The sequence below is a fragment of the Hirundo rustica genome, chromosome 4, assembly GCF_015227805.2.
Source record: "Hirundo rustica isolate bHirRus1 chromosome 4, bHirRus1.pri.v3, whole genome shotgun sequence".
NCBI lineage: Eukaryota > Metazoa > Chordata > Aves > Passeriformes > Hirundinidae > Hirundo > Hirundo rustica.
The window spans coordinates 38,309,458-38,381,099 of record NC_053453.1 but is presented as its reverse complement, the minus strand read 5'-3'; the positions used below and the strand labels follow the sequence as shown (position 1 = coordinate 38,381,099).

The 71,642-nt window shown below is 41.1% G+C and overlaps 2 protein-coding genes across 5 annotated transcripts in view; both read left to right on the top strand.

The window, feature by feature from the left end:
• The first annotated feature begins 35,908 nt into the window (after positions 1–35,908).
• On the top strand, positions 35,909–62,133 carry NAP1L1 (nucleosome assembly protein 1 like 1). Of its 4 annotated transcripts, none has more exons than XM_040061043.2 (15): positions 35,909–36,033; positions 49,356–49,390; positions 50,070–50,158; positions 51,246–51,348; positions 52,423–52,564; positions 53,026–53,106; positions 53,350–53,478; positions 53,971–54,042; positions 54,660–54,799; positions 56,521–56,666; positions 56,752–56,771; positions 57,858–57,980; positions 59,206–59,238; positions 59,665–59,715; positions 61,408–62,133. In XM_040061043.2, exons 2-15 carry the CDS (start codon positions 49,374–49,376, stop codon positions 61,441–61,443), a joined length of 1,182 nt encoding a protein of 393 aa, XP_039916977.1. In that variant the 5' UTR covers positions 35,909–36,033; positions 49,356–49,373; the 3' UTR covers positions 61,444–62,133. The 4 variants fall into 4 exon arrangements, with proteins under 4 accessions (XP_039916977.1, XP_039916980.1, XP_039916979.1 ...); XM_040061045.2 differs by having other exon boundaries at positions 35,912–36,033; positions 53,353–53,478; XM_040061044.2 differs by lacking the exon at positions 35,909–36,033 and adding an exon at positions 36,455–36,482.
• A 6,935-nt stretch (positions 62,134–69,068) lies between these two features.
• PHLDA1 (pleckstrin homology like domain family A member 1) overlaps positions 69,069–71,642 on the top strand; it is a 4,389-nt gene continuing 1,815 nt past the window's right edge. The window contains exons 1-2 of the mRNA XM_040062732.2: positions 69,069–69,635; positions 69,743–71,642. The exon at positions 69,743–71,642 is cut by the window's right edge and continues 1,815 nt beyond it. Of these exons, the coding sequence (XP_039918666.2) occupies positions 69,172–69,630 (459 nt within the window). The 5' untranslated portion in view covers positions 69,069–69,171 and the 3' untranslated portion in view covers positions 69,631–69,635; positions 69,743–71,642. The remainder of the gene's footprint in view (positions 69,636–69,742) is intronic.

The window sequence follows — 71,642 nt, the reverse complement described above, 5'->3', positions numbered from 1 at the left end:
TAATGCTCATTTCCATCTGAAAGGCAACGGGGAATTTTAGGTGGGTGCAACACTGCACACTGAGTGCAATTCCCCACTTAGGTGGGGAAAGACCCTTCTTGGTGCTTTGCCCTTATGTTTCCCTGCAGGGGTCCCTCAGAGCATCATTTCACCTATGTCCCAGAGGTGCATCCCCCACTGACCCCTGCCTGCACCAAGTGCCTGCAGAACAGCCTGCTGCTGGCATGGCCAGGACTACCTGACAACTTGGGCAACCAGGCTTTGCTCCAGCATTTGACCCATGGATTTGCAGCTCCATGTCTCTGCCCCGAGATGGTGACACTACACAAAAGACATCCAGCACAATTTGCAGAGCCTCTATTGCATCCTCCACCACAGTCATCACTCCTCCCTTTACACAAACTCACACACAGGGGCCTGCAAGCAATTGTAGGCAATACATCTCCCTGCCTGACAGCTGACTTATTAACTCAGAACTCCCACTTCTGGTGGTCCTTTTCCAGCCCCCATCTCAGTCCCATCTGCCACAGGGTACTGGGCTCTGTAGCGCTCTGTACCCTCTCCTTGTCCTTGTATTCACCCGGCTTCAAGGAGATAAACACCTTCTTGTCCCTCTCCAAGAAAACTGTGGCCTAACTGATGGATGGGCCAGCACATTATGTGTGAATGTCTTCCTTCAATTTCTCTGTTTCTGAGATGGCATCATACTTCATCGCCAGCAGTAAACTCCTGCACTAGCACGGGCTTTCTTTCAGGCTCCAAGAAGCAACTTCATGTCACAAATATACGCCCCTGCAAAAACTTCCAGCATGTTATCCTAATCCTCAGCAAAATAGACCAGATTTGGGAATAAAGACCAAGACGTCACTGACCCAGAGGCCAGGATAGAATCATAGAAGAGTTTGGGTTGGAAGGGACCTCTAAAGGAAACCTAGTCTAAACCTGCAATGAGAATGCCCCCACATCTCCACATGGCACGGGAGTGCATAAACTGTGACACCAGGATTTGCCAATGGTCTCATTTCTTGTTTCTTCAACAAAGACCTATTTATGAAGCCATCAAACACACAAAAATCTGCCTCCAAAACAACAAATCCACACTGGAATGCATTGGGGAAAGTAGAACATATCTGTATGACTTATGGATATATTTCTTGGTGATTCCAGCTGGCAATTATGTTATGGAGATAAAAACACATCAAGCTTTGATAATTATAAGACTATGAAGGAACTTGGGAAAATAACTCTATACAATACTTTATAGATTTAGAAAATTTATTTCTTGGCTGAAATATTCATCAATAAAACTTACAGATTGGTATTAATTACAAGAAATTGCCTAAACTTTGTGCAAGATTTTATGTAAGTATTATGTTTCACAGTCTAAGTACTTGTGTATCTTTCCTGCCCTCAGTGGCTCTGAATCACTGTCAACAGCAGGGAAGGAAAGCAAGAAGATGAAAGAATATCCGGTCTGGAGTTCTCCTGTTAAAAAAATGAAAAAAGACATAAAATGCACTATAAAATTTTGCAAAACAGTCTTCACAGAATTTACTGGTTTCCCTCAGAGAAGAGCTTCCAGCTTAATAAGGTTCCACAAACTAGTGGCATGGTATGGACCCAAAATGGGGTCAAAAGCCATCCAATTCAGTGATATACTTTCCCCCTGGACTGAAAAAAGCTCATGAACTTGCATACAAGTCCTCCTAGCATGTGCGCTCACCTCTGTAGTGTGAAATGGGGTGGAGCTGACAGGAGTGGATGAATCCCTGTCCTTCTCCTGCCCAGTCCCTGTGCTTTCCCCAGAGAGGCTGGCTGTGGCACAGGGGCTCCTGCCACCTTCTGCAAACAAATCTCATTGCCTTGTCATCCTGGAGGCCAGCCACCAGCCGTCAGCTAACCAGAGAGGCCCCCGTCTCCGAGATCACCCCTGCCAACTCTGCTCCCAGAGTCAGGGGACAAATTGAAAATGCAGCACCAGCAAATAACTTCTGCAATCTACAGAGGTGGCAAATGTGTCAAAAGCATTTTGATATTGTACTCTCACTTAAAATCAATTATTCAAATGGGACTCAACCTGTTCTTTATTAAGGGCTAAGGGCAAACAATATTTTGGAATTCATTCACACATGAGTTGGATGGACTTTGAGTGATTGCCTTATGCAGCACTTTCCTGCATCATACATTATTAAAATCCTGCAACTGGAGGAACAAAGATGAATGGGGCCTGCTCACCCATCCTTGTCCAGCACAATGCCAGGATGGATGACCTCCTGACCGCCTCACTTTTACCCACATGAAGTTCCCAGTCCCCTGTCCTGGCCTCTCTTGGACAAAACCCCTGAGATTTTCTCCTTATCCTTTTGCACTTAATTACTGATATGAAAGGAGAGAGGTAATCCTCGCCTTCATCCAGGCTTCACTCTCAGAGGGGGACTGAGGAAAGGTCAGAAGGAGGCCAGGAGCATTCAAAGTACAAGTGGTGTTTTTCCCTGAGGCCTGCTTTGAAGAAAGCCTTCTCCCCCAGAGATAAGCATGCAGACGAAAGAGGAGCTCATCAGAAAGCATTTCTCCTTGCAAGCATGGCCCAGTCCTGGGGTGACCTGCTTTTCCTGCTGCTTGCACAGGACACTGCTGTGTCAGCATCCTGCAAAGAGGTCCTGTGACATACAGCCTTCATCTACAGGTTTTGTTTGTGCAATCAGCAAGGTGCCAGGGCTGGGAAATCAGTCATGGGAGCTGTGTATTTCATGTAATTGGGCTGCTATACTACAGAACAGCAAAGTCACAATGCTGCTCCCAACTGCTGGGTAAGTTGTTGGCAGGGGACCAAAGGCGGTGAGTGAAATGTTTTGGATGTCCCTTAGGGAACACTTTGGTGGTGTCACTTCTGAATTGCAGACCCCAGGTGTCAATGAAAAACTAGTCTAGGAAATGGTCAGGAAAAGCCTTGTGATTTAAAAGCACCACACACCCCATGCAGAATATAAAATAAACGCCAGCCCAAGAGTGTCCCACTGGTGGAAAGTCATGCCCAACATTGAACAGGTCAACCAAAACACTGCAGGAATAAGCCCTGTTCCAGTTAATTAAGCCATACAGGTCCTTCATTTTTCTGGTTTGAGTGGGTACAACTCTTTGAAAAACCTGATACCACGCCATTATACTCCAGGTTTGCATGCTTCTTCCAAGATGGAATATTGAAGCATGGACTATGGCAGACATGGCTACTGAAAGATGCCACAGAGCCTGTCAAAAAATCATGTGTTAAACTCACGTTTAACAAATCATGTGTGGTAAGGGAAACTGTGCAGCTGGTGAGCCCTTCCCACACACATGTTTTCAAGGAGATAAAACTAGTGTGGGTATATATTGACTTCATGGAGCTTTTTGAGTTTCTGGTGGACAAGCAACCTCCTAAGCCCATTTGCATCACCCCTTCCAAGGCTGTGGGTGTTTTACAATGCAGCAATGTAGTCCTCAAGGTGGTGGAGCAGGGAGGGAGGATAGGGGAACGAGGAGCTCCTTTCCCTTGCGACACCAGGGAAAGGTGCAGTGATGAAGGCGCCTCTCCTTCTTCGGTGCATCAGCGATCAAGCCACTGCTGAGTCAGACCTGCTACTCCAGGTACCCTGTATGTGCTCGCCTCTTCTCAAATGACCATCAAAAAGTATCAAAATGCGTTAAAAATCCCAAGGCCAAACAGCAGCCTGTGAGCAGCTCTTGCTCAGAGGAGAGGTAAAAGCTACTGCAGTTGGACCACATATCCTTTTGCCAGAACATAGGTGTGGTTTGTCCAGATGCTGCCCAGCATCTGTTCTGCCTCCCTGGGCTCTTGTGCACACAGAGTAAATCTTAGAAATGTATCAGTAATTTTGCTCATCTAAGATTCCTATAAAATATATCTGGTTCTTTCCTCAGACCTCTCAATTCCTTATGGAAACCAAAATAATTTAAAAAAAAAAAAATCAAGAAGTTGAGATTTGACCTTTTAAACAGCTTTTTCTGTAGCTCCTTTGAATGAACATTGATGTCTTTGAAAAAATTCCTGTGTAGCAAATAGTTTTCCCATATAACCATTACTGGGCCTTGGAAGGATCCTCCTTGGCCTTACAGTGCTAAACATTGTGACAATTATTTTGCAAGGTTGTGTCCCATCATTATCAAAATTATATTTCTGGTACTGTAGCCCAACAGATGTGTCTCTATCTGTGGGCAATGGTAAATGACATACTTTTTTGGAGGGGGATTAATTTTTTTCCCAACAACCACTGGTGACTGAACTATTCTGGTAATACTCCCTTAAGATGACAAAGGGATGCACCTTTGCAGTCTTGTGATGGAAAAATGGTACAGTTCCTCTGACAGAATGCTGACATCTCCTTTGGGGTGAGAATTATCACGCCCTAGAAACATCTGCAGACTCTCTGATGACTTGCACCCTGACATCCTATACCCTCCTGTGTAGTCACTTCAACACAAAGTGAGTTTTATGCACTTCCACTGCTCATGGATCTTCTTTCTGCCCCAATGACAATAATTCTGGCACTCACCCCACCTGTGGTACCCGAATTTATTGAAGACAGCTTTTGATTTCATGTTGGTCCCTCCCTGGTTTGGGAATTCCCATTGCTTGGGGAGTGTGTGTGCATATTGTTTCAGGCTGTCATCTTTGAGCTCTGTTTCTAGGTCTCGCCATGGTGCTGAGGGCTCTGCACCACCTGCAGTGCTGGCACACAGCTGCTTCAGACACAACAGGCCTGAGCCAGGAACTTGTTTGGCAAATTCTACACAGAAGCCCAGGGGCAGGGGCTTATTCTGGGCTGTCTCTGTGCCTGTGTGAGCATTTTGTCCCAACCCTCTTCGCCACCAGTTAGACCTTTGGTACAGTTTCATGTTTTCTGGGATGCTTCAGCACTGATGTGCCTTTTATGGAGTCCTTCCAGCTGGGGTGGAAAGGGTAGTCTGCAATTTGTACTGGCAAATGGTGTCCTTTTGGAGTGTTCTTCCATTCTCTGCCGTTTCTGTGCACTTGCAGAGAGGTGAAGCTGGTGTCCCACAATTTGCTGGAAGCATTTCTGCCCTTCCAGGCAGTCTCTGCCTGCAGGTGCCTGTCACAGAGATGCACATGTTGCCATCTTATGCAGCAGGTCACTATGTAGTTATTGTCACTTCATTGAAAAAAAATGATGAAATAGTATCTGGAAGGGCACTGGAGGCAGAATTTGTTCATGATAGCTAGAGGTACTTATTTTGCCATCCATCAGGTTCTCCTACATTAAAGAGATGCAGAGCTAAAAATAAACACATGGCCTATTAACGCTGAAGTACCTTGAAGAAATTGCCTGGGGAAAAAAAGACAGGAAAAATTGCTAGAGTCTGAAAAAATAATTAACAGTGAACAGAGGCAGAAAGAAAAACATGGATGAGGTGAGAATTACAGTAAAAGTCTTTTTCCCGGGGGAACTCTGCTCTTTGCATACAGAAACTCACTTGCACCTCCCATGCAAGGGCTTGCAGGAGGACTGTTTTCTTTGCAGACAAAGGTCTTCTGGAGAAAGAGTTCTTCTTTGCCTTTTGGATGTGAGGGTGGATACTTGCCTGCATTTTTACTGCCAGGCTGGCTTTCTGTGCCCTTAGCCTGACCACACATCTCTGACATGAGGAAACTGGTGGCGTTCATTGCATGGAGAGGAAGCAGCAGGACGGAGGGCCCTAACCCCCTCTCAAAGGCATAGGAAACCTGTGGGTGTCTGGGAACCCAAAACACCAGTCTGTGTTGGGCTTATTGACAAAACCTGCAGAAACCAAACATATTTTGAAAAACAAGCTCGTTTTTTTTTTCTTTATAAATTGTGTGTGGAATTTTTTTTTTGATCAGCTGTGTTTCTTATGGAGTGAAGCAGGGCTGTGAATCACATGGCTGCGGTGGTTCTTTGCATCTGGACTTGGACTCAGCTGTTGGGAAATTCCTCTCATGCCAGCTTTGGCCTCTGCCCTGCCCTTATCCCAGTAAGGTGCTGGGAGGTGCCTCCACCTTCCCCCATGCACACACACCCCCATGGAGCTATTCTCAGCTCCCACTGCTCAGACATTTGGCTCTGTCCACTATCACTTTGGAAGGAGTGTGGTCCAGGCTGGAGAGGGAGCTGGGGACAACAGATGCAGCTGGTAGCTGTGCAAACACAGAGATTCATTGCTTGGGCACTGCATCCCTCCAGTGCACAAGGAGGAGGAGGCGTGAGATGCAATCTGTTGGGTTCTCTGTGCCATCCACAAACCAACATGGCTATTAATATCTAATGATCTCACCTTCAGATAACGAGTGGTATTTGCAAGGGGCTCCCAAGTGCCTCCCTGGAAGACCCAGACAACAGATGTTGTTCTGCACCCAGTGCCACACGGCCCTGAAATAGGGAGGAGAATGATGTTGTGCTTGGATCCATAGCACTTCATTCAACATAGACAAAAATGCTAAGGAGAAACAGGCTGTTCAAATTTTAAAAAACAGCTTTTTGTAAAAGTGTAAAGATTTCCTTTTTTTTTTTTTTTTAAATTAGAATGAAAGTTTAATTACATCTGAGTAACTCAAGGCAATTTTCAAGAAGCTGGGGAGTTTTTGTTAACTGTTTTTGGAGTGCTCAAGATTCAGCATCTCACTCTTTTAAATCTATCTGGTTTCCTGTGAAAAAATTATTTATGTCTACAACCATTCAATTAAATGGTGCTCTGGAGAACCTACCTGCAACCAGTTCTGAAAGAGGTGTCTTGTAAGGTTACATTTTCCACATATCCCGCCGTGATTACCATTCATCCAACAACTGAAGTGCCTGCAACATAATAAAGCAAATAGAAAAGCCTACACTTTATGCAGTTAGAAGAATTTAAAAAGTGCAGCTAATTTTTCTAATTGGCTTTTCTCTCCAGAGATCAGGGAAAGAAACACCACTAGGACCACTGCTGCTACCCCAGAATTACGCACTCTTTGCTTTTGTACTAGCCATAGCATCTGGGGAACATCTTAAAACCCTTTCAAATAGATAGTGACCTTTCCTTTCTTGCAACTTGATGGGTATTTCCCAAAGAATAAACTAAGTTTGATTTCTTGACATTTCCTCTTCTGTGTGCCCAGGTTACCCAAAGGCCATATCTGTACGGTAGAGAAAGAAGGAAGAAAACAAACCACCTTCTCAGGGCTCTGAGGCTTTGCAATAACACAGCTTGGATTGACAACAGCCTCTTTCCTGCACTCTGCAACACCTAACAGTGCCTCCCATCTTTGGTTTCTGAAATTAAATTCCTAAAGATTTTTGGCTTTCTTTTGTCCTAGTTTGGCTTGCTCTTTCTGGCCTTTATTTCACTATGAGTCTTTATTTTCACTGACTTGAAACTGGAAGAAAATCAAACCGTATGCCCAGACTGGAATGCAAGAATCCTTGCCTCTGTTTAAGAAAGGCTTTCTACTTCTATTCATGTTGCTGGAAGTGATTATTTGCTAAGGATAAAAAGACTTGAGTTTTGACATAAATGTAAATACTCATTTCTCAGAACACAACACGCCTTTCATTTAATACAGGTACAAAAGACATTTTACCCAGAGGAAACTACTCAGTAATTTTAATGTCCAGGTTTCTTGGAGGCAGCTGTTTTAGACTGCTTTTGAGAGAGGATACAGCTCAGGAGAGAGTGCTAGTTCAGTATTGCCAGTCTTCTGCTTCTTGCTAATAACTGGTGCTTTATACTCTGTCTTCTGTATTTTTCCTTTTTATTTCAAAGCAGGTATATCTAGGTAGACGTGGCATCCCAACAGGACTTCTACTCTTTTCCATCCATTCTCCATCCCAAATCCCAAACTGTTAAAAAGTCGCCTTTAGCAACATTTACTCTGCCATGACAAGGAACAGCTAGATGGAAATAACACCAAGGCAGATGCCGGGGAAACCCAGCCAAAATCCAACTCTCCTAACCACATGACAGGACAGGACAGGCAGGAAGAAGATGTACTGCCTGCCAGTGGAAATGGGGCTTCAGGTGTGCTCATGAGCCTGAGCATGGCACTGAGAACAATACCACCACCACTCTGTAGGAATATCTCTACCACAGACAGGTGCAGCTGCACCAGAGCAACACCATCAGCTGTACCCTCGCTCAGCAGTACCATCAGGCATGCAGCATGGCAAACTGCATCAGGGCTCTCTTGTTTTCACACCACACTACATGAATCAGTCACGTTTTTCTGGGTCTTCTGCAGGTAATCTTAAAAATAATTTTGCAGCCAATACTTTTTAAATTATACATGGTGTTTACTTTCACTCCTCTGCAGTTCTACCATCTTTCATGAATATGAAAAGGAGCTTTCTTTTTTGATGGTAAAATTTTCCAGGGTATTCAGTCTCATTATACAGGTCTGTTCTTGTGTTGTTGCTGACATTTACTTGAGCAGGATTTATTCAGTGAGTGGGAATCACCTGCATGAATACAGGACAGGTCTGCACTGCTTGCAGATTGCTGTGAATGCCTGAACTGCCTCAGAATACCTCAAACAACGTAGCAGACTCCAACAAAATTATGTTGAAGCCTCAGAATAATGGCAAGGCTTAGATGTAATGAATGATGGCTGTCTGCCAGGGGACAGAGCTGGTGTTTCAGTGATGGTGGAGGAAGGGGCACAATCACAGTCAGAAATGTGAAACCTGTAATATACATTCTTTTCTTCTATTTTCCAAGAAAAACTGCCTATGGCTTTCACTTGGAAACACTGGTACATCTTCAGGCTCTGGTCCTCAATATGCAGGCTCCATGTTCCCAAACGTACTTTTTTAGGGAAATATGGGAACATGAATTTCCCAACTCTGGAAGTGTTCAAGGTCAGGGTGGATGGGGCTTTGAGTAACCTGGTCTAGTGAAAGGCATCCCTGCCCATGGCAGGAGGATTGAAACTAGATGGTTTTTAAGGTTCTTTCCAACCCAAACCATTTGATGATTCCAGTATTCTATGCAGAAACAGATAATATCAGCCCAGGAATGTACACAGGTATCGTACTGCTTTGCAAAACAGGCTCTCAATCGGTTATGGGGCATGACTGAAACAGCACTGAATTTCCTACTGCGGGCGTAAAACCACAATAGCAGATGTTAAAATCTTGCTTTTTCCCAGTTGTTGACATACTGAAATTAAGAATGTGTCAGTCAAAATTAGGTCCAAAATCCGCAGCTGAAATTCTCACAATCACTTAGAGCCAGATTACTTAAATTAGATCAGGGCTAGAAATCCCTAATTGTCATATATTTTCTGAAAAAAAATCCAGTTTTCTAAAAACAAGTGCACAAACATCACAGTGATTAAAATCCTTGTAATTTTTTTTTTCAAGAAACTCTTCAAAAGAAGCTTCTAGCAAAAATACTTATTCTTAAACAAGTAACTGTTTAAATTCATACTTGCAGTTCAAAATTCAGAGTTCACCCATTGAACTGTTTAGAGATTCTGAACAAAAATAAAACTAAGTAAATAACACCTCCTGAAAAATAAATAAAATAGTAATATACAGAGAGGACTCTGTTTAGCAAAACTTTCCCACAGTCAGCTGGGCTGCCTGGGCTGGGCTGAGCCTGCTGATGGCAGGCAGGGTGGGAGCCATCGGAGCAGATGTAGATGTCTAGCGACAGAGTGAAATAGGCACTTCCAGGACATGATATGCCTTATCCCAGAGTAGTTGTCTTAAATAGATCAGACACATTGCAGCTCCTAAAATACCTGCTCCTTTGCAACGTCGGTGCAAGCTTGGGTGGCAAGCTCTGACAAGGGAGTCTGGATGATGTAGGGGCTGTCCTTAAAGGCAGGTGGGGCAGATTCCAGCCAGGAACTAGATGGCTCTTCATATCCAATCCACTGCAGTAGTGTGCAGCTGTACCAGAAACAGGACAAACTCTACACCAAAGGCAGGGGAGAGTTTGCTGTGCTGCTCTATGTTTGGTCTTGATGTATTGATAATCTCTAACATTTATGATATTAATAATTTATGGTATCAAACTATTGCAGTGCCTTAAGTTAGCCACAGTCTCATATTTCCCTACCTCTGGAAATATGTCCCCAGGGACCATTTGAGGCATCACACTGCCAGCATGTAGTCTCCCGGAGTATGGCTGCTGTACCCACGTGTTTCTTCTCCTCTGCAGTTTTCAGCCGATGCGCTCTGAGTTTATCATCTTATTTGTCCCCTGGTACCTGGTCCTCCACCTCGCTCCATTTGATTTCTGCTATTTCAGCCCTCTGGGTCATCTGATTAACACCCCACCATCTGCCCCTGGACCAACAAAACCTCATAAGTTTGTGTCAACACCAAATTTAATTGGCACCCTCACATACTGAGGTGATAAGTGAAGAGCTGACCCCAGAATGCATTTTAAAGAAGCTGTTGGATTCTCTTTCCCAAACTGTAGCTTAAAAGTATTCTAGTTCTTAGACAGTCCCTGGCAAATTATGTCTTGTCATACTAAAATAATAATATTATGAATTGTTCTTTTTAAAAAACAAATTCCATATAAATGATCTCAGTATTATGTAGGATTATACCAGTAAAATTCTGTATTTGGTGTATGTATTAATGCATTAAACAAGTATCTTCTATGGAAACCTTTCAGCATTGCAGTATGACAAGTATTGTAGTATTGATTACTAATATCTTGCCAACCATCTCAGTATATTGAGATCATAATTATTTACCATTCAGCCTCCCTAGCAACACTGAATGTAAATATATTTCCTTATATTCTTATAAATGGAGAATAAAGCTTTGTACATTCCAGCTGCGAACATGCCAGGAGAAGAAACAGAGACTCCATCTGCTATTGTGTTTGTTCAGTTGTCTGAAAAAAAAAAAATCAAACACCAATTTAAAGGAATACTGCATTAAAGAAAAGGGATTTTATTATTTGAAAAAAAAAAAAAAATCAAGGTTTTTGTCAGCTTCTGGTGCTCTCCTAGTCCATTGAGAGCTGCTGCTGGGCAGGATAGCAGCATCAATTTCTCTTATTTTGCTGCAATTGCTGCTTTGTCCAAGCATATTAATTGTCAGGATCAGCGTGGTACTATCAGATTTCTGTCTGGGGTGTCCCCTGCAGTGCCACACCTACCGCGCAGAGCCAGGCACTGCCAGTGCTCGCAGCAGCAAAGGCAGCCCCACAGAAATGCTGAATTAGCATGGGAGGTGCTGAGTGCACTGAGAACAAACACTCATCCATCATCCTATAGCGCCAGGCTCGCTATTTCCTAGTTTATGGATCCTGCCCTCAGTGTTTAACAAACAGCAGCATCACATGAAATATTTTACGAACCTTCCCAGCCCACCAGCATTGTGTGTGTTTTGGCTCCTTTGCGGAGGTGGCGGGAGGCTGTACTTCTAATGCGTTTCCTTGCGACTTCTGCTAGGAGCCGGCAACTTCTTGCAGTAGGGAAACAGAAGATTCCAAAAGTAAAATTAGCTGCTAGCAAGGAAAAAAAAAAAAAAAAAAAAAAAAAAAAAAAAAAAAAAAAAAAAAAAAAAAAAAAAAAAAAAAAAAAGGTATGCTTTGCTTCTGGGGCCTGTTTATCTTCTCCTTCCCAGCAGCTCTGTGCCAGGTTAACCCCTGCAGGCTCAGATGAGATACTCCTGATGCAAAGGAGTATAAAGGAGCTCACAAGTAGGTTGTTTCTGTCTCCTCTAATCTGAATCTTTGCATAACAAAACAAGTGCTTCGTTCGGCAATGTGAGCAGTACCTGTGTACTTCCTAAAAGCAATTAAGAACCCAATTTAAGAACCATCAAACAGACTCTGCCAATCCCCAGGAGGCAATGATATTCAAGCATGTAAAGGCAAGATAGTTGCTTCCTCGTCACATTCCAGAGATGGAATTAATAGTTCCAGATATTTGCCTTGACTGACAAAATCAGGAATTAAGCCTAACATATCCGGTCCCAACAGGGAAATCTGACTTGTCTGGCAGGCACCAGGAGGGGTGAGTGCATGCAGGAGAAGGGTTGTCACACATTAGGCCATTCGTTTTTCTTATTCTCTTCTGTGAATATTATGAGGCAGGTTAGGAAGAACGAGTACTGCCCTGTCTTTTGGCAAGCTGCACCTGGGGGCTCCCTGCTTCCCCCTAAGCACTGCTAGTAGTGGTGTGTCTGATTCAGAAGCTGCAACTAAGCAACAATCTGCAGCCAAATGCTTACACTTCTGCAAAGAGAACACATGGAAAGACTGATGCAAATTCAGGTATCAGTGGCTCCCATAATCCTTTCTAGGAAAGAAGGATGGTCAGCTAACAGGTCTTTTCCATTTGGAATAAGCCTGAACATGATGCCGAATTGATATCCTAAAATAGTACTTTGGGATATTACTGGTCACGTCCAAGCAGTGGAGCAAGGCGCAGATGTGGCACCTTGTCACACATGCAGTCTCATGCCTGGGAGCCTCCCAGGGAGGTGGCTGTGCCAGCCAGCTGCAGCTCACTCAGCGCTGTGCCAGGCATGGCTGAGGAGGTCCCGGCTCTGGAACATTCAGTACTTGCTGGGCCACACTGTGCTCCATGTCACAGACGTGCCTCTTCTCCTGCTTTGCTCCATGGGCAATGTGATGCTTTTGACCTCCCAGTAATAATACCTTGACAGGTCTTTGTGAAAACCAGGTATTACAGCAGTGGGAGCATTAGAAAGAATCGTGAGACAAGGTAATTTCCAGGCCTTGTTATGAGAAAGAGAAAACTATCAGGAAAAGAGGCAGGAACATGCTGCTGCTGCTGGGAGCAATAGGACAGCACGACACCATGACCTTGCTAGCACAGCACCTTTCCAAAAATAGGATTAAGGCTGGAGCGGGGAAGACCCAGCTCTCCAGTCTTGGTCACCCACAGTGGTTTCTTGACTCACAGTCCCTCGCAAGAAGAAGTCTGTGCTGTCCTTGAGTTTCACCTGCCAACCCACAGCCTCATGTGCCAAATTTGCCTTCTCATGCAATCTGTGATCAGCTGCAGATGGCCAGGCTCCTCAGTGCCACTCTGCAACAGGGCTTCTCCCCTGTGCCATGGCTTCGCCATGGCTTCTCATCAACTTAACGTGCTACACATCAGGTCTGATAAGATAAGCCCATGTGTTCCCTGCATGGCCCAGCACAGTGATATCTTCCTGGTGGAAAAGAGGACGCTGGCATGGCAGGAAACCAGGAGACTGGGCTGGAGCTAGGCAGTGAGAACATCTGGGGTGACCACAGAAAGAGAAACAGAGCAGCTGCATCACTGTAGCAAGATTTGGTTAATTTCACTTGCTTAAACGCTTCTCAGCATTGATCACGAAATCACACATAGTTCATATGGGGGGAAAAGGCATCTTATCAACTTGTGATTTTATGCAAACTAATCAATGAATGGTGCTTGAATGGTAGCATTTCTAAATCCCTAAACTGGTAGTATCCCTGCAATCTGATGTCAGCAGAGCCTTGTACTCAGCCTGAACCCCATCTGTCATCCTGTCTGTAATTTATTCTTGCTCAAAAGATGAAACATCTTCTCAAAATTCATAATGGTTAGAGAAATGGGAACAGCTACATTTTTATTCAGCCTCCTCTAATATTTTTTTTTGGCTTTCCACCCCCTGCCCCATTCTGAGAGCACAATAACCACTAGGAAAAGCTCTTTCATCAAGCATCACTTGATTCTCTGGTGCTTGGTTAGGACAGACCTGTGCTACTCCTTTCCTTTTACCCTCTTGTGACCAGATGAAGAATATGATTTTACTGTTGTTTTCTGAAAATTTAGGATTTCACTTGGGCACTTCCAGCCTTGCCCTCTAAACACTTACATGGGAATTATTTCTACTGAACAGTTCTTTGAGCAAAAAAGGAAAAAGTTACTCTTCTTATTTAAGAAGAAAAATCACCTTTTATCTACAGTGGAGCAGGGATCCTTCCTTTAATCTTACTCCTGGGAATGTTGCAAAATAATAGCAGGATAATCCTATCCATAAGCTCACATTTTTGTTAGCAACCTGGGTGGGGCTCTGCATATTCAGCAGTGTTTTGCAGCCATTAATGTGCACTGATTTTGCTATATTGGGGGAGAAAAATATGCCTCCCATCTTCCCACCTGTCAGTACTGTAATTTTCTAGCTAAGCTCTTTGAACAGTAGTGTGCTTGATTCTCTTTCCCCAAAAGACTCATTGCCTGGTCTCACTCTAATGCCATGGGCCTGTCTCTGTCCTTGAACAGCTGTCTCCTGCAAGCTCCATCTTCCCATTTACTTTTCTCCGGTGCAGCCTTGGAGTGCCTTGATGCCAAGTTTCGACCAAGGTTGTCCAACCAGCCTGCAGTAAGAGTAGACACAGACCTCGACTCTGCTGTCCTCAAGGTCCTGCTTTTATTATTAGACTTTGGCTACCATGTTTGAAACCCAATGTTTGAAACTGAAATGTTAACTCCACCTCAGCCTTCCTATTACACAAACTAGGTGGAAATCTGCTGATCAGGACTCCCATGTACTTATACCGGGCTAGGATTTCAGCTGGCTGTCTCTTTGGGTACTTTTCAGTACTTCAGTACAGATCTCTCAGCACTGGATCCTTGCCACACACTTCTGGGGAGGTCAGTCCTTGGGAAAGGTCACTGGCAGCTTCCAACGCACCTATTTTATTGTTTCTTGTGTTTCTGAAATCCTGTACTGACAATGCACTGGAGTACAAAGATAACCTTTGGTCTTCAACCAGTACACTGCAGTGGAACCTTGAGCCAAAGTGTATAACTGGATTTTCATGAGGACACCATACACAGCGCAATCTCACCTCGGAGCAATGCCAGTTTAAATACTAAAGAATGCAGCATTTCTTTGGAGATGTCTGTCACAGTCTGCCACTGTAAAAACACAGGAACACACTGCCAGCAGTGAGACAAGACAGATGCCCACCACGCCTGTCAGTGCTTGTGCAGACTGTGCAGCACAGAGCCCACCTCCGCTCCTCTGAGCTCTCACTCCAGTCGTGCAGCGGGAGGTGCGCTGTGTGCCAGGGCAAGCAGTGGGATTTTGCCACATTCCACTTAGCTCTGTAGCTGAGACGGTTTAGAAAGATCTGGGTCAGGTTCAAAGGAAAAGCACTTTAGTAGTCAAAGCACTCTTTTTTTTTTTTTCAGGATGCATTTGTGAAAACAAGGCATTATATACAGCTACGAGAATCTCCCACCCTGTCCTCAGCAGAGCTCACAGACCCTGGAAAAAGCACAGCTCCTTGTTCTGCAGTCTATCCTGCTAGGAAACTATGGCTCTGACCCATGGGGTGCTACAAAAGAGCCCAGAGAGGGCAAAAGAAAGGAACATAGAGACCAAGTGCTTTCTGCTGTACTATACAATAGCTTACTGGGTCACTCTGTGAGTATTACTGTAGCTTTCTGATATTTTTTCCTGTTGGTAAAAGTGAAGCTGGTGTTGCAAATTTCCTTACCAGGTCCTTCCACTGGTCAGTCATGCATCTGCATTAGCACGCTTTTTGTCATCTTTAATGTTACATTTGCATACCTGGATCCTGTGCCCCCTATTTACTTTTGGCTTGACCTCCTTGGTCCTATTCTCTTTGTATCCAGGATAATCACAAGCATCTGCTACCCACAGTCAGCAGCTTTTGCAGATTATGCAGCTTCTGAGAGAGTGTTGGCCTATTTTATTTTGTCAATATGAAGACAGAGGCTGTGTTTACCACCCAAGCTGCAGCAATGCCCTCTGAGATGTATTCAGGCAAATGTGTGTCTCATGTTTTTGTACTCTGCTGGGTACAGAAATGGAAGAAAATTCTGTGAAGAAAAGACAAAAACTTAGTTTGCCTGCTATTGAAGTTCTGTACCTTACCAATATCTTGATACAAAGAAAGAAATAATAAACTTGGGGTGTTTTGTAGGATCACACTGCATTAGGACTAGGTACTTCAAAATGGCCCAGAAAAAAGGGGATCAAGACAGTGCTGCGTGACACTGGTGATCTGGAGGGTAACAAGCAAGTGAGGACATATGGATTTGGATCCCAATTTTGCAGGTGAAGTCCAGCTCTTGGAAAAAAAAAAAAAAAAGACAACGGATCTGAGAGAGTGCTGTGACACTTGACTGAGTCAAAGACAAAACACCTATTTATTCAGGACAAATGATTTATTTTTTTTTTCCCCTCCTCGGGGAAATACAAGCTAATTCTGTTGATAATGCTGGATTTATTTGCAATTCACTGGTATGCAAGGGCTCAGTAACTTCCCCTGTGTAAGCTGAGGGCTGTGGTAATGAAGACAGCAGTCAGCAGTGTGAGAAAGGTAAGAGTTCAACTGCCAGAAAGTGATAACAGCAGGGAAAAGGTGATTTTCAGAATTCAGGTCTATGGGCAACTGGTTCCGTATATATTTCATGAAAAGGCTTTTAGATTCTAACTTATACTCATTTCTGACTAGCCCATATCATCACACTTTGCCTTTCATGTTTGCTCACTTGCCAGGTTATATTAGTTGTTAAAAAGACCTTGCCTCTAAGGCTTTCTGTGCCCACTATGCTGCTGCCCAAAATGGCAATATTCTCACCTGTTCCTAAAATGTCAAGATGCATTTTTTCTCCTATGGGATAGAAATAATTTCTGAAAACCAGACATTTAAATAATAAGCTTAGGTGAATACCAAATCTTCTATTCCTATTTTTATTTTCATTTTCCATATTGTATTTTTGCATGAAGCATCTATAGGCACAGCCCCAAGACACTAAAAGGAGATAGTAGTAGTTAAAGACAGTACTGTGACAGTACTCTGACAATTACTTAATGGCAGTTTACATTTCATTTTCATGGAAACTCATTAGTAGCAATCTTTTAGATCATCTTCTGAAGGGTCGTTCCAGACAATTTATGTTTCTGTGTCCTGACCAGACACCTTTTGAGTTCCATCCAGCTCTTAGAAGTTGGATTAAACAGCTAGGTAAGACAAGAAGATAATTTGTATCACCTCATTTTAGCCATCTGCAAAGCCATCCCACCAAAAAACCCCACACCCTGCCCAAACGCTGCAATCTAATTTTCAGTGAAACAGTTTAGAAGATTGGACAAAATTTCACTTAAAAGCCTCCACAGACTACCTGAAAATCATTTGATGAGCTGCTGAACCACAGTGTTGGTTATCTTGCCTGCCTTGAATTTGTTTGCACTCACTGCCATAGATTTATATCAGAAATTTGCAATTGGAACAAGCATCTGAGACAGATTATGTGGATTACACCGGTGACATCCTGTCAGCTGGGTCATTGCGTTTCACATCATAAACTGCAGATGTGCAACTAGGCAAGACACAGCTTTTATTGCAGCAAGGATTACAGCAAATGACAACATAGGTTCTGTACATAGTATGTTACCTTAAAAAGAAACAATAAAAATTGGACTAATTCTAGGAAATTAAGTGGCTTTTTCTTTGTAGAAATGTTGTAACAGCGTGGTAGATTGACCTTGGCTGGATGCCGTGTGGCCTCCAAAGCTGCTCTACGCCTCCTCTCCCCAGCTGGACAGAATACAATCAAAGATTCCTGGTGACGTGTAGCTATGGGCAGGGAGAGACCACTCACCTGTTACTATCACAGGCAAAAGAGACTTGGGGAAATTGAATTTATTGCCAATCAGATCAGAGTAGGATAATGAGAAACAAAACCAATCATAAATCACCTTTCCCCACTTCTTCCCAGCTTAAATTCACACCTGATTCCTTCTTCCCTCAGTCAGTGCAGGGAGATGGAGAATGGGGGTTTTGGTCACTTCACACCAAGATGTTGCCATGTGCCAAATAATCCAGTGAGATATGCACAGGCTGATGTCCCTGTGTTCCTCAGCGTGCTCCTCTCCTCAAACTGCAGATTGAGCATTTAATTTTTTTCATTCTCACCTACCAATGCCCCAGACTCAATTCTTGTACACATGCAGAATAAGAAACAACACCATTGGTTTTGATAATTTCATCCTTCCGAAAACCAAACTGCTGGGGAGAAAGCAAAATGCCACCATTTTCCTAGCTGCTCCTCAGGTGTCCCCACTGCAGGCCCCAGGGCAGAGCAGAGGGGTGCAGTAAACTCCTGCTGACCAAGGGCACAGGATGCAATTTCACCGCTGCAACAGGGAACTCGGCGCAGATTCATTTGCCCTGCTGAGAGACATCCTCTATATTCAATGCCAAGACATGGCAAAAATGAATGGCCCCGAATTCCTTCTCACTTTTGAAGTCCCTTGTTACATTTCAGGTAGCCTCATTCAGTCTCAGGGTGGATTCAGTCTTCAGGATGGGTTATTAGTTTCTTTCCCTCCTTCCCACTATGACGCTTTGGGATTGCTAGTCAGAGGTTTAGCAAGAGGACCTTTAATTTGAGATGCACGACAGAAATATCAGATTACATAGCAATTCCCTGATGGAAGACAGTCCTCTTCCTCATCACCTGCAGGAATAGTTTCAAGCCCAGTAACTTGCTGTTGTCAGCTGTTATGGTTTAAGCCCAGCCAGCAGCCAAGTCCCACGCAGCTGCTCATTCACTCCCCCACCGGCAGGACTGGGGAGAAGAACAGAAGGGTAAAAACTGGAGAACTTGTGGGTTGAGATGAAGAAAGTTTGATAGGGAAAGCAAAGCCACACACAAAAACAAAGCACAACAAGGAATTAATTCACTGCTTTCCATGGGCAGGCAGGTGTTCAGCCACTTCCAGGAGAGCCCCATCAGGTATAACAGTGACTTGGGAAGACAAAAGCCACCACTTCAAACGTCGTCCCCTTTCTCCTTCTTCCCCCCACTTTATACACTGACCATGATGTCAGATGCTCTGGAGTGTCCCTCTGCTCAGCTGGGATCACCTGTCCTGGTTGTATCTCCTCCCAACCTCCCACACACCCTCAGTCTCCTCACCAGCATGGCAGTATGAAAGAAGAAAGAAACGGCCTTGGCTTCCAGCGTTGTCAGTCTGGCACCTTTTCTTAGCTCTGAATTCTCCTGAAAATGCAAATGGAGACAGTGAGGATAAGAGCTAAATGCAAAACTGGTGTCGTTTTTTTGCATCAGAATGATAAAATTAAATAATTTTTAGTAAGAACTTCCATTCTTTTAAAAATTAATTTCAACTATGGGAGACAAGTACATTGCTACTAATGGAATTTTTTTAATCAGGAAAGAAAATAAACTGGCAAAGAAATTCTAGGATAACATAAACCCATTTAATTAAACCATAGCATTCCATATTAAGTTTGTTTTGCTTTTTTTTTTTTTTTCATTGTGCTTGGGATGCCTCCAGCCAAAGATCTGGCAATTTATAAATAAACAGATCAAGGTATTGCGAACATCTTTTTCCTTTCCAAGACTGGATATAGAAACAAAACCTAAAAGGGAACAAGCACAGAATGATCTCTACAGCTGCTGCAAGGACTGCCTACTCAAGAGTTGGAATTATGGGATTTTAATGCATCATCTGACCTGTCAAAAAGTGTGAGCTCATACTTATGATCTCCTTCAGAGAAGAAATTAGGATTGTCTGCATTTGTTCCCTAATGTTTGACATCCTGGAAACGAAGATTTAAAATAATTCACATGGAAATTTCATCTAGGCATGGCATTGCATTTTTTCACATAGCCCATTTCTTCTCTCTTTAACGTCTCATCCAAAAATAATGGTGCTAAATGGCACGAAGGAGGAAAAAAACCGTACCCAGACAAATTGCTTCACTGCTAAATATCCACTCTACTTGCACACCTTCTCTGTTCATTTAGCATGAACTGAAACTGACATGAATAAGAGAAAAACATACTTTTCCTTCTCTCCTTCTTTCCATTAGAGACCACAAGGGAGAAAAGACCTAAAGGCAAAATTCTTTATTGTTTAGGGTTATTTGGTGCATCTCCAGAGAATTATTACTGAATGCACTCACCTTGCTAAATTTCCTCTTAGAGGGAAGGATCATTTGTACAGGCCACTTGCAATGTGAATTCCAGCACTGGAAGTGCTTACCCATGTGGATATAAAGCTGTAGAAAAAGTAACATAAACAAAACCTGGAAGTCCAAGGAATTTCCTTGTACTTAATGTTCAGAAAACATAATTGTGGCCTATAAGGAAATGCAGCTTTATTAAATTGCATTGACTGTGAATAAAAGAGAATTGAAAAAACATGAGTGAAAAGTAAAAGCAGTGTCCTGTGAGAGTTGAAAGGAAGGACATGCTCAGTCTGATGATACTCTTATTTTAAAAACTAAGTACCCATTTTATTTCAGCTGCTCCATATTTTTTCTTACACAGTTCTACTGCAAATTTTTTTTTTTTTTTTTTTTTTTTAAGGTCTCCTTAGCTGCTATGAGCTCAATAGCATTCTTAGAGGCATCCTGACTCCTTTTTCCTTCCCATGAAAAAGGACATTCCTCCGGAAAAAAGTAGGCAGCATGTTTCCTTCCCATCACCCTTGTTCCTGTCATTGTCTATTTAATTCAATTTTGATTTATTTAAGGGATTTTAGAGCTGTTTAAATAAAATTAAATTAAAATGACATTCTAAAAAATATTTGAATTCAAAATGAGGACAATTCATTTTCCCTTCCTCCAAAAAATACAAAATGCAAGGTTTTGCCACGAGCTCAGTCCTTTCACCGTCTCTTGATGTGCCTGGGAGGCAATCCACTCCACACCAGCCTTCAAAGATCCCTGTGGCTTTGGGTTGGGAGATTTTTCAGGCCATAAGACCCTTTCCCTAAGAACTATGCTATCCTGGAGAGCAAAGGGAGAGTTTTGGCTTGTGAGCATCCTCTCCTGAGCATCTCTGCTACTGACTTGGGAATGGAAATGAAACATTTCCGGCATCCAGAAAAATTAACACCTTGAGTGGCTTCCCTCTCTGGGCAGGTAACTCTTTTTTGAAGAATTCTCACATTCATTTGATGAGCCCTAGCTCTGTTTCATTCAAGACCACACCTGCCTCCAGGTCACTGCACAAATATTGACTTTCCACCAATTTTTGAACAGAAAGTGGGAGAAATTTTACCCAACAACCAAACCGATTAACACTTATGCAGACTTCTGTCCCACTTTAAGCGCCTTTTGCAATTTCTATGGGATTTTTGTGCTAGCTCCTCAAATTTCTGTTAGTACTATTATTGTAGTACTATTATAAAGAAAAGGAAACAATAGCAATAATAGTAATTGTAATAATAATAAAAGTAATAATAATTAATAAAATTAAGATGTCTTACATCTTTCAGTCTATAAAACCACATTTCAGCCTTCCCTTTTTGTCTTCACTCATCGTCTACTCTGGTTTTCCTTCTATCTTCTTCCTCTTTCATGAATCTACTATCTCATTCATTCCCTTTTCTAGCAATTTTTTGCCTCATTCTACTCTGCCCTTGTAACTCGCATACTGGCCGTTTACTTGCTGCTCCTGATCTTTGTTTCTCACACTAAAAGGAACAACTCTTTGGTTCCTCTGGAACCTTCTAAAGACCACAGCTCATCTCACATGCAAAGATGAATAAAAACTTCGATGATAACAAAGCCTGAGTTAATATCTTCCTGGATCTGTTGGCTTCCAGCAGACTTTCCCAAATGGATAAATATGTTCATTTCAATATAACCATTAATCAGATACTTATAATTCCTTGTTGCTCAGAACCACTGCCCAGCTGAATATGCAGAAAGAGCACTGAACCATGCAGGAGTATGGAGAAAGAAAAGGAAAGGCAAAAATCCTATAATTATACTAAAATACTATAAAACATTTCAATGCACACAGAACTATGTATTATTCCTAGGTTTGCTGGAGCTTGGTTGTACTTCAGGAAGAAGATACTGAGCCAAATGACACAGCTGTACTTTAAAATATATTAAAAATAATTGAAATAATTTTAAAGTATATTTAAAAAGAAGAAAAAGAAGAACCTGTTTCTTCTTCAGGATACAATAGATTAAATTCAATATATGGTTGAATTGATGGTGTCTGAAGGCTAATCTCTGATGTTTGCTTCTCACACAGGCATGATTCTTACAAAATGTCTGAAAAGCTCATGACAAAAATAACAAAGGTTGATGCCACTTCCTTGTTGTTTTGTTAAGGTCTGGGATTATGCTTTTTATCTGCTACGTTGTGTAAGGCTTGTGTAGGCAAAATTGGTCTTGAAAGTGGGTGAGCCTAGAATGCAGTCTGTGTGTGTTGGGTACTCCTCAGTCTCCTCTAATTCACTTTGTATGAGTTGCCAGGAAGAAAGAGAGCCTATTCATCGAACGTCCTCAGGAAAATCCCTCTTCATAAATATCAACTACAGAAAGGCCATGTCAGATTGAAAACCATTTTCCCAACAGAAATCAATGAAATGTGTTTATTTCCAACAAAAACATATAATTTTTTGAAAATTCCCACTTTCCAGTGAACAACTGTTTCACTGGAAAATTCCTGACCAGCAGGAGCATATGGAAAGACAAGGTCATCATGACTCAGTGTTGTCATCTCATCTTCCTTGGAGGATTAATGTGGATCAGTAATAACAGCAGCAGCCAGAGCAATTAATAATTGAAAAGGTGCTAATGAGCCCATTGATGAAGTCACCAGAGTCAGAAATTTCTTACTCATAGTATTTTTGCCTCTTTTTGATCCTTTTTACACCATGTGCTGAGCAAAGAACCAAGTTTGTCTCCTTATAAGGCCCGACCATCCTTTATAAATGGAATTCTCGCTGATGATACTACGACTGCAGGTAGATTCCTAGCCATTAAAATCTTGCCTGTGTTTCCCCAGTTTTCCTGTACTCTGTGCCTCTTTTGAAATTCCATGTAGTCCATTAATTTAGGGACCTGAGATTATCTTTGTTCTGTATATTACTTTCTCTGTCAAATACGCAGGCCATCAAAGAGGGGTGATTGAGTACACATTCCCTGTACTTGCCTGTCTTCACCCTCCGGGATGAGCAATCCTACCTGGTTAGGCCCTTTACGGTGCTTGCATGGCCTCTAGTAAGATCCGCCAGAAACAGAGGAAAATCTTAATCTCTAGGTTCATCTGTCATCTTTGATGTAAAATCAGCTTGAGCTGTAATCCAGGAAATCCTTGCTAGATGCTCAGGCTGATGCTCTTAATGGTTTTGCTCTGCTGCAGGCTCTGGGCTGGATGGTGTTTTAATGCAATGACTGTGCTACATAGGGGAGCTCCTGCCTCTCAGATCAACGGCAGGGAACAGAAAAAACCCGCCCTCAGAGCCACCTCTTGGTGGTTAAGTGCAGGATAAGGAATGATAGGGCAAAGGAGAAGCAAGAACAAGTAAGTAATCTCATTTTCCCAGCTGCCTCATCTCTTCCCTTTGCAAAATAATTTCAAAATTATACTCTCACGCAAAATGTCTTTGGGGCTTTATCAGAGGTACTTCAAATTAGAACTTGCATTGTTCTTTTTGTTTCTCACAACTCAATATTTCATTTATGGCACCTGCAAAATGCCACCTGTGCTCGACAGGGATTATTCTGAATGCAACATGCATATTAAATGGAACATCTAGAGCCCTGAAAAGTGTTCTAAATGTACACCATAACCAGGAAGTTAAGAAAGGAATACACAGCCTGCAAATCTAGTATTTTCTCCTAAAATTACACAGTGGCCATTAGTAGCCATGTGCCTACTGGAGGAGCTTCTGAAGTGCACTGGGTTCCTGTGGAAAGGAGGAGGGAACAGAAAGAGAAGGAGCATCAAGCTGCAGTTTGCAGGGCTACAAGCAGAAATTTCTGTTTCCAGGAGGAAGAAACTAATTTGTCAAGATAAGAAATAGTACAGAATCATGGATCTCTGTTCTCAGGAACACTGGAACAGAGTTGTAAGTGCTCTGTCCTACCCATGAGGGCAAAAGCATCAAAGCAGCATGTGGGAGGGAGCTGGGAAGGACTGTTCATGGCTGATGGCATGCCATCCAGCGCCAAGTGACCCACTTAACGCCTGCATATTCCCAGCAAACATGACTAATGCAGATGAGGCGGATGAAATATACATGATCGTACTAAGGAAGAAAAGAACTTCAATTATATTGTTTCAGTGCAGTAATCCCATTAAACAAAAGTTGCACACCAACAGGATGAAAAATCAAAGCAAGGAGCAATTCTAGGTGTGGCTGAAAGATGCTGGGCTGTTCAGGTTGCAATATATGCACACGTGCTTCCAGGGACCGGTGCAAAGATGAGTAGCTCTCTCCTCTCCTGATGCATGTCCTGCCTGCTGCTTAATCCTGGGCGGGGCTAATTCTTTTCCAATGGCTATACTTGCTTTTTTCCACAGATTTCCTGTGCAGACTCTAATCCAAACACTTCAACCACTCTTGACAATATCCATCTAAGTCAAAGCAACAAGGGAGCGTTTTACAGATTATAAACCAAATTCTTTTTTTGTTGTTGTTGCTGAGTAATGCATGAAGAAGATGAGGTCTGCGATCACTTGTCACTGCATCTGCTTCATTTTTTTTTTTTTTCCCAGAACACTCTGACAGCAAAAAAACCCAACCCAAAATACCTACCCCAGAACAAAACAACAAATAAAAACCCCCAAACCCACAGTGGTAAGTAAACTAGTGAGTAAAGAGCATATTTATACACATAGACAGTGCAAGTAGTTAATTAGCTGAAGCAAATGAATTAAAATTCAGGAGGCCACTCGTTCTTATTTCCTTTGAAGCTGTTCTTTCATTTTAGCTATGTTGAAAGTGTCTTTTATTAAGGTGCCGAAGTTCAAACAGAAAATAGTTATTGTTTTAATGGTTTGAAAAACTTACATCTTTCCTTACAGAGCCCTCAGGTCCCTGCAGCTGCACTTTCTGTACCTGCTTTCCCAGCCACCACCTAGGAAGTGTTTTCAGTTCCTTGTTAGGAGTATAGAAACAAATAGGTGTAGTGCTAGCAAGATCCTAGATAACAATTATCAGTCACAGTTACTGATTGCAGGAACTGAAGGCTAAAACTGGAGCCAGGAGCCAGGGGCAGAGACTCCATGGAGCTGCAGTACAGCACCAAGGGGAGCCAAGGAGGGAGACTTGAGCTGCCTGCAGGCCACGCGCACCAGAATGAAGAGTGACACAAGAGCATGGCAGGAGGCTGAGTTCGGGGCAGCTCAGCAATACTGCCCGTTTTGGCACAGGGCAAGAAGTCAGTAGGACTGAGATTAGACCGATTGGAACGAGGGCAGCAGGAACAGAAGCATGGCTGGAATACTCAGCATCTAATGAGATCCTGCGAGACTGAAAAGCACTCAGGTGGCTGGCTGCTGCCGTCTGCCTCATGGGATTTGGGAGGAATAGCTGTAGGTGGAGATATTTTTGGAGTAAGCAATCAATTAAATGAAGCAGGATTCCTCCAGTTCATTGACTGTCAAGAGCATATATTTGCTAAGCAGTATTTCACCAGCTCATGTTTTACTATTTAAAAAAACTAGAGCTTTGAACATGCTAGACATTCATAAATATTTGGAGCACTGCTTGCCTATGAGTTTATATCCCATGTACAAATTACTTAATTATTGTATTCCTATTCCTCTAAAACAAGTAATTCCACTTTAATGTTATAAAACGTTATGTAACATGTAGGTATTTTAAATACCATGACATTCATATAATGAATATATTCATGTCTGAATATCTAATAGGAAACAGTATTTTAAAAAATGCTTCACTGATAGACTGCATAATAAAATGTAGTAGTTTATAGCAGTAAATGTTTATATTAGTATTTTATGGTACATAATATATTGATATGTGAAATGCCACTAATTGAGTAGCTATGGATAATTTAAAATCAATATGTTACCCTAAACGTAAAACTGGTTTGGTAGAGAAATCACAAGAGCTCCAAGGTAAAATTTACTTTGTGAACAGACAAATCTTCCCTAGAAATTTCTGAATTCTGGAATTTACTGAAGATTTGTCATAAAATTTAATTATATAGTGTTGAATTTACATAGGACACCTGATTTTTACAGAACAAATGTAATTATGCTTGTGCATTCCTAAATAAAAGGTGGGAATATTTTTAACTATGTCTGTATTTCCAGTGTTGGCTAATGCTTATAAATTATTTATGTTGTAATCATATTATTTTTCATTGTGGCTAGCAGTGAATTAATGGCTGGGTGATCAGCTCTTAAGAAGAAATTGGAGAATTTGGCCTTTGACATATAGGAAACTTTTTTCAGAATCCCTCAAGGGATTTTGCAGAAAGGCTCTTTTCACCATGTCTTCTGAGTTCCTTGTTATTTTTATCTACCATTTATTATTCCTTTTGAGCTAAAAAAAAAAAAAAAAAAAGCTATTCCACAGTGCTGTTTATTCAATAAGTTGTTTATGTAACAGATGCACTTTTTTATTAACAAGTCTGTCTTTTCTCTCTGCATAACTTCTCTGTTGCATCAGATTGCCTCTTTATCTGTATGGTGTCTTGCTTGGATGAATTCCCCAGGCTTAAATGCTGCTTCATAACCAGGTATTTCTAGCTCAACGCAGATTTTTTCACCCAAGGGACACATACACATAGCAGTTCTAGGCAATCATCTAGACCTTTCAGGAATCTTGACCACCTTTCTTGTCCTTCTGGCACCAGCAATAATACTAAGATATGATGCTTCCTGGAGCAGCAAATTAATGAGAAAAGGTATCTCGAGGACAAACACCACATATGCACCAAAACAACAAAGCTGTGTTAAAGAAAAGGAGAAACACATCATATAATGTTTGCACATCTGCCCACCTGGAATTTTGTAACCATCATAAAGTAGAGTAATTCTGGAGCACCTGAGGAAAAAGGACCCTGGGAGCCTGGTGAAACTGAGCAGAGATGTTATGCTTATAGATCTAAACACAAGCCAAACAACCTACTGACTGCATGTATACCCTCTGCATTTCAGGCCCAGACACCACTGTGGAAAACAGAAAGGAAAAAACAATACTAATCCTGCAAAATAAATATCCTGGGCAATTTGTGTGCCAGGTATTCTAGGGCACTCAACTTTGGCAGTACAAGCTTCCAGACTGCTTCTAACCTTCAGCTTTCTATTTTTCACTTTAGGTGTTGAAAACAGTGCTAGAGAACTTACATGGATTCACTAAATGCACACACATATTTAAGATCATCCTCTAGATCTTGTATTGTCAACAGACAGAAAGACATTTCTAGAGCCTAAGTCCTCCCACTTTCTGACAATTAAAACAGACCAGGTGAATTATACTGTATGAACGCCTATCTTCATTACTAATGCAACACAGGAACACAGAGATGTTGAAGTTGAAAACACCTGAAGTCAGGTGGAATTAATTTCACCTTACTTTTAAAGGCTTCGGTTACTTCACTCACCAAACTTCCTCTCCTTTGCTCTTCTCTCAACTTCCCTTTATTTTTCTGCCTAGATTCTGCCCTGCATCCTTTTTCAGCTGATGTAGCAATACCACAGAATTCTTAAGAACCCCAAGTCTGCTTATTGCAGTGGGAGACAGAGAAAGATGAAAAGCAAAAGCATCAAAATAAAGCAACAAAACAGAATGACAAGCAAAAAAGTCAAAGCAGTTTCAGCAGTACCATCAGCTTTTACATACTGGTATATTTTATAAGAAAACAGCCTAAATTAGGCTACAGATGTGATTTGAAATACAGAGAGATTATAAGGCCAAATGATGCAGAAGCAGTCTGCTCTCCTGCAGAACACTAAAATGCTATATTTATAGCTGGGACTCAGTGTGCCTTTCTAGAAAGAGACCTAATAAATAGCAGAGAATATAGCCAACTTCCACTTCCCCATGAATGCTTTCTTTCCCCATGCAAACCTGTCATGCAAACCATAGCAAACCATTTTGATTTGCCTTCTTCATGGACATTTTGGAATTAATCAGATGACATGTGACAACTGTGTATGTTAGGCATGCTGTGCTAATGTTTTAGACTAATGGTATTACATTGCACTTTTCATAATGATAACTTTAGCTGAGAGGTTTTTTGCAGCTTTTCCATCTCACATCCTTGAACATCAAATGTCAACAAGGCTTATGTAAATATCATAGAATCACAGAACAGTCATCTAGTCTAAAGCCTTGCTCAAAGCAGGAACAGCTAGAGCAGGTTGCTGAGGGCTGTACGCAATTGGGGTTTGAGTATCTCCAAGGATTCAAACTGGTGTCCTGTGCCATTCACTCTCAGAGTGAGTAAGTTTTCTCATATGTTTAAATGAAATTTACCATATTTCAATTTGTGTATGTTGCCCATTGTTTTTTCACTGGGCACCACTGAGAAGAGTCTGGTTCTGTCTTCTTTATTACTCCCAGGGAGGTGTTCATAAATAATGATTAAATTTCCCTTAGCTTTCCCTTCTCAAGACTAAACAGTCTCAGCTCTCTCAGCCTTTGCTCATAGGAGAGATGCCCCAGCCTCCTAATCAGGACAGCTCTTTTCCAGAGCTGGTATGTATATCCACGTCTTGCTGAAGAGCCCAGGACAGAACTCAGCACTACAGATACATCCCGCCAGGTAAGACCACCGGTGAAGGAACACCTCCCTAGACCTGGGGAAACCCAGGAGGCTGTTGGGTCCAAACTTTCACCCTGTCTTCAGGGACCTGGAAGTCCTAAAGGCAAATTTTATCTGTGCAAATTGATGCAAAGGTGTCATTGTGCATCTTGGCCATTTTTGTGTCATTTGTTTGTCCTATTAAACACAGGGCCCCTCCTGCTTAGACACTTGAAGAAGCCCTTCTGGTGGCCTTTCACATTCCTTAACAGATTCAAGTCCTGGCAGGCTTTTCCTTTTCTAATGCTATTCTTGCATGCTCAGACAGCATCTCTTTGCTTGTCAGCACAACCCATCCCTTCCTCACTTGACTATGGTTGTCCTTTCCCTCTCCCATCTTTCCCATTTTCAAAATGTCTTTACCATGTTGGCCAGCCTGTTGGCAAAAATGTTTTTGGTCTGCCTACTATAGTGTGATCCCATCTCTTCTCCAATGATCTTTGATCATCACAAAGGACCCAGGCTCATTAAAAAAAAAAAAAAAAAAAGATACCTGTTCATTGACACGAACTGCACAACCACTTGTTGATCCAGAGGATTTATTCACTCCATGACAAGCCTTTGCCCCTCACCAGCAGGATCAAGAACAAACCCATTTGGCCTCCACGCTCTCACCCAGAGTCATGTAGACACAATCCACTCATGTAGACACTTTATGTCTTCCCTGGTAGCAGCTTTTGTGTCCACCTGGAAGTGCAGCTGAGGTCAGTATTCTGAGGACAAGGCAAGACACATGAGTGTCTCCACAGTGTCCCAGATTAAGCCCCTAGCAAGTAGCAAACCTGCCTAGAAACCAGTTCAGGTGAGTAGATGGGGGCCTTGAGCAATATCAATATCCAGCACAATCTTCCAATCAAATGTGTGCTTTGGCTATTGCAGTAAACAGGATTTAAGCATCTGAGAACCCCATTGATACAAATTCCTCCAGACACACTCTGGGACAGAACTGGTGTCAGCCCCTGACAGTCTGTCCTAAGAATCTGTATGCAAGAACTGCAGCCATTGATTGATCCAAATTCCAAGATCTCCACCAGAATATCCTGACCTTGCCTTTTGACTCCTTTCAGCACTAGCCCCAAGTCAAAGCTACGGAAGAAGCAGTAGAGGAGCAAAGAGAGAAAATGAGCCTCACACAAAAGTTTTAAATATGCACCATTTCTTACAAATTTACTTAATAAACCTTGTTCATGACCCTACGTTGACGTGTTTCAGGCAGCTTTTGCCATGCAGCTGATCAGCCTTTGAATGTCATCTACTTGAAGTGCTAGGTTTTGAATTGTAATTTTGAGGCATCCTTATTTTTTTTTGCTGACTGGAGTAGGTACAATTCTTTCCACTTGTATTCTGTACTTCTACGGGGTGCCAAGGCACCTGCCTTCAGAAAAAAAAAAGAAAAAAAAATTTTTTGCAGTTTTGCTCAGGTTGCTGAAGAAAACAAAGATTTAGAAAAATGCATTGAGAAAAGCAAGTAGTGTCTGTGCTCATTGAAGGTTTGTCATGTTCTGAGAAATCAGGCTACAAGAGGGGAAGGAAGTGGCTCCCCTGTGCCAGGTCATACTCTGACTAGAGCTGCTGAGAATTTTTATTTTAAATGTCAAGATCATAGATTAAATTTGTAATTGTCAATTCATTGAAAATAAACTGCTTGTCCAAAAAAGGTCAGTTTTAGCAAATGTTTCAACTTGAGGTGTGTATGGGACAAAAGAGCTAAAATTGTCAATGTTTTATTTTAATATTTTTAAATTATAAAATGCAAGATATGGCTTTATTATGATTTTTAATTGCAAACATTGGAATTAACACTAATAAAGAGATAGTGAAATAGTAAGAATAAAATTAAACAATTGAAGATGATCTGAATGGAATGTTTATACTTGTTCCATCTGTGATTTTTTTAGAGGGGAAAAAGCAGGGAGGGAATTCTGCCCACAAGAACAGGTTATTCTTTTTTTCCCCTTATTTGGAAAGCAATGGTGTTGTTGTTGTGTTTTTTTGTTTGTTTGTTTCTTCTTTCATATGGCTCCAAATCATTTCCTGCCTCACTGTGAGGCCGAACACATATCCAGGGGTGCTACTGTGGGCACTTTAAAAACAGAGAGTTCTGGCATGGCTAGTATACTCTCTTACAGTGAAAAAACCAAACCAAATCAAACCCAACTCCAAACCATTAAACCTGAAGAAGAACCAGAGTAGTTTAAGGAGTGAGCTTCCACGTTTTATGTATAAGGTATTGGACACTCTTTAAACAATATATTGCTTCCGTCCTTATGAGCCCAAAGCAAACCCCTTGACTATAACTATCCATTTTCATGGCATTTAAGTGAAGTGACCAATAATACTAGAAACAAGAACTTCTCTGGACATGGTTTTACTGCTAGTATTGATACATTAGTGTTGGATACTGTCTTAGTGTTAGATGCATTAGCACCAATCACAGGCACTACAAGAGATACAGCTTCTTTCCTTCTGATTACTTAACTAATTTACATATATTATAAAAACATTTTTCTAATGTAATGATATAATAATTAATCAGTTTTCACATACAGCTTCTTTAAAAAGTCTAAAAATTTAAAAATTCTGCAGTGACATTTCAGTTACACTGCTGATTTTTTTCCAATAAAATTTTCACAGTAAGTACAATATTTAAAAACCCCAAACCTGCAGTGAGTGCTAGACCCCAGCAATGACTCTAAAAACACCAAGTGTGCTATACTTGAGATTTTAACTTCTGTACTGCCTCTAAAATAATTGTACATACGTTTCTTCATTGTTTTCAATACACCTGAATAATTTACTTTTTTTGCCCCAGTTTATCACTACACACCATATCCCTATTTTCTCTACCTCTCCACTAGGTTTGGGTGGGTGGGGTTTTTTGTGTGTGTGTGTGGGGGGGGGGGTGTTTGTTTGTTTATTTGTTTGTTTTGGGTTTTTTCTGTCTGTTAGTTTTCATTTCTACCTTCTGTATCTATGAGGAATCCCTCTAATGTAAGGAAGAGTCATGATTTAGTCCCAGGGCAGTAAAAAACATTGAAAAAATGAAAGATGCTAAAGGTTTATTGTATCAAAAAGTGTATAGTCTAATTTGAGCATTTCTTTTTTTTTTTTTTTTTTTTCAAGCCATGTAATTTGTCTTTTATTACAGCATGTCAAAGGTTACACACACTGTATTTTTTTAGTTTGCTGCTATCCCTGTGTTTCCTGAGGGGAAACTTGCACTTAATTCACAAAAGGAGAAGTGCAAACCAGAAACCTATGAGAGCTGTTCACTCAGCTCTGCAGCGGGATTTGCTTGATTTGCTATGTGTTAGTTCAGCAGAACTTTCTATGCTGCCTGTGGCAGTGTTTCCAAACTGTGACTTGCATTCTGGGATGATGTGTTTTCCTTTATAAAACAAGTAGCTCCTCAAAAGGTAAACAATACATGGAAAAACTAACCAGCTCTGTCCTGTGTCATTCATTGTCTAGCCATGTAATTTGGAATAATCATCCTGTAAGTTAAAGAATTGCTGTTAGCCACAAGAAAGCAGCTAGTCTTTTTAAAGGAAAACTCTGGAATCTCTGTTTTCACTATGTACTGATAAACCTAGTCGTTCCGCGCAGGGTCTGTGCTGTTTGAAACTGTACTGGGGAAAAGACATCTCTTTGTGACGCTTGGAGTTTTTGCTCTGCAAATAGTTCAGTGAGTGTTCTCATTTCCAGTGACTGATGATAACTTGGTGATTGTAGTTCAGCCAGCTACCAGAGACACAAGTAAACAAGGAGTGCTCATCTCATCCACTGCTGTAACTCAATGCTCACATCTGCCAACAGATTTCAGGAGAGGGGAAACCTTGGGCAACTGGTCCTTTGGAAAACAGGAGGAGCTGTTCTGAAATCAGCCATGATCAGAAGAGAATGCGTAGTCATAGCTTTTCATACATTGTAGGCTTGCAGCACTGAGCAGGACATGAATCCTGTAAAACTGAGCCTTTGTTAAGTGCCAAACCTGTGCCTAGTAGTCTGAGGGGGTGTTTAGGTGTTCAGGTAATCACATCCAGGTTCATACAAAGGACTTTTGGCATTTTTCTAGTTGTACAAAAGAGAATGAAAGCAACTTTAATGTTCAGTGAATCACCTGCCACAGTGAAGTTCTTGATTGGAAGTAAGCATACTAAGATTCATGACCAACATATTTTTCTAAGCTAAGGCACTGTTGCTTTAGCTTGGCTGTAGCCTGAATGCAGCACAAGCATGCTGGGTGCTGTGCTTAGCAAAATTGTGCCTGGATCTCAGTGCCAAACTCATCTGTTGCAACAGGCTGTTACAGAAATACTAGTTTAGCCTCCTGCAACAGCATCAGTGCTTGACCTTCTTCAGGGCCCTTCATGTACAAACCCAGAGCTGTGCTCTGTCCCTGAGTGCCCTCCAGGCTTCTGGAGACAGCCTCTGCTTGAGCCCCCCTCAACAGGCAATGACTGAGTCAGTGATGCAAGCTCTGGGAGCAGGATGCAGGGGGGAACATTCCTGATAAGTGTTAGGCACTGAGGGAGAGGTCAGATTCCCTGGTATTGTATAACTCCATGTGTAAGACACTCAACTAGCATGAGAGGGACCTGGTTCAAACTCTTCTTCTGCTGATTTGGAGCAGCAATTTGACCTCAAGTCACTGTCCCCAGAAGACATATCCCAGCTTCTATGCCATAGGGCAGTTCTCCTAGCGTTTCTTATCAAGGTTCTTTGTCCCAGCTGGGAGAAAACGGAGTGTCTCTGTGCACTCAGTGACCACACCTGAATGTTTCTCACACACATGTTCTGAGTCTTTTAAAAAAGGTTCAAGATGAAATATAAAAAAAAAAAAAAAAACCCAAACCCAAAAAAAAACCAAAACAAACAAACAAACAAAAACCCAAAAAAAACCCAAAAAACAAAACCAAAAATCCAAACCAACAGAAAACACGTTTACAAGGAAAATATATCTTTCTCAATATCTGAGGTATTCTCAGGTGATTTTATTGCCATTATTCAAAAAAATTGAGTTAGTTTGATGTTCTGCGCAATTCTAAGGCAGTACATCAACTATCCAGACAGCCCAAAACTAAAAGTTACAGAGCATGCTCATGGGAAACACACAAAATCAAAGAGAAATATATCAGCCATTAAAACTCAAGTTTAACTGAAGTTTCTTGATATAATTTTCATGACTGTACAAATGTCAGGATAAGTTGAACCATTTGACAGCAAAACAACTCAAACTATAAAGCTTCCATTTACATACAGTTCATGAAGTAGGTTTGTCTTTTCCTCTTTCCACGCATCTGTGATGGCAGGAGCCATGTGGAAGCAGGAGGTGTGTCCTTATATCCTCTCACTTGTCCCTTTCTAGCTGTTCACAGAAACTCCTTCTTATTGAAAAATATTTCCATAACTCTTGTTCTTCAAAAACTGCTAAAAAGCCCTTGGTTAAGGACTTTGGTTTTATTTTGCCTCATGAGAAGGGGCTGATTTACTTCAAAATCCCAAAAGACATTTCTGAATTCTGATTGAAAAGACATTTCCCTCCAACCTAGAGGTTCGTTTCCAGCTTAGACATGCTTAGACCTGTGCCCATTCTTTAAGTGTGGCTGTTGACTCTTATGCACTCTACTCCACACTGCCGGCTTCTGCGTGTCTTATTTCTTCTGTACCCCTTCACAGGGGCCACTGGGTGTCACCTCAGGGTTCTGCATGTCACGAGGTGGTAGATCTCAGAAAGAGAAGCAAGGCGAGCCACTGCCTTGTCAATCACTTTTTTACAGTGGATTGCCACTTTAGCTGATTGAATAAAGGGAACGCCTGCAATGGCATATAATTGTTGTAGTAATAATAGCAATTGACTGTTAATTTTACCAAATGCCAGCTGTACATGTCTGCGCTCTTCATATTCCCAAGCACCAGACACCTCGGATAAATAAGACATTAGTATCCAGTACAATTTTAAAAGGGTTGCAAGAGAGTGGAGGTACAGGTATTTTAATTTTAGAACCATGTGGCATCTCCATCTCTGTTTCTCCCTAATTCCTATCACTTGGACTATGCTGTGCAACCCTTGTCCTGTATCCTTCTTTTTCCTCCTTACAGATTTGTGATTTCAAACTATTTAGAACTGCATGACATAAAGAAGCCCAACTTCAAAAAATCAGTGTGCTGGGGAATAGGAGGGCATCCTTAAGTTCTCTCCATAAACTTCTGTCTTGCAGATGGGATTTATTTGCCAAAAAGACATCTGCTTTTGGGGGCCGAGGGTTCACTGCCAAACACTGGAACAAAGCTGGTGTGGCACCATACTGAATAGAATCCTTTACAGTTTCCTCGTCCTTAATATAGAATGTGTTGCAGATACTTGGCAGATCCACCACTTTTTCTTGTTATTTTGCTTTCTGTTGTCATTCCCATTATTTAAATAGATACATTTAGGCTGCAGATTGCTTAGACAAGTAGATGGAAGAATTTGGTAAATTCCAAAGAATACACATTGAGTATTTTGCAATATATTCTCAGCAAACAGCTCTTATGCCATCACACCATGTTTCTGGCCATCCCACCTAATTATATTTGGAACCATTGGCTCATTCCAGCCAAGGGGAGCTAGAAGTCTTGAAAGACATTAACAATTCCTGAAGTTTGGTGTAGATCACAGATGTCTTCTCCAAGTGTGCTCCATGCTATTACTCAAGACGGTGAGCATGGAAGAGAAGCCCTAGAAAGGAATCCGTTTTAGGAACGGTTTTGCTGGGAGCTCGAAGTGCCTGCACGACAGGCACTTGCAGGAAACCAAACCTCTGGGAGTCAAGCACGGCAAGTCAAAATGGGAGGGTTGAAGCTGTTGCCGCCTCTGGCTGTTCATTCCAGCCAAGGCAGAAATGGTCGAAACCGGTGAAACACCACGGTGCTCAACTTGGTCTTTCAAGGTAAGCACTGTGGTTTTATGGTACCTGTGGCGCGTGTGAATAGAGTTTACCCGCCCGAGTAACTTCTGTTTATGCTCAGGCGCTTGAGAAACTCCCGAGCTGGGGCTTAAGGCGGCACCGAAGCAGCCGGGGTAACACCGCACCCCGGCTGCCGGGGGCCGGCCCTCGCCCGCTCCCGCGGGGGCCGCACCTGGCGGGGCGCCCCGCGCCGCGGAGCGCGCTCCTCTGGGCCCGCGGGCGGGCGGCGCGCGAGCGGGCGCGCGCCCCGGAGCTGACACCGGGGGCGGCTCCGCGCGCGCCGCCGCTCGGGCCCAACCGCCCTCGGCCGACGGCCGGCGCGCGCTCCCGGGGCGGGCGGGCGGCGCGAGGGCGCGGCGCGCGCGTTGCCATGAGACGCGGGCGGCGGGGGAGGGGGGGGGGTTACGTGGTGACGTTAATTCTATATGAGCGCGAGCGGCGGGAGCGCGGGTCCTTTCACCGCCGGCCGCGCGGCGCCTCCGCCTCGCTGCTCCTGAGTCACCGCCGCCCGCGGGCCGCGCAGGTACCGCCGGAGCGCGGCCGCCGCCGCCCCGGGCCGGGGGTGTGGGGGGGCACGGGGGGGCGGGCGGGGGGGCGCCGGGCCCCCGCTACCTCGCGGGGAGGCCGTGGATGTCGGTCCGGCCTAGCGGGGCCCCGCGGCTGGCGGGACGCGGGGGGGCCGGCGGTGTCCCTGCCGTACCGAGTACCTCCTCCGCCCGGCCCGCGGGGGCGGCGGCGCCGCTCGCCGCGGGCCCGGGGGCGAACGGCGGCGCCGCCTCCCTCGCGTCCCTCCGCCGCGCCCCGCGGAGCGCCCGGGCCGCGCTTAGGCCGGGGCCCGTGGCGTGGCCGGCGCTGGGGGGGGGGGGAAGGCGGATCGGCCCCGCAACACGTGGGCGCCCGAGCGGGGCCGCGCCCGGCGCGGCCGGGGAGCGGGAGGGCGGCGGGGCCGGAAAGCGGCGCGGGGAGGAGCGGGTGAGTGTCCGGCCGGCCGCGGGCAGGGCGCGGAAGGGGCTCGGTGCCGGTCCGGCGCGGGGGCCCGAGCGGTGTGTGCGCACATGGCGGAGCGGGGAGCGGCGAATGGCAGCGCGCCGTGGCCTTGTGCCGCCCCCCGCGCCTTGTTCCCGCTCCCGTGCGGAGCCGCGGCGCGGGTGTGTTGTGCCGTGCTGCTGGCAGGGGGACCCAGAGATTCAGCCAGGGGACGGGCAGCTCCCGCGTCCTGCCTCGGGGTAAAGTGGTGGCCGGGAGTTCAACATGTCGCTTCTATGGGTGCCTTTTAGCTGTTATCACCCAACTTAGTGTCCCCGAGGAAGGCTGAGAAACTATCTTGAAGATTTAGTAACTACGAGTGGAAGTATTATCTTGTGTTCCACATTCATCTAGATCGATGTACGTATAAAACGTACTCTCTCTGTTCCGTATTGCGTGTTTAGGGGCCTTACACTGCCAATACTTGTGAAGCTTTCAATATTGAATAAAAAAACCTACCTCATTTGCTTGCAGAAAAAAACACGAACCTTTTTTGGAGCAACTTGCATAGCAATAATAGAGCAGCACCTTCCACAGTTATTCCCCAAACTCACTGCAGTTAGGTCTGTGCTTGAAACGCTGTTGAGATAGGCTTAACATTTAATGTTCTAACTCATTTGTGGAGGTAAGAGAAGTGGGCACGGTGTCTGCAAGGTATGACAGGTACTCTCCTCTGCTTGACCCCTCTTGGGATTTTAGCATCTGCCGGTAGATCCTACATTAATCAGGCAGGAGGTAGTGCCTGATAATTTTAAATACAATCATGGAATGAAACTTGAGAGAAGAGTTAAGGCCTAAGGCTGTGAACTGCTAAAGGCAGTGTTTGACAAAAATGTTAGTAGCTTTTTAGCAGCCTTCCTGCTGTGTCCATTTTAAAATGGTACGCTTTAAAGAACGAAAGAAGCACTGTACTTTGAAGCACACAGAGTGGTTCCCACTCTTGTAAATTCAGACATTATGTTAATCCTTAGGGGAAGATAGTATTTGAAATGTACACACATGGAAATTTTGGTGGCTTGGATGCTTCTGTACCAGACAAAAGTTGAGGCCTCTCAGGTTTTGGGTCCCTGAAACATAGATACAAGTGCTTAGAACAGGCCACTGACACCTGAGCTTGTGTGTGTGTCCCACTTAGTCCTGTGAGAGTGATACATGTTAGCAGTCTTATTGCCCCACACTTTTTCTGTGCTTTGTGACAAGTCTCGGGTATAGTTACTCTTGCTTTCTGAGGACAGAGTATTGCAGAATGTTGGTCCTGTGCACAGGTGGTAAGTTGATGCTTTTCAGAGCTCCTGGTCTTTCTCTGACTTAGACAAGAGTAGGAAGTGAGTGTTGGAAGCACGCAGAAGTACCCTGCTGCATCTGTGCTGCCAGCCCAGTGTTGCAAGAAGTGCCAAAAGTGCCAGATCTGGCTGCAGTGCTTTCTGTTTACATATACACAGTAATGCTCCAGCCATCCTTGTGCATCATCTGGCCCCTGCCTCACTCAGAAACTATTCCTGTAAGCAGGTGGGGGACTTGTTGTGGTGACCTCCTTACTGAGCACCCTGGAAAAGGGGTCGTGTGATTTTTTTTCCTTAGCTTTGAGCATGTGTACACAAGCGAAACTGAAACCAAGGCGCTGTGGGCATGGTGTTATGGATGTTTATTAACAGAGTTTTCACAACCCTGAGTGAGACCTGGATCTTCCAGGCCATGTCCTCTAATCTGTGAGGAAACTTTGGCTTACCCTGTACATTTGATAGAAACCTGTTTATTCACTAGGCTCCTAAACGTTAAAGCAAACGTAATATGAAGAGCTCAACTCATCATGGCAGAAGTTGTACTCCTTCAGGGAGTAAAATAACTTGAGGATATTAATTTCAATGGTGAAAAATCTTAGGGAGGGTGTAAGACAAGAATCTTCTATTCTGAATTTTGTTTCAATCCTTTAGTGAAAGCCAGTTTATTCCAGTAGAACAACAGGTATAATGAACATGTCTCTGGTATCTTCACCTTTTTGCTAATGTAGTTGTAACGCAGTTCATCTTCAGGTTATTGTGAAACAGCTGGAAACATGGCATATTCTAACTAAGATCTGATTCTAAAGGAAACTGCAGGAACTGGACAGGTTACAGAAGATGGAGATGCAGGGTGTTCTTTTAATATCTCTTTGTTTTTCTTCATCCGTGTATACATTCAGTGGAACCTCAGCTCTGTGATTTTCCATGAGCTGGGAGTGCTTTGGTATTTGTGAGGTACTAATAGCCATTTACACAGAAGACAGAACTTTACAGACAGAAAAGAGCCTTTTTATTGCTGGTTTTATTTTAGTACAGCTGAGGAGACTTTTCAACTGGTCTGGGCAACTGCATTCCATAGAGCTTCTCCTTAGGGAAGTGGCTAGTAAATAATAGAGTGGAACTTGATAGAGTATGTGTTTAGCCAAGGAAGGGTTGTGATGATGGGTTTAATGCTTATAGGTCAGTTTTCATTTGTAAATTACTTAGTGTTCAAAAGTGATTCTAATTAAAGCTAATTCAATCTAGCTGATTCTCACTCAGCTCAGAGGTTAGTGCATTTCCTCATCACCCAGTGTTAATCTGGAGAGTAGGTCTGGTGTCATAATGTATTTGTCTAGAAAACCAGACATGCCTGGAAGGCATCACAGAAGTTGCCTGGGGATTCATTTGGTGACCTTCTGAAAAATAAGCTATTTAGGAGCAACATATGAGGGCTTTCTACATGAAATGATTCTATTATTTTTTGAATCAGCAAAGTTAATGCAGAAGGAAAAATCCTAATTGCTGATGTGGCCTTGTGTATTTAGTCATAACTTTTGACCTTAAGTTTTCAGGAGGAGTTCACGTATTGCAGATTAAAGCTTCAGTTGCATTCAAAACAAAAAGTGTTTACTAATTTACCTTTGCTCTAGAATTACTTAAAAATAGAAATTATTTAAGATAATGAAGTAAGTTGTATTTTGCTGAAAGATTAATCTTTTAAATGAATTTGCATCATCTGCTTAAATGAAGACATTATCTGCATCTTAACTACTTGTCAAAGGTTAAACTGCAGATCTTTCCTAGATGGAAAGCTGCTTAGATTTCAGTACTGGAGAATACAGATTCATTTGGGGGCTGTGTGCTTAAATGTACATCTGCATAGGCATGACTTGCAATGGTGATGTCTGTTTAAATCTTAACTTGCCATAGAGAGTAGACAGTTTGCACATCAACTGTTTCACCTGGTCTTTGAGGACTATAGAACAAAGTACTACAAGTTTCTCCTTAGTAGCTTTTTATGTTCAAAAGGTGAAAGCAAATTTTAGATTAAAAAAACCTGTGAGTTTTGGATGTACCTGTAGCTTTGAAGCATTCAATTGACGATTTTACATTTATTCTTTAAAAAACTATCACTACCACTACCAGAATAACAAACAATATAGAAACCTTCACTCAAAACATGAGTGATACTGGAATTAGCCAAGTGTTGGAGATTCTTGTTAAGAGATTTGAAGTGTAGGCTGCTATAGAGCTTTGTGCTGTTTCTTGTGTATGCAAGGTGGCTTTATCAGAAACATGCTTGCTATGTTTGCACTGGTGACATCTTCATAACACAGCCTCTTGATTCTTTTACCACCATCTTCGGTGTTTTGGAGGTATCACATACTTCTATATTCATGCCAGAGGCAAGATTGAGTGAAATTCACAAGAGAGTATTTCTGAATATTGACTTTGTAAACAGTGCTGAAGTTCCATGGTTCAAGTTCTCTATAGCCCTACTACATGTTTTTAATTGCTTTTTAAACTGCACCTGTATTTGTTTGAAAATGACTGGCTGAAACCATAACCATGGGCATTCTTCTGTTGGGTCTTTACTGCCAGTTGTAACATCCCATCCCAACAGCCTCCAAAATGTGTTAAAGTTGTGGTTGCTTTCTTACTTTTTTAGCGCACACTAACTTGGTAGTTGAAAACTGGATGTTTTAAAGTTGGTAGTTTAGTAGTGGCCTGGCTTCCGGGGACAAAATACTGAATGGAAGCTAATAAAGGAGTTGCTAAATACATTTTAGGAATTTCAGTGGCTTCTTGGTTAGTGAATGAATTTAAAATTGCATTCATCAGATGTTCTAGCAGAAAGCGCACTTCTGAAACCAGTATATATTTTTCAGTGTTTTTTAAGTTCCTTTTCAAATAAAGATGCTTAGATGTTTTTGAAGTCAAATTGGATAAAAACTTTATTGCTGCAGCGTGTGAGTTTTGCAGATAGCAACATAATTGTCAGTATGGTTGTGTTTGATTATGTGGCAATCTAGGCAGCCAATTAATGCTGTCTTTCCCATTGTTTGATGTTGTGGCATGCACAAATTATTTATTTTTTTTAAGCTGTTAGAGTGCATCCTGCTACTTGAAGAACTTTGTTAAAACACAATTATTTTTTTATTACTTTGCCACTTTTTAGCAAACTGAATACCTGTACTAACATGAACTGTATTGAGAAATACTGTCTTAGGAAATTTCAAAAATTTCTTTATGCATAAAGACTTTGATTTCAACCCTCTAGGATGGCTGCTGTTTTTCCCATTATCCGTGATGGAAAATAAAATCATAAAAAGCTGTACTGAGTAGTTTGTTTACCAAAAAAAAAAAAAAAAAAAAAAAAAAAAAAAAAAAAAAAATCATTGTTAATTATTACCAAGCTTGGATTTAAGCTTGTTACTTTTCTAAAAATGAAAGATGGTTAGAGGTAGAAATTGTTAGGTTTTCTGCAACAGAATCTTGGCATTCAGAACAAAGGCAACATTGCGTGCTAATTACCCCATTTTTAGAAGATTATCAGGGAGCTCAGGTGAGTAGCATAGACAAGCATGCAGATAAACTTAGTCTTGATTTCAGTTTGGAATTTTGTAGTCCATCTCTTTGGTATGAGGGCTCTTTTCTGCTGAAAGAGTAAACAGGCACCATCTAAAATGCAGTAAAAATACTATAAAGAGGGGAGTTCAGTATATGTTGATTAAATTCTCATTTCCTGATTGAAAAATTAGTTCAGGGGAAAGCTAAGAATGGATTTCCCTGTGAATGAAAACAAATCCTGCTGTTACCAATAGCTGAGTAATAATATTGCTTATATATATTATCCCTCTGTTTTGTTTTGCAGAATTTGACTTTTTCCCATCATTCTCATACAAGTGTGTAGCACTTCTAAGTTGAAATGTGGAAAATGTTTTCACGCTATAACATGTATGCATGTAATGTGCAGAGGCCTGCAAGCACTGGTGAAATAGTTGCATTGGCAAATGGCTTAAGTTGATGCCTTTACCTCAGGAGTTGTTAGGGAATGCAGAAAAATACCACTTGAAGGGGAGAGAGCAGTTTCAATTGTGCTGCTGTTACTTGCTTCAGCATTATGTTTTAGTGGTTTTTGTTCTCTACAGCCAGATTCTGAATTTTGCTGTATTACCGTGAGATGTAGCAGTACAGTTTCACAGGAACTTCAAACTTGCCTTACCTTTTTCATGAGTTGTTATAAAAGGTACTTGCCTGTGACAGCATCTGTCTCTTGATCCTGCTATTACTCATGTAACTGAAGGTCTAACACTGTACAAAGAAATGCTGTGAACATTTTTAACTTTACTGTCTTTTAGACATTGATGAAAGGAAGGAAGTATGGCGTTATGCATAGCTGAGGAAGAACTACAGTAAGCTTTTCCAGCAGGGTTTGCTTTCTCTGATTTGAAGATCATTCAGAAGAGAAAATGGGTGTTCCCTTCATGAAAGGAATTTATCTCTCATGTGGTGATATGGGTTATTCCCATCTTGGATATTTAAGCTCATGTGCATAGCTAGAAGTTATGAGTGTGTTTTGTGAAATACTGCTTTTTGTCCAAATTTCTTACCCTTTTCTGCTTTGTCAGGATACCTTACTTCAGCTTCTGCTAAAGATTCTCATATGCCAGTTAGCATTTCTGCTGTTAACTGTGCATGTCTTTTGCATATAGTGGATGGTGCTAGTGCAGTAAGTTGTGTCGAAATGAAGGGATTGGAGTTACTGCAAGGGTCCATTATCACCTTCTTGTTTTACTGTATTGAGGCACTAGGATTCCTTGCTTCCACTGACCATTCGCTCCTTATTCTCTCTATGCAGAACTTAATAGCTTTTATATTAGTGTTCTGTTCTTTATTATGTCATACTCCTGTTTTCTGTGCTTGTATTTGGGCAGTTTTAATTATCTATTCTAGATTTGAAAATTTAAATAAATTTTATCAATATTTTTCCGTACATTAGGAGAAATCTTTTGTTAACAGAATAACTTTGAGGCACTAATAAAAGAATTCTCTCTGGAGAGTTCAGTGGCTGGTAATGTCTTTCCTCACACAGATCTCAATGTTCTGGCACTGTTAGCACTGCACTACTCTGCTAATTTGATCAAGATTGACTTTCTTTTCCTTTTTTGTTTTGTTTTGTTTTTTTGTTTTGGACTTTCAGCTTTGGTAAGAAGGCAATTTTTTTTCCCCTAAGATGTGATATAATCTGTTTAACATGTTTATCTGCTGTGTTAATCATAGAAACACAGAATTGTTTAGATTGAAAAAGGCCTCTCCTCGAAGATTGGGTCCAGTTATTAGCCCAGCACTGCTGTGTTCACTGCTTAACTGTGTCCTCAGGTGCCACATCTTTTGAGTGCTTCTACGGGTGGTGATTGCAGTGCTTCCCTAGGCTACTTGTTTCAATGCCTGACAAACTTTTCAGTGCAGAAAGTTTTCCTAATATCCAATCTAAACATGCCCTGGCATAACTTGAGGCCATTTTGTCTCATCCTGTCTCTTGTTAACCTGGGTGGGAGACCTCTCCCCACCTGGCTACAGCCTTCTTTTGGGTTGTGGGAAGGAATGATGAGGTCTCCCCTCAGGATAATAGATACAATATCCTGTTGTTTCATGACTAGTTTTCATGCTAGGGGTAATGGATACATGAATTTGATCTCAAGTATAAAGGAAACACTCTGTCTTCTGCTTTATTCCCTTTTAAAATGACATTTTTAACCCAATGTATTTTTCAATTGCTTCTTTTTGAAAAAGAGCTAAATGTTCTTCTAGTTACTACTTAACTGTATGATCTTTTCTCTCATAACAATTTTCTTACCCAGTGATTGTTACTATTGCTTCTACAGTTTTGGAATGAGTGATGCATTTTTTGGGTTGTAGTACCAAGACATTTAAGTGTGAAGATCTATACCATGTACTGTGCACTTTTTAAACAATTCACTCGGTTATTACAGAATTGCTTAAGTTGGAAAAGACCTTTAAGATCACTATGCAGAGCATCTGAGCTCTTTAAAGTTACGAACCTCTGTTAGAGGCTTTGAGCAAACTACCCCAGACAATTATTTTGAACGTCTGCAGTCAAAGAGTGTTTTCTAATGGATCTCTACACTATTTTGATTTTTGTTTTCTGTATTTAATGATGATTATGTAAGGAGAAATCATACAAGTTGCCCTGGAATTCTAGACAAGAACATCAGTTAGAAGTAACTTCTAGTGAATGTATTGCTCTTGAGTTTCCCAGTCTTTAGTGAGAGTTGAACTTGGTATGATGTCATTTGTTTGGCACCTTTGGGTTCTGCACACATTGCAAATAGTTTACCAGACTTAATCCTGATGATTTTTTTTTTTATTACAACTAGCTGTCCTCCAGCTGGACCGCTTTTCTTCACTGACATCTGACTTAGTCCACCACTTAGTTTGTTATGTTGTGTTGCAGCTCCTGAATCCCACCTAGGGCTCATTTGTTTTAGGTATTTTCTGTTAATGTATTGCTTTCAGTTGTCCAAGGCTTGCCAGGGACAGGAAGGGGCTGATACGCTGTTCTGTGGACAAGTTGACTTGCATTTGTAGTGCTCTCGATTACTGACTTCTGAGGAAATCAGTTTGGGCAAAAGGATAGTTTCTTCTAAAAATGTGACTTAATAAGGGTTGGCTGTAGTTGGGGTCTGATAGCCTCAAAAAGCCCATTTGTGACTCTTGAACAACTTGAAAAATTTCTTTTAATTGCTATTCTGAAATCATAGTGTGAGCAATTTGTCTGGAGAAGGCAAAGAGGTGTTTAAGGTATGGGTACTGTTTGTGGCGTGGTATGCTCAGAGATGCTGAACAGCTGAGATGTGTTGTCAGCCTGCCAGCCTTGGGACTTGTGGAAAAATGCTGTTATTTTGCTGGGGCACCTGTGTCTCGGGAATGTCTTGCCACCTCAGCAGATTTGTAGTTCACCTCGATGTGACCTGTCTCCTGAGGGCGAGCGGATGTCCAGGTAATCTAATAGTGGTGTGCTTACTTGAGACGTGTAAAGCTGATCTGAAAAAGAAAAGGCTTCTCACCAAAGCCTGCATCCTAGCTATAACATGGCTAGTGCCTCTGTGCAAATTCAGATTCGTTTCTGTGTGGATAAAGGAAGGATTAGGAAGTGCTGAGCACTTAAGAGATTGTGTTTCTATCTTCACTTATGCAAAATCACTTAGTGAAAAACGATAACCCTTGAAAACTGGAAGCTCACTAATGACTAACTTGAGGATGAGCACATGAACATTCTGCATGTGTCAAACTCAGTTTCTTGAAAAACATGACAGTTGAACAAGATCAAGTGCCCTTTAAACCTAATGAAAATAGCAAATTGTCACACAATTTTGATTAGTTAAATTCTGGGAGGATTTTGCTGATTTTTAGTAATTCTGCAGGATGCGCTCAAAACTGGGTAAGCTAGTGCTGGATTAAGTCTTCTAACCTTTCCATTTTGATAAAGAACATGCTTTCTTGTGATGGCAGGCAGACTTAAGGTACCTGGATGAAAGAGGTTTTAAATTTTAACCTTTAGGAAACTTGCACTGCAGCTTGCTTTTCTGTACTTTTGCTTTCTTTTTGTAGCACGAGCTTCCTACACATTCTTTCAAGCCTTGAAAAGATAACTGTTGCTTTTCTTCTGCATATTTTTATGGTGCACAGCAAAACCTTGTTAGTGAAGCATTATTTGACCATAATGCAGTCTACTGCATTCAAGCAGTTAGTGGCTGTAGCTGTTCGAGTAACAGGGAACTAAGATATTTTACTAGTAAAGTTTTTTGCATGCTGGCTTTATACAGGGATGTCAACGACTCTATTTGTGCTCATAAGCCTCTTCGTGCAGTCAGGAGGCCTACATTCCAAAGCAGTATTTTAGTCCAAAACAATCACCTAGACACTGAGGCTTGAAGTAATACATCAGAAGTATCCAGGTTTGTTATAATCCTGCATTGACAACTGGAGAATTGGTATGTCCCTGGCATTACTTCAGGGAGTGATGCTAGTAGTTTTGTTGCTCACATTCCAAGGTGCAGCTGCTGTTTATGAATCTAAATGCACCTATGAATGAACTGGGAAGGGCAGCTGTGTCTTATGGAAAGTGGAGTGATACGAGTTCTATATTTAAATATTTATTGTTGGGGAGATACTGCAAAATAAGTACTACAGTGATGTATTCTAATGTTAGTGATTGTGGTGTATTTGGAACTCTGAAGACTAGACCAGGACCTTGAACTGGGCATTGTGCAGAGACAGTGGAGGTTGTTTGCTCTTAAAGAATGCATTTTGTCAGTGCTTTTCTGCAGTGTTTTTGTTTGTTTGGGTTTTTCTAGCCTGTAGAGCTGTGTTTGCAGAGAAGCTTATGGTTGTTTAAGTAAATGACAGTAAACAAAATGTGATGCAGCTACATCTCTTCCATGCTAGTGGGTTGCACAGATTAGCCTAAATGTCTGCCAGCGTAGTTTTCTTGGCAGTGCCTTGTAGTTTCCTTACTCAAGAACAGTTGTCTAGAGCTGGCAGATAATTGTCATGACAGACACTAGTATCTCCTCAGTTTGCGGAAGAACTCTTCCAACTGTGTACATTCTGATACTGGGTTGTGTAAAAAGTGGAGAGAAAATTAAAGGATGGGATGTGAAAAAGACTGCTGCAAGAACAGGAAAAATTGGATGAGGGAGAGAAATGCACTAGAGGGCGGCTTGGAAGTTGACAGCTGCTTGATACAGTCTATTTTAATTTCAAAAAAAATCTTTGAAGAATGTTGTTCAAAGTCTTTGAGTAAACTGGGCCATAATTTGAAAACATACAGTGCTTGCATGTATTGTTTAAGAGCTGGAAGCAGAGGGTGATAACTGCCCTTTGCAATGAGGAGAGAGAGGGAGATGCTGGAGTCCCACAGGGTGCTGTAGCGAGATGAATGCCTTTAGCATGGTCAGAAGTAATCTTGAAAGGAGGATGAACCACAAAAGGATGGATGAAGGTTTGTGACGACAAGTAGTTGTTCAGAGGTTGAAACATAGGCTCAGTGAGGAATTCAGTAACACAACACTGCTGGTGAAACTTCTGCTATTCAGTCACGTAGTGTAGAGAAATCTTAGATCTGATCTCTGAGCTGAATATTGCAGCTCAGAAACTTGAGTGATATCATCAGCTTACCTTTGTGCTGTTGGGGAAAAGGAGGACTAGCTTCTGAAATAAAAATTTGTTATGACATTGTCAAATGCCTGCACTTCTGAGCCCAGTGTGTTTTTTCTGAATGTAATTGAAAGCTAGGAGTGTTTCTGGGGGAATTCTTACCATGTCATTGCTTTTTTTCAAGGTATTGCCTAATGGCCCTTGTTGGAGATGGGCTGGATGCTTCTTAAAGTTTTTAGGCATAATTTGTTCATAGCCAATCTTGTCTTCATTTAGGAAAAAAATGTTTAAGTGAACTGGAAGTTGGTGTCTTTCAGAAAACCTTTAAGGTGTTCCAGCTGCTGTTTCATCTAGCCCACTGACTTAGAGACACCACAGGGGTTGTGCTGCCAGTGGTCGCACCTTTGTTGAAAGAACCAGCTTTTATTTTATGGAAATTTAAGCTTTTTTTGATAGGGAGAACAGAGAAAGGAAATGCTGGTCTCTGCAAGGAGCACCACTGTGTCGCATTTGCAGAAAAATGTATGAAAGGCAGGTGAACTATGCATCTTATGTTCTTTTGCACAGCAATACTATCAGTCTCCTTGAAACAGTCCTGCATTAAAAACAAGTAGAGGAGTTGTGTAAGGAAAAGGTTGTATATTTTTCATGGATACAATGTTGTGTACATGAAAAATAATGCTAATTGTTGCATTGCTCAAGTAAGATGGGGACCTGTATGTGAGAGTTGTAATTGTAGTATGCTTTCAGTTTCTTGTAGGTCTTCAGTCCATACTATCTTCGAGAAAGATATTCACAGGAGAGTCTTTGGAGTTATTACAGGGAATTGTTACATGTGTAAAATTGGAGTTACAAAACAAGCAAATGTGATCTGAATAAAATGAGTCAGAAATATTGCTGTAATTCTTCTTACTGAATTGTTAGATGTTCTTTGGTTTCCATTAGGCTGCATTCTATTTATTAGCAAATACTGTATTATTTTTCTGAAATAGGTGGACAAGTACTTTTCTCTAGTTTTTCTGCATATTAGGGAATTGAATCTTTTTGATTACATTCTAGAGCTTTATTTGGCACTATGAAATTATGGTCCTAAATGAGGATATCTGATCCTTTCTTCCCATGTAATTGTTGGGAAGTAGTTATGACACCAGAAAAAAAATATTTAGAATATATTTCCATAAAATGTAGGTGCTTAATTCTGAAGTTTGGATTCTAACATGTTTCTTCATATTGACTGTTAATCACCTGGTCTGGATGGGATTGTGGTTTTGTGTTACACTTTGGATAGATTAAATGCTGTTTTCACTGTTTCTAGAACACATCCATCCCACACTTTGCTGAAATTCCCATTTGAATGCATTGTAAGAAGCTGAAATTCCTGAAGGAAACTTGAATTTGTTTAGCTTACAGGACAGCAGGTAAAATGGAGACTCTAAAGCATGGGTTTCCTTGCTTTCTGGGCCAGTGAATTGTTCCTGGTAGGTGGAGGCTCCTGAATTACTGGCAGATGGTAGCAATGGGACAGTGTTTTCTTGTGCATGGTATTGTCTTGGATTTCAAGTTACCTAAAACATCTTCTTGGAGACTAAACCTCTAAGTACTGTTTTGCAGGTAGAAAATGTTACTCATTTTGTAATATGTTTGAGAACACAGATTTTTTTCATGGTATGCAGGATTTGCAAGTCTCAATATTAAATGTTTCTAGTTACTGTGTATGGAGTATGCGCATGATTATACTGAGATATTTAAGAAATTTATGGTCATTTAGGACTTGGGAATTAGCCATGTTAAATAGCCTGGCACCTGGTATCATTTTTTTTGTAAAATGTTGCAATATTGTGGATATTCTGAGGAGCCACTTGGATTTGTTTTGTGAAGTTGAGATTAAAAGTAAAGCCACAAAATGGCATCTTCATTCTTGAATTGATTTAGCTGTGGGTATGCTCTGTATGCAATCACATGCTGGAAATGAGTAAGCAGTTACCAGCACCCTTTTTGCTTCAGTTTTTCTCTGGTTATATTCCAGTTTTATATTTAGGACTAATTTTCAGTCAGTGATATTAGTACAGTCCTGAGATCCAAAACTCAGCATGGCATTTTTCTGGTACTTGGTACTTCAATTTATGTGAGTAGATCTAGAGGTTCTAAACCAGAACAAAGTTTTTCAATATTTCTATATGTTTTAGACTCAAAATGTGCAAGGGAGATGTGCCACATTTCAGACTGTAATATGTATTTATCATGTTTCATAAAGCTGACATGGTTTGTGTTTCTTTTAGTATTATGGCATGTGGTCATAGAGTTTGTAACTGAAATCTAGTGCTGCTGATCTTATGTGTTGTTTCTTTTTTTTTTTTTTTTTTCCCTCTAGTGTTTGATATCTACCAGAATGGCAGACATAGACAAGTAAGTAAAATCAAAATCTTTGTTACTGAGGCTGTGGGTGTGTCCTGTGCCGTACTTGACGTGGCTGGGCTCTCCAGACACTGGATAGGCAGGGTATAGATACTGACCTTGAGCACTGTGGCAAGACTTGAGGCTTATAGCATGTGGAAGAAGAGCTTATGTTGCTCATGATAAATGGGTTTGTGATATTAATTGTAAGTAAATAAAAAAGTGGAAGAAGGCACGAGTCAACTTCCTATGTCAGTTGGAATTCTGAAGGGGAAAGATAGATAGCATTGCTATTGTTTCACTATATACTTCAAGTGCTCTTATTTTGTGGCATTTGAAGTATAGTTTAGGTGATCCTACCTGCAGTTCTCAAGGCCTGTATGTCTTAAGGAAGATAGCAAAGCAGAAGGGGACTTTGACTGGTTGGTAGGAACAGCAGATGAAGGAATCCTTTTTACAAAAGGAAACTTTGTAATTCTGGAAAGTTGCTAATTCTTTAAACTCTTCCAGGATTGTCAAATGTGAAACTGTTGTGAAGGCAAATTTGGCTTTGTTTGGCTATTAAGACTTGTTTGTCATAGATCAAAAGATGCAACAGTTTGTTTCTAGCCACATAATCTCTAGTTTGAGCTAAGCTCATTGTATTTTATAAAATTAATTTCTTGATGCTGCTGTTGAATATTTCTAATAGCAAGGAACAGTCTGAACTTGATCAGCAGGATATGGAAGATGTTGAAGAAGTAGAAGAAGAAGAAACTGGTGAAGATGGCAACAGCAAAGGTAATGTTCAAACCAAGAATTGCTAAACCTCTAAGCATATGTGCTTTCTAGTTAGTGTGTTAAAAATGTTTTGCTTAAAAAAATTATAGGAAATGGTAAAACAATTTCAAATGTACAATTGTATTTAAGTTCTGAAGCAAGGACTTTTTTTTTCAAGTTGTGTGACTTTTTTAGTTGTCAGCAGTAACTCACTTTAGTCATGGTTAATGCCAGGTTCAGGCAATGCTGGCCACCTGTATAATTGGAAAAGACAGGATTATTGTGGATATGTGACTGGATTATTTCAAAACTGCAAGCAGTTTAAAACGTCACAAATGTAAAGCTTTGGGTATAAGAAATTAATGTGTATGTATATGTGTGTGTATATCTTTTTAATTAGTTGTATAGTAATATGCTGCTGAGTTGACGGTGAACAGAACAAATCATTCTTAGTGTTACCACTCTTAAAATTAATCAATCCTTTTTTATTCTCCCTCAACAAAAACCATAAACACATATCAAAATACTTGTTTTGTCAGTGCTGAATGGTCTTACTTATGCTTTATATTTGAAGTGTGGGGGCACAGATGGAACCTAAAGACCAATTAGCCAGAAGAGAAATAACTGATAATCTCTGCATGTTATGTGTTTGCTTGAACAGAATAATAACAGTAAAGGAGAACGTTTTGCTCAAGATGTTACGCTTTGCTAATCTATTGGAAGAAGTGCTTTCAAAACTGGATTGCAAAATGTGGGGGAACGCATTCATTAGCTGAAGTAATTAAATGGCATACAGTAATGAAATGGTAAATATTCAGGTGTCCCATAAGAACCTAGAGGTGAAGGGTGTGTATTTTTGGTGATTTCCCAGCTATTATAGGTGAGAATCAGAGGGGAAATGACACTGTAGGAATCCTGGAGGGAATTGGATTTTATAAATCAGAAACATGTTTTGGTAGTAGGAAAACTTGACACAGTTTTAAACAGTTCTTCTGCATCTGTAATTCTTGCTTGTCTTATTTTCCTTTTTTTTATGAACAATTCTTTCTTTCAAGATTGGTCTAAAAGATGCAATTTGTGCTTACGTAATTTTACTTTTTTAATTTAGCTCGGCAGTTGACTGTGCAGATGATGCAAAATCCTCAGATTCTTGCAGCCCTTCAGGAAAGACTTGATGGTCTGGTGGGAACATCTGCAGGATATGTAGAAAGGTACAGCATTTGTTTAGTATGAGCAGAGTGTTAAAATGGTTCTTTTGTTTTCTGAATAGTGTTGTCTATGGCATTTGTGGTGATAAGCCACTGTGCTGCTGAGCAGCAAAACTGATATAGGCTGTCTGTAGTGCATCTCAGAATTGAAGAGTTTTTATTTGAGCTTTCATGAAGAAATGAATGCTAATATTTACAGTGGCTGAAGCCTTCCTCTGTAGTTACAGTATGGCACACTTCTTAGGATACTTTCCTGCTCCTTGGAATCTCTTTTGTAGTTTTTGCCTTGGTCATGAAACATCAGTTATTTTAACTGTAGACAGATACTTGGAGGCCTGGTGTCTGTAATACAGTCATTTTATGCTTAGACTGTAACCATTTACTGATACAGGAATGTTATTAAGCAGTACTTTATGTGGTTTTCTCATGTATCAAAACTTGCTATAAATTCTTGCCAAAATTTTCCTTAATTGATCTGCATTTATGAGGCATGCAGTAATTGCTTTCCTTTTACACATTTGTAATACAGTGGCTCATTTAGCAAACCTATTCTGGCTCACTTTGGGTCAGACGGTGTGTTTGAAGACAGTGCTACCAGCTGCTGCACTCAGTGAAACAAAGCAGCAAATTTTGAAGATTAAATTTCTTAGCAAAGAATAACTCAACTGTCTTGAACTTTTTAATAAAACCATCCAAATTAATGACAAGATCTTTCTTAGCTGTATTCAATACTGTGATTTTACTTTGTTACTCATTGATAATGTAGAATTTGTTTTTAGAATGAAGATTTATTACACAAGTTTCTCTCATGATTTACCCAGGGTTTAGAATACTCTGGTTCTGACTGTGATTGAGCCTCAGTTTTAAGAGCTTGTGCTTAGGATTTCAGTCTTGTTGGTGAAATTGGTAGCAGCTTTTATTTAAAATTCCTAAGGCCTAAAATAGTGTAAAGCCTAAAATAGAGTGCAAAATGTGTTGTGGTACAAGTTGGTTAACTTCCAAGGGGTCTGGTTAAGGAGAGATCAATATGTGCTTAAAATGCAGTGTTAGTAACAGTTGTGTCACTGAATTTTTCAGCTTGCCTAAAGTTGTTAAAAGACGTGTGAATGCTCTCAAGAACCTTCAAGTTCAGTGCGCGCAGATAGAAGCGAAGTTCTATGAGGAAGTTCATGAGCTGGAACGAAAGTATGCTGCTCTATATCAGCCCTTATTTGACAAGGTATTTTAGTGTTACTCTGGTTTGTACTTTAATGCTTCACCTAAAATGCAAGGGAATGTAAAACAGAAAACTTTCTCACGTTCTGAATTACTTTGGTCTTATATGTGCACCTTCAATTCAATTGATACAATTTTGCCATCCAAGTGAATATCAACTGAGATTAAAAGAGCGAAAAGTTAAGCCTGTTCCACAGTTATTAAAATGACTTCAGTATCTCAGAGCTCATTTAACTGAGCAGATGTCAGATGATACCGTAGCTTTTCTGGGACTTTGCTGTTTATTTTACTGTGTTTAAAAACCTTCTAGCTGCTGAATCTGTCTTCTAGAGCCAGAAGACAAGGTTTTGATAAGTAGTTAATGTATTACTGGCTGAGTAATTTAGGGTCGGGAATTTATTGGTTAGGGCATTGCTGATTACAGTGGCTAAGAAGTTGGAAAATATTCTTGGTTTAATCTTCCAGCGAAGTGAAATCATCAATGCCATTTATGAACCTACAGAAGAAGAATGTGAATGGAAAGCAGATGCTGACGAAGAACTTTCAGTGAGTATCTTAATTGGTTCTCATCAATATCTCAAGCTTTAGCATGAAGCAAGAGTCAATAAGCTGAAGTTTTATAAAAAAGCAGGTTTATAATTACTACTTGCTATTAATAATGATGCTAATTCTTAATGATTGCTTAAAGCATCCACATGATGCTTAAATCATACTGGTCTCCACAAAGAACTGATGAACCTTGTGGGCTCTCTTAAAATTAAGGAAACCCAATACATTTTTTTTTTAAAGGAGGAAATGAAAGAGAAAGCTAAGCTTGAAGAAGAAAAAAAAGATGAAGAAAAAGAAGACCCTAAAGGAATCCCTGAGTTTTGGCTGACAGTATTCAAGAATGTGGACTTGCTCAGTGATATGGTTCAGGTAGGTGGTGGTCTAGCCTTGTTTAAAGTTGCATTGGTAATTAATCCAAGTGTCTTTAAGAAAGCAGTGGAAACACTACAATGCTTGATATGTCTATTGGGGAGCAGTAATGTGACCCTCACTTGGATGTCATCTCTGGTAACTTTTCAAGTGAGAGTACAGAGAACGGAAATACCTCCCCGCTGTTTTATTTTTTGAACCTATTCTATGATACTAATAAATTTTCGGTGCTTACAGAAGTGTGTGTGAAAAGTGTATTAGACATGACTGAAAACTGTACGTGGTGTTTGTATGGGTTTTGGTTGTGTACTGTATTGGGGACTCCGTACACAGCCATTGTTGCCATCTGCTGGTCATGTTTATGGAATATTTCAGTGTTGTAACAAGGTTTTTTTCCTAAGGAAAACTTGTTCTAAACATGGCTTTTTATCTCTGCGAGGCCTTAAATCTGTGTATAATTGAAAAATTAAATACATTGTGTTTTCTCTACAGGAACATGACGAACCTATCCTGAAATACTTAAAAGATATAAAAGTGACATTTTCAGAAGTTGGACAGCCTATGGTTAGTTTGACTTCTTAATAAACAAGATTATTTTTGTGTTATCTTAAGAATTATTTGTATTTTAGCAACATGGTCAATGATAGCCAATTGTCTTGTGCAAATCATGAGAAAATATACAGCTGCTGCCTCTGAGAAAGCAGTACAAGGTCTACTGCTAGTCTTGCACCACCCTGCAAATGAATGTATGCTAAGTTTAACCTTCAACTTCTGATGAGATTGGCCTTAAGATCTGATGACTTACGTTTCATCATTGCATTTTGATACCTTTGGGTACTTTTTGTGTAACTGCTGTAATTTATTTCCCTGGCAGAAATCAGACAGTTTAAGTTCCAATATTATTAAATTTAGAAATTTTTCCTGTATATTAGTAATAGGAAAGCTGTGTGCTGGGATATCTGTCATGACTGCAAGCATTATAATAACTAGAAAGTGCAAGATCAAGTAAATGAAAATACTTGAGGATTTATCATACAACTTGGGTATCAAATTCTAGAGTAAGTTATGGATGTATTGGAGAAAGGCTGTATTCTGTTGCATGTGTATTGTTTGTATTTAGGTGTTAAGAAGCTAATGGTGTTTGTAAATAATTAAAGTTACTGTTCTGCAATTGTTTTAAGAGTTTCACATTAGAATTTCATTTCGAACCAAATGACTACTTCACAAATGAAGTGTTGACGAAGACGTATAGAATGAGGTCAGAGCCAGATGATTCTGATCCCTTTTCCTTCGATGGACCAGAAATCATGGGTTGTACAGGGTAAGTGCTAATAGATAGCTTGAAGGCAATATAACGTTTTTTCCTTAACATTATCCAGCTGTAGAGTTTTACCTCTTAGGGAGGTGCTGGAAAAGATGCTTCCCCTAGTAACTTGTGAACAACTAGGTTTGACATGAGTTTTTTAGTTGTTATCAATAACTTCAATACAATATAGAAAAACACGTGATTTGTATTGCGGAATTTATAAGCATATATATGATATAGGTATATAAATTAAAAATGTACTCAGTATTTATTTAGAAATAACTGTTCTGCAATCACTAATGCTGAATTGAAAGGTGGATGGTGGTATCTTTAAGTAGGCCTGGATAGCTTTTGCTGGAATTTGCTTGGTTGTTTCCTTTAATCTTTTTGTATTTCTGACATGCAGCATTTGGGGGAGTTTATTCCAGATAGACTTTTTATATTGCAGTTGTCCATTTTGTTCTATAAGCATTGCATGTTTGCCTTTGAATATCTGTCTATTTGAGAAATGGAGAATAGTCATCATCATTCCGGGTTACTCAATTTGAAAAGCTGACACACTCCTTTCATAGTGAAATCTTCTGTTTTAAATTAGTTAAGTAATTTTTTCTCTACTTGTCCCTTTTTTTTTGTGAACAGAGGGATGAGAGGAAACTATTGTACATAATTATCCTTATGAACACACTTGGGCCCCTTCCTTCAGAAGCTTTTGTGTTCAAGTCTCCAATGTTTTGACTGCTCTTCTGAGTGATAACAACTACGTTACACTGCATAGTCAGTGTTGGTTTTACTCTTATCTGCAGTTGCTCATACTGACTTATTTACCTCTTTATTTCCCAGTCACTTAGCATTTTGCAAAGTCCCATAAGATTTAAAGTGCCTGGGTAGCTTTGATTAAACTGTTTTGTCTTCTCCAGTTCAAACTGATTTGAAAATCATTAATCTTGGCAGAGTTTAGTGTGATATGCCGCTGCTTCTGTAAAAATTATTAACTCCTAGTCCTTGTTTTGTCTTTTAGCTAAGACAAGCCCTTTTTGTCCCAAAGCAACTCACTCCATTTTTTTTTAAGTCTAAAAGAATCTGATCAGAAACTTCTACAAATGCAGTTAGTTTCACTGCTGTGACTTTTTCATTTACTTGTCACCAGAATGCTTTGACTGTTAGAGAAGCCTGTAGGCATGATTTTGCTCTGTAAGCAGGATAGAGTTTAAAACCCCCAAAATAGCAAAACCCAAACAAATGAATATAGCACAAGACAACAAAACCCTCACAAACAACTCAAAATCAGCCAAAAACTACATCCCTGCTTGATGCATTGTTTTAAGCACTTACTGGTTATAATGATAGATGTGGTGAACTTTGGCATATTCCTAACACGCCCAACCAAATATTACTTTATAATGGATAGGCAGCTCTAAAAATGCTGCAGTACTAGTTGTTGATAGAAAACTAGGCTGTACCTAGTACCTGGTAGCTTATGAAAATAAGCATTTCAGAGGCTGAGTGGAGAAGGAAAAATTTCTGGATAGAAATAATCTTAAAATGAACCTGTTACTCCTGTTCTCGACCTATAAACTATTGAAAAGATAGTGCTAAATAAATATTACTTTAGTATTTCTTTTCCCTGTGTCTCTTGCAGTTGTGATAGTCTCAGTAGATACTTGTAACACGGGGAATGGTATTAAGCAGCGGGTGGTTGTGGGTTTTTTCATGTCATTTGTTTTTTTACTCTTTAGTTGCCAAATAGACTGGAAAAAAGGAAAGAATGTTACTTTGAAAACCATTAAGAAGAAACAAAAACATAAGGGCCGGGGAACAGTCAGGACGGTGACAAAAACTGTTTCCAATGACTCTTTCTTCAACTTCTTTAGTCCTCCTGAAGGTAAGCTGAATACTAGTTTACATGTGTTAACTTTAAATGTAGAATATGTCTCACTCACTTGTTTCTCCTGTTCTTTTTTCTACAGTTCCTGAAAGTGGAGACCTGGTAAGTTGGCTTATTTAAAAAATGATGATGGAGTGTTTATGGAATTTTAGAATTTGTTAAACAGCCTCAGCTTTAGTTGCTCCCTTCTTTAACTGAGAATACTTATGAAGACTAGTACGTATTTTGAGTTTTCTTTTTTAGAGGGAGTGTTTGAGTTGGATGGTAGAGTTTAGTTTACTGGACATGAACAGTTTGTGCTTCCTGAAAGCTACCTTATGAATTGTTAACAATTGTAGAAATGTAGTGATCTACATTATTAGTCTTCGATTTAATGGGTGGTGTAAGTCTCTCCCTTCAGGCATTCTTTGGATGATTTTATCTAATGGCTGAATGTATCCAGTTTGTGTTTTATTCTGTTAAAAGTTTCTCAAGCTGTTAACTCTTGAGGAAAGCAATAAAACAAGAACAGAAAACAGTGAGAGCCTGCTATTTTGTGTGCTCACTATGGCAATTAGCCATGTTTTTTTAAGGAGATAAACTACCAAAAATACTTAACAGTAGGGAATATATTACACAGTTTGAGTGAGAAATATGAAATTAAAGCTTCCAAAACCATGATGTTAGAACTCTAGTTGGCATGGACACCAAAAAGCTGTATGTTCATAACGTTTAGGAAAACAAAACCTGAAAAGAAGTCTTTTGAATTGAATATAATTGCTCAGATGGGAGATAGCAGAACACCTGCTATGAAAACAAGAGGAGTGAAAGTCTGGGATTGGATCAGAGAGCATTTTTAGGTGTTCAAGTGCTGCAATAGTTACTTTGTCTAATGGGAATCAAGGAGATGTGGCGTAGGAATCAGAAGTTGGTTGTAAAATCTTTAATGTAATAGGCTCACCTGGCTATTGTTCAGTTCTTTAAGAGTATTGTGCATATGAACTGGAAGTCTGTGGGAGATATGAAATAATCTTTATACTTGGAACTGAAGAAACTCCAGAATTGTATATAATTGAGCTAACTGAAGCAGCAGCTCGTCAGTAATGGGATTTGTGTAAATCTGGCTGCATCAAAATCCATGTAACTTGTGTGTATGTGTCAAAAGTAGTTACCATCTTATAGTTTAAGAAATAATATTGTTTTATGCAGGATGATGATTCTGAGGCAATCCTTGCTGCAGACTTTGAAATAGGTCATTTCTTGCGTGAACGTATAGTCCCCCGATCAGTATTGTACTTTACTGGAGAAGCTATTGAAGATGATGATGATGATGTAAGTATAATGTTCATTCAGAACACTAAAAACCTTGAAATAATGTTGTTTAAAGACCTTGGGTAATTTCTTATATTGGTATCTTTAGAATGGGATGTACCAATGTTAGTTGCCGCAGAGCTTCCTAGATTATTCAGGAAGTGCAGCATAAAAATAATTCATCCTTGAAGTAGTGACTTCAGAATTTTGTGGCAAAAACAGTGGTAAAACTGATCATCTAGAGGATGTCATAGTAGCATTTTGTGTATAAGGCATTCCTAGAGGTACCCAATACTCTGTGGAACTGTAATGAGCTACCAGAGAACAAATGAGACTGTTTATCTAGCTGCTAGCTGCTCAGCCTCTTTGTGCTTACAGTGTTACTGGGCTATGAAGACTCATGCTTCCAAAAGTATTCTCTTACTAAAAAAAAAAAAAGCTAGATAAGCACATTCAAAGCATGCCAAAATAATCAAAAGCAAGTTTGGCAAAAGCTTAAGTGTTTTAAAAGAGCTAAGCTTGAAATTGACAAACCAGAAGCCTCAGAACTTTATACAGGTGTAAAAAACATTTTTCTGTTGCTGCCTCTGCTCAAACAAGGAACAAGGACAGTTTGACTGTTAAGATGGCTTAGATATGTCCTGTCTTAAAAATAATTTTTAGAATTTAAACTGTTGGCCCTTGTTGCAAAAGCTTGGCTCGGGCTGTAGAGGAGGGGAGGTACTGACAGGGCGGGTTGCCTTGGGTTCCGGTGTCCCCAGGTGGTACCACAGTGTAGTCAGCTCCTCCTGGGCTGCATGCAACAGGGACCATCTGCTCTGCCAGAGCTCACCAGGGGAAGCTGAACATTGCTTGTGCTGATGTAAAAAAAGTATTTTTAAATCTGACAGAAACAGGTGCTTCTGGGTTCAAATTGGAAGAGACTAGGTTTGTATTAGATATTAGGAAGAAATTCTTTACTGTGAGGGTTGTGAGACACTGGAATAGGTTGCCCAGAAAAACTGCGGATGTCCCATCCCTGCAGACATTCAAGGGCAGGTTGGATGAGACTGAGCAGCTTTGTGTAGTGGAAGGTTTCTCTGCCCATGGCAGGTTGATTGGAGCTAGGTGACCCTCAAGGGCCCTTCCAACCCAGACCATTCTGTGATTCTCTTATGATCACAATACAGAGTTGTCTCTGACATCTACTTGAACTATAAATGGCTGCATTTACGATGTTATAAAAACTATTTATTTTCTCTTCTAGTATGATGAAGAAGGTGAAGAGGCAGATGATGAGGTAAGATGACAGATGCCCTTGATTCAAATAGTTTCCTTGTTGTAGTTTATTATCTGGAATAAGAGTTCCTTTAGTTTTTGAATCATCTGGACACTAAGTTTAAGAATTACTTCTGAAATAAGATAGAATATATTGTTTTGTGGATCTCAGATGACTAATTAAAAAAAACAAAACAACCGGCGAGACAATGACAACAAAAAACAACAAAACCCAAAACAAGCTAAGAGAACTCTTAAGGTACCTTAAAAAATAAGCTGCCACTGATGTCAAAAGATAATGCTTTATGGAGTATAAACTAATACAATATGTATAACACGAAGTGGTAATTAATGTGTTTCTGAGTACAATTTAATCTTAACTTTCATGAAAATGGCTCAGGAAGCTGAATGTGGATAAGCTAGAGAAATATTAAGTGTTTTCTTTCAGGAGGGAGAAGAAGAAGCAGATGAAGAAAATGATCCTGATTATGACCCAAAAGTAAGGAATTAAAATGAATGTTTAAAATTTGTGTATGCATACAGACATTTAAGATTTTATGTATGTTGAATCTTGATTTTAGTTTAAGTATTAAGCCAGTAGTTCCTATGGGTGAGCATGTTTTGTTTTGAGGCTGTTTCAGGCCTGATTCTGACAGACTAGAATTGGCAGAGAAACTTTTACCAAGTTCTTTCTCCAAGAGTCATTTCATTACAGTAGTTTTTTGCTTTGAGCACTGAGGTTAGTCAGGCTTGGTTTTCTATAAACTTATCTTGCAGCGAGTTGCTGCCTAATGATGAAAATTGTAAAATGGTTTAAGGGCATGGAGCAAACTGTCTTCTAGCTTCAGTTTTTAGGAACCTGCTACAAGCTGGCTCTGGCACAGGTTTTGCCAGCAGAATACAAAATAGGTTCTTTCACGTTAGGTAAATGGCAAGCATTTCATTATTTGAGGTAGCAGAAGTCAAGGTTCAGGAATGCATCTACTGCGAAGTCCTAAAATGTGAAACAGCCAAGGGCAACAGGGAGTTCTCTTATTCCATGGGAAGGGAAAACCACTAATCAGGCTGTGGAAAAATGATTGTGAGCCACTCAATTCATAGCTTTTTATAGCTGGGGGAAAGGTACATCTGGCCACCAGAAAGTGTCTGATGTGGCGGGTAAGAGTTGCAGTTGTGGCGTGTGAAGTGCTCCAAAATGCCTGCTGTTAAAAGAGTTTATAATTTCAAATAAGCGATTTTCAGTAGGAATAGTTTGCGCTTCTGTCAAAGTACTGTTAAAAAAAGTACATAATCTTAGCATTGTACATGGAAAGGCAGGGTACAAACTTGTATCAAAATGTATGGCCATCTTGGTGATTTCCTATAGTGTATTCAAATTGCTTCCTAGTCAAGAAATTTTTGGAATCCAGATGAAATAGCTGCAAGTTGGACTTACTTCCACCATTTCAGATAGCTTTTCTCGGTGAAACAGAACTCAGAAAGGGCAAGACTATGCTCGGTTTCAGAGAGCTGCTCAAGGGCTCCATAGTGTTGCAAGCTGATCTCAGGCTGTAAGCCAGCTGAATTTATTAAAGTGCTGTGGTCCTAGAATAGCTGGGGGTAGTGGAGCAAAACCTGCAACTGAACTCCGTACCCTGCCCCCTCCCCCCCGACTTTCCTGAATTTCTGTATTACTGTGACATATTATTGGCTGGCTGTTTCAAGAACAGAAGACATTTTCCATGTTAGGATTTTTGAACAACTGGAATTTATTGCAAAACATGCTTCCAAAACATTAGGAACTGTGATTTAGCGTTTCACTGCATTGCTCTACGCAGTGTTTTCTCACATAAGGCCATGCTCTTGTTATCCCCATAAGAAGTTTCTTTTGTCTCAAACTGCGAAGAGGATCTGCATGCTTCTTCTGAGCTCAGTTGTTTGTTACTGCACGTCACTTTTCTTCTTTTTCCAATTACAGTGTCTTTCAGAGTTCTTCACCACACTTAGTTCTGAACAGGTTTTTATTCTGGATTGTATCCTGATGTGCCAACAAATCCAAAATAAATGCAGTGTGGATATTGCTGTGTGCTAGACAATGAGTGCAAGGGAAAAGATGGAAGATTATTGCAGCTTGAGAAAGCATGCTTAGCAGTATTGATAGTTCTTTTAAAATACTGATTTTTGTAAACTGGTTTTCCTTTTTTCTCAACAGAAGGATCAAAACCCAGCAGAATGCAAGCAGCAGTGAAGCAGTGTGTCTGTGGCCTTGAGGATTACCTGCACTGTAATAGCCTAAACACAACTATTAGTTACTTACAGCCTTATGTTTTGTATCTTGGTAGAATTAAGTAACCAATTTGTTAAAAAAAGAAATTGAACATGTAAGAACCAGTTTAAAATGTAGGTTCAATCTACCTAGCATTTTATCAGTATAATTTTCTGCCAATATGTAGAATGCAGTAAATGCCCTAAAGCATGAATGTTAATTCATTGCTACATAGTTTGGTTCTTGTGAAGTCTTTGTCATGTAGCTATTAGACTGCAGCTGTGAAGATGATCAGAACTGTTAACTGAGACCAATATTTGTTTAGAGAAAACTCTCTCCTGAAGAACCAACCAAAGTATTTTTTCAGCCCAGTAGTCTGAACGGGTTTAAGTCTGCTTGCACTAGCTGTGCCTTCATTACTTTGTTATAGAAATGGCAGTGACTTGTACTAACTAGGAGATGATGATGCATTTTGAATTTGACTACTTGAGAAGACTAGTATAAATTGTTTAATTTCCTGACGAGACCACATTAAACATTCATAACTGTCAGCTTGTTTATGCTAAGGGTTTTGTATTTTATGTGACACAGTGATCTACAGAAGAAACCTAGTCATCATATTAAGGTTATTGTTTACCACAGGGGTGTGAATAAAACCTAGTATTTTCAGAAGTTAGTCTTGTTTTATTACTTGTGTATCTGCATGTGTAAACTGGTAATGCGTATCTTACATGCTGCAGTTCTTGTTTTACTAGAAAAAAAAGCTGGTAATTACTGAAAAGTAAATTATATAGCATTTGCAAAACAAACACAATAGTTTGGAAAGTTTGATCCATACTTTGCCCTTGCAGTGTGATTCTTGTGAATCTAAGCTTGATGTTTCAGTGATTGGTCCACACTGCCATTTTAGAGAGGACACGTTCTTAGAAGTGGGGCTAGATCTGATAAAGGACTTCGGTATTGCTGTGCCTGACTCTAAGGCATTGCCTATTAATATGAAATCTGGAGCAAAGTGCCTTGGATTTTCAGTCTGTGTAGACAGAGCTATGTGGTCCTGAACAAAACATGCCCTGCAGCTGAAGGGAGTGCTGGAAACACCTGTATTCTAGTTTGTATTTCTAGTTTGTCCTCACTGTATCAAGCATCTATGAGGAAACAAATTCAAAGAAATTCTGCTTTCTTCATCTAGTGTTCTGTTCACTGTGCTCATGTTTGCACATTCTGGTTCTTACTTTGTCCATTGGATATTTTTGTCAGTTGAAGCACATGAGCTAGATCTTTCTTGTCTTGTTCTGACCTTGCCTCTAGCCTAGCAGCGGAGGTGCTTGGTAAGATGTGGATTTAAACATACTGAGCTGAAAGAGGCTATGAACTGATATATTCAATCTGAGTTTTTCCAGTCAGTAGCATGCTACTGTACTCTGTATGATCTTGTCACACAACTGTATAAGTTCTGATCTTCTAAGCAAGTAGATAGTTTTTTCAGGGATGGAAGGGTCCTTGTAGTGATGGAAATAAATGTCCAGCTAGCCATGGATCTATTTCTGCAGTAGCTACATTTTTTGTGCCACTTTCACACTTAGCTGTAAAGGTTTGAAAAGAGCAGGGCGAGCAAGAGGCAATGACCACATGAGGATAGGGCTGGTGAAAGAGTTTCTGTAGCATGTCTCTTGCCTGGAGGGTAGGTAATACAAAATGAAGCTTATCCCAAGTGCCCTTCTCAATCCTCAACCCTCCTCAGGAAGATGTGGGTCTAGTGTTCTCTGACTAAACTGTTTTAGTTTTGTTATTGATTTTTCCTTTTAATTCCATGAAGGCTTAAATACCACACTACTTCATTTCAGAATCCTTGTCAGGCTTCATCTGTCTTTTCTCCAGGTATGTATGGATTTGGGAGAAGGAGCTCATTATCTGTAGCTGTATGTAAAGCAGGACCATTGAAGCTGTGATCTTGTGTGTTTTTTAGGTAACACAGATCATAGCATAGAAGAAGCAGTTAGAAAATGTTAACAACCACTCTTGTTAAAGTGGATGTGGTTGTGTTTTTGTGGTATCAGAATATGCTTCTCCTTTGAGGCACTGACCCTGCTCGGTGTTTGGGTTTTGCATGGTCTCTTCTCTAATCATCTCCCGGGGTTAAGTTTAAACTTGAGGACCTGTAGAGACCAAACTGTGATGATGTGTTCTGACCTTGAGAAGTCATTAAGATGGGGCTTTGGGGTTCATGCTTCTGGACATGGGAAGTTTCTGAAGTCCTTACTTAGATCTAGCCCATTTTTGCTAACAGCATTAGGTAATTGTATTTTAAAAAGAAAAAGAAATGTTAAAAGTTGTAAGTTTCAAAATTCACTACTTCACAAATTTGCTCTTTGATTACTTTCTCATTTAACACCTTCATAACATACAATGGGATACGGTATTTGAAAAGGGGAGTTGTTCGATGTCAAAGCACCACCTGCAGCCTGCAAGATCCAGGATTGTGAATACATCCTATTGACAGATCTTGGTAAGCTTCTCTCCAGATTGACATGCTAGTTCTAAATCAGCAGTTCTTGTGCTCTCCAGACTGCAGCAAAAAGAAGAATATAAATGAGGTGCCAGTTCTTATGGCATTGGTTAAATTAAAACTGTTCTGGTGCTTACTGTAGTTTTGTTATCAATGACACTCTTGTTTAGCAGTTCTGAAAGGCAGTATGTAGCAGGAACATTAAACTTTCAACATTGATTGGAGTGTTGTGACTCATTCTTTTCACTTTTGATTTATACCAGATGTAGAGGATCTCATTTAGTATTTGAGGAGGGTAAGTTAACAAGTTCAGGCTGGGAAAATGTGTCACTGCAAGAGAAACTGTTGTCTTTGGCAGCAGTTGCAGAAATGCAGCATAATTTAGCACCTGTGTAAATGGTGTCTTCTGTCCAGTTTTGTTTGCTGTTTTGAAAGGAGAATTATTTTGGGGGGAAAAGTGGGAGGTTGGTGAGGAAAGAGGAGAATTAAATGAGACTTAATGACAGGGAAGGATATTCAGGGTTTATGCTTGATGGAGAGGGAGGCCTCTTTGCAATTCTTTTATAATTGCTTTTAGCAATCTAGATTAGATTAGCATTGAAGAGTTTGCCTGTCTGATATAACTTTGTTAATGTTAAAAAAAGTAAAATAAAATTGGAGCATCCTGAAATAAAGGAGCCCAGATTTAATCTTAGCATTCTAAAGTTTTACTTTAGGAGAAGAGTGATGTCAGGTGGAGTTAGAAGTGTTACATTGGATTATTTGAATACTGGGCATAGCAACACTGCTTACCAGTGTCTCCTAGCTTCATAAGCTTAGATTCTCTTCTGGGTTCTGAAACTAATAGTAGGTACTGTAATTCTGACATGTTTTGCTTTTTAAGTGGAAAAAGCCAGCAGAATGTAGAAAAATGTAGAAAATGAATGTGTTCATCTTTGTCTTTAAGCTGGTACTCAAAACTTTCCTAGTGTTTCACGGCCCATTGTTGTCGACCTGATTTGGAAATTGATAGGAAATTTACATGCTGATGAATGATTAACCTTTCTGCTAGAGGTTTCCTGTTTCCGAAGGTGTCTATGCAGCAGTTGTTGATCAAATGCCTTCTGTTGGGTAGAGGATTGTGCTGTGACACTCAGCATCTTAAGGAAGCAAAATGCTACACCCTCAGTACAAAAGGGACAGCCTGATAATGAAAGCATGAAAAGCCTTGATGGTCTGCTAGGTTGGGTCTAGATCAGCATGGATGTTGGATTAGGTAGACTCAGCGGTATAGTGCTTTCTCCTTTTTTCTCTACAGATGTAGTCTTTAATCAAAGACTTTTACAGGTCAGAGAAGTTGTTGCAACCACATCTCCATTTTCATTTCTTAATAGTGGCTCCGTAACCTGTTTGAAGTTCCCCACAAGATTTCAAGAGGATGTTGAAATAATTGACTTTCAGTTGCTAATGCTTGCCTAAATTGAGCATAAATTATCTACTGAAAATAATAAAATCTTCTATATGTTGGTAAGAGGAGGTAGAAGTTTGTCCACATGGTGTTTGTTTCATTGCTCTTTAAATCTTGTCAGACCTTTACTCAGGCCTTGGTAGTCTTCCACGTGTGTCCTGTGTCTCAGCTTTTGTAGGAAAATCAGAGTGAATAAAGCAGACAAGGCAGGGTACACCAAGCACAGATAAGCTACTCCATATTTGTCTGTGCCTGGTGTATACCAGGGGTGGGCACACAAGGCTTGAGAAGCTGTAGCAGAAGGGCTCTTGTTTGCAGGCATCTGTCTAAAGCCTGTGAATTGACAACACAAGTTGGCTTTACAGCTGCAGGAGGGGCTTGAGTCCTGAACTTGCTGTTATGAGCTTTGCTTCCATGTGCTCAAGTGTTGGCAAGTAATTGCTCAGATTAACATTTGCCCTGTAGTGGAGAAACTGTTCTGAACTCATAGCATGTTTTACTTCAGTGGTCAAATCTGAGAAACTTTAAAGCTCCTTTACAGCCAGTTTTTTCTCTGCAACGTGTCTGCTTAAGTTGGAATATTTTTGGATAACAGCTGCCTTGGAAATGCAAAGGACTGAAAAGGTTGGGCTGGAGAAGCTGCTATGCCAATAGCTGGTAAATTGCCCACAGTTTATTTATTTGGTACTGCCATGGGTTTTAGGGAATGCTAAAGCCTGGGGCAGTATAGTTGTTAGTCATGGTAAATGTTTCATTTATACTTCGTTTACTGAGGGGTATATACAGGTATCTGTGAGATGGAGTTACTAAAAGGAAAAGTTAGCACCCGAGGTCACATTTTCAGACTGTAGTATTTCGGGTTTGACAGTAGGAGGCATCTTCACATTAGCTATTCCTGGAGGAATGGCTGCAGAACCTGCCTAGTATTTACTGAAACTTGCATAACGGTAGAAGATGAGAAGCATTTGATGTAACTGCAGTGGTTTAAATATATATTTCAAGATAAGTTAAATCTCAGTGGGATATTATAGTGTGCCTAACTGTGTTGGATGTGGTTTTTAAAAATAGTAATGTAAGAAACATTTACAGAAGTTCAGTTTTGACTTGCATCTAGGAAAACAGTTTGTTATCCTTTATTGGCAAATTCTGCACAATATTTTGTTCTTTTATCATGGAACTGTCAGTATTTCATCTTGCACTAGTCTTGTAGCTTTTGACTGATCTGGTGGTTTTTTGGTCACACATAGTGTGTTTTAAATGGTTGTTAATATTTCTTGGCTTATAGAGTACAAATTTAAATGGATGTTTTGCATGTTTGCTTCTGACCTCATGCTTAGGTGAATTTCACCAGGAATAAAGAGTGCTGTCAGTATGTATATTAGCAGAGTATGTTCATCAGTGTTTGGAGTTGGGTTAAAAATCTGACATTTAATGCTTTGTCATAGAAGGGCGAAATAGAATGAATTCAGTCTCCTCCTGTATGTTTGATGAAAATATTTGGCCTTCCACTCAATTTTTTCTTTTGATTAATTGCAATTTACTGTCAGTAGTGAGAAAAGAGAAAAAGCTCACATTAAATTATACAGATACAGGTTATGTATTAATGTCCTTAAGTGTTACAGTGCAGTGCTGTGGGGTGGGGGGAGAATTTTTTGAATGCTCTTATAGCATAACATGTGGCACTCTCAAATTTAATGTGAGTTCTCACACTACTGGTTAATGCATGTACCTGGAATCAAATAGCTGCCTGCTTACAGCAGTGGAGAAGCAACCAAAACTGAACAAGTGAATTGTTAGAAATTGGTCTTCTGTATCTTTAGTCTAGTGTCCTATGACTTACATAAACTTACAGCTGCTCTGTATAGGTAAATGCATTTTAACCAGTTTGCTCTAGTAGGAGAGTTTCAAAATTGTGTGTCCCATGAGCAGAGACCTCATGAGGAGCAAAGAAATAGATGCAAAATACCTATTGAAAAGATGAAAAGGCAGGAATTCTCTTTATGTTGCTCAAGCTTTGTATTTGCACAATCAGCTGGAGATGCTGATCCTTGTGCAAAGAAATTTAGGTTCAAATGGCACTGAGCTGCTGGTGGAGGCCATTGGTCAATGGTGTTCAGATCTTTTGAAAATTAGTGTGTGTCTCTGTTAAAACAGGCATAAAATGGTTGTGAGAGTGACCTGTATCTTACAGCTATCCATTCAGCTGTAAGGAGAAGGGACTATTGTTTATATAAATGGATGTTTTAGGATATTGATTTCCTTTTTCATCTAATTTACGGCTAGTCAAGTTGCCTTTGTTACTGAGTGTTTTCCAGTTACCATGGGAAGGGTAAACCAGCTAAATTTTAATTGTTTTTATTTCCTTAAACTGTTTACCCCTGAACAATTTATCAAAATTAACTTTGAACTTCAAGAGGAAAAGATTATAAGAGCAAATCCTTTTTAAAATGTTATCGGAGATAAAATCCATTGAAGCTATCATTATTGTTGATTTTTTTCTCTAATCTGTTAGAACATGACACATGCTGCAGCAATGATCTGCTTCCTAGCTGCCAAAATTGATATGATGAGGGGTTTTTTTATGGCCATGATAAAAGTATGTTTAAAAACAGTGCTTTCAGACATAGTGTGAAACTTCTGGCATTCAGTTTACACTGGCTTTGTCAGCCAAATTCAGCTATGTGGGATTTTGATTTACATCCGAGGATTAAGAATTAAATAGTTTAATATTAACCTTAGGTCACTTTACTTTTCTACTCAAATTTATTCAAAAGCTAACCAAACAATAAGCAAAGCAGAATGATAAAAACACTCCTAGCTGCTTGCCAGTTTGATTTTGTTAGGGTTTTTTTGTTGTTGTTTTTGGGTTTTTTCTCCCTAGTCTGCTTTTGCAATTTCCCTGTACTGAGGTTCTGCTGTTTCCTTAGGGAAGTGGTATGGATGTCTTTCTTTAGACATTACTCAAACTGCTGCAGAAGGTAAAAATTTATTTTATATATATAGTTGAAGCTGCTTCTCCCCAGGCCAGTGTAGCGATCCAGCTCTTTTACCAGATTCTTTCAGGCTTTCTTTTGTTTAATGGAGCGATGATCTCTTAAATATCAGGGTTCTGCTGAAAACTGGCGCCGTTTTTTTGGGCTTGAATCGAAAACACGCAGAAGAGGGCCCTTTACTACTCTTGCCCAAGGAAGCAGGCTGAGGGAAGTACATTCCAACTAAATAGTGCGGGAAACACCCCGAGAAAGGCAAAGGAGCGCTGTCGGGCATTTGCCGCGTCCTGGTCATCTTTGTGTATTAGGCTGGCGCTGGTCAAGATCGACGGCGGGGAGCCCCGTCCCTCGGCAGCCCCCTCCGTGCTGTGCCGTAGCCGGGGGCGGGGAGCCGGGCCGGGCCCGCTGCCGCCGGGGAGAGCAGCCCCCGCCCCTCCCGGCTCTGCTCCTCTCCCCGCGCTGGGCTTCCCCGCGGCCGGCGGGCGGGAGGAGCCGCTGTTTCCGCTGGGTGTCACTCTGGGGTGGGAGAGGCGCGTTCAAAAGCGGAGGGGAGGGAAAAGCCGGCCGACAAGCCCGGCCGCCCGCACCGGCAGCGCCCGCCACTCGCCACGCCGCGGCACGGGCGGCAGCCGCTCCGCTTCCTGCGGCCCGGGGCGCTCCCGGCCCTCCGCCTCGGAGCCGGCGCCCGGCGGAGAGTGCTCGGCTGGTGCCGCCTGCACCCCGAGCCCAGCCCCTGCGGGAGGAGGCCGTCTAATCCCGCCAGAAGGATGCTGGAGAGCGGCTGTAAGGCGGTGAAGGAGGGCATGCTGGAGAAGAGGAGCGACGGGCTGCTGCAGCTCTGGAAGAAGAAGCGCTGTATCCTCACCGAGGAGGGGCTGCTCCTTATCCCTCCTAAGCACCCCCCGCCGCAGCAGCAGCAGCAGCAGCCGGCGCCTCCGGCCGAGCCGGCGGCCAAGATCAAGGAGCTTCATTTCTCCAACATGAAGACGGTGGACTGCGTGGAGCGGAAGGGCAAGTACGTGTACTTCACGGTGGTGATGGCCGAGGGGAAGGAGATCGACTTTCGGTGTGCACAAGAGCAGGGCTGGAACGCGGCGATCACGCTGCAGATGGTGCAGTACAAGAACCGCCAGGCCATCCTGGCCGTGCGCTCCACCCGGCAGAAGCAGCAGCACCTGGCGGCGCCCCACGGGCCGCGCCTCCGCGGCGCCTCCAACTCCGCCTAGCGCAGGTACGGACCCGGCACCGCGCCCGCCGCACCGGCACCCGCGGGGCCGCCGGCCCCGGCCGCCGCCTCTTCGCCTGACGGGCTGCCCTCTGCTCTCTGTCTCGCTGCAGGTTATGTTCACGGAGCGCTTCGGAGAAGAGCGACAGAGCGCGTTCGTGACGGAACCTGCTCCAGGGGCTCAGAAGCTGGGCGAGCGCCGGAGGTGCAGGTAGACCGGAGAGAAGCGGCTCAATAACCTGAACTTCAGTCAGCTGCTGCTGCTGCTTTGCCGCCCTCGTTGCCGAGAAGCATTTCAAATCCATTATTTATGAACCTTGGAAAGGATCCTTTGGTGCGATGGGATTTCTAGGAGACATGATGTACTGTAACTTTATTTTAATGTATTTTATTTTATTTATTAGGGTCGTTTTCTTTTGGTTTTGTTTTCCTTTTTATTTTTTAAGGGTTATTTGCAAGACATTTCTGAATGTAGGCCGTATCAAAAAAGTAAAGGAAAAAAACAACATGCATGTTAGCTCCCTAAAAGAACGGGAAAGTTCTGGGTACTTTGACTCTGTGCAATTTGACAAAAAAAGTTATTCATTTTTCCCCTAAAAGACATTATATTCCACCAGCTTGGAAAATGGGATGTGTGTTTCAAAATTTGGCTGAAATCCATACTGCATATGAAACCTGTTTTCTCTAATGAGAACGATTATAGTCTGGACCTTAAATGATTTTTTTAATATTAAACGTGGTGGAAAATGATAAAAAGTTATTCATGCTTGAGTATTCAAAAAAGCAATGTTGCTTGTCATTCTGAGATTAAAACCAATCTCTTTAGTGTATGAGTGGAAGGAATTTGACCAACTTCTTTTGTGATACAGGAGTCTGAGTTGGATTCCAGCTATCTGTGTTGTGTGCTTGCTCCTAGGCTGGTGGGCCAGAGCTGGGAAGTGTTCATGAATGTTTCTTAGCATCCAAGTTTAGGGCTCCCTCTGCACGCTCAGTTCTTAAGTGATCTGGACTCTCAACCTGTGTTGCATTTTCATGGCGTTTTTTTAATGTCTTGCATTAAAGCAGTCAATAGTTTAAAATCCATTTTACATATGTCTTAGTGTGTAAATGGATTATTTGGGTCACAATTTTCATAAGCTTAAACTTGCTCTCTGGATGAGATGAACTAGATTAATTTTGGTGCTTAGCACTGTCAGATGTTGGGAGAGGCGTGCCATCTTGCCTCTAAAGACATTGATGAAACCATGAAGTTGGAAAACAAGGGGCTAATTGCACAGCTGGTGTGTGTCTCTGCCTCTTAAAAGTCAGTGGGAGTTTGGCTGCCGGTGCTGGCAGGAGCGGGTCAGAGCCTCCTTGCCCAGTGCAGAGGAGGGAGTCGAGTGTGGTCAGTGAGCTTTCTAGGACAGGGCTCTTCTGACGATGGGTGGCTTCATGTTGGGCACTGCTACCGCCCAGGTTCTCAGATTTAAATGAAATGGGGAGGCTGCAAGTGGAACAGAGCAATGTGGCCCATTATCTCGGCTCCAAAGTAAAATGTCAAAGCCATGGAGGTACTTATTTTAGCTAGCGTGGTGAGGAAAATGGCTTTTGGCCCGTTTACAATTTACATTAATATAAACAAAATCTTTTAAAGCTACACATCCAAGGCTTTTCTTTCTGTGTAAATGAGGTGTAACTTGATAGCAAGAGCCTAACATTCTTGGTGCAAACTTCTGTAAGTGTTCAAAGCAAAAAGCTGAGGTGATACTCAAAGGAAGATTTTAGAATTCGCTACTGTGTAGGTCCCTTCCTCTGCGCTCTAAGCTCAGTCCTGTAAGGAGTAAGTTGAGGTCTGTGTTAGCCCTCAGCTTTTGTTCCTTCCCCCAGGTGTCAGGGTCACATACCTAGACAAGCAAAACATGTCATGATGCAGAATCTAAGCCCTGACGATCCTCTGTAGTTACTCCTGAGCGCTTCTTTTCCACCTGGCCCTTGACAAGGCGTGATGAACTTGGGGTGGTAGATTACAGCTGT

What these genes read in the sequence shown, in the direction of transcription:
- NAP1L1 (XM_040061043.2), top strand. An exon ending in ATCAGCCCTTATTTGACAAG is followed by an intron (nt 52,565 to 53,025) that starts GTATTTTAGTGT and finishes TTAATCTTCCAG; the next exon opens with CGAAGTGAAATCATCAATGC. An exon ending in CTTCTTTAGTCCTCCTGAAG is followed by an intron (nt 56,667 to 56,751) that starts GTAAGCTGAATA and finishes TTTTTTCTACAG; the next exon opens with TTCCTGAAAGTGGAGACCTG.